Source organism: Microtus oregoni, unplaced genomic scaffold, assembly GCF_018167655.1.
Source record: "Microtus oregoni isolate MIOR12 unplaced genomic scaffold, Mior012 000004F_ref0000308, whole genome shotgun sequence".
In the NCBI taxonomy this organism is placed as follows: Eukaryota; Metazoa; Chordata; class Mammalia; order Rodentia; family Cricetidae; genus Microtus; species Microtus oregoni.
In genome coordinates this window covers 18,741,470-18,813,558 of record NW_024543063.1, presented here as the reverse complement: position 1 = coordinate 18,813,558, position 72,089 = coordinate 18,741,470, and positions in this window count along the sequence as shown.

Below are 72,089 nucleotides of genomic sequence, written 5' to 3'. Positions count from 1 at the left end.
GTGCTGTCAGGAGGAGACGTGTCTCATTGCCATGAAAAGCCCTAAGTTATTAAAACATTAAATGTCATGTTTTGTAGTCTTTAAAAGATATGAAGAATGCCTATCTAATTGAAATATATCTTTATATATCTAGAAAATCTAACTAACATGACTACAAGCTTGACTATTATCAATGATTATCCATTAAAAACCTATATTTTCTAATTATACATTACATTTTAAATGAACTACACAATCACAATACCTTAATCAAGATCAGAAATACATATACATATAACAAAATTGACCTTAATATCCATACCAATGCAAATTATTTATATCTATATCATATCCCCCTTTAAATGTAAAAGAACATTTATAAACAATATTTGGGAATATGGGCAGGTGAAATAACTAGGCTAGCTTAATATGAAACAGTAAATTTTAATGAAGGGATAGCTTACAACACCAGGGATCCAGCGATGGGCAGAAAATACAAAAAAGGGACCAGCGGGGCTCACACCCACCAGATTTATATGTAAACATTAGCCCCAGGCGAACACGCCCCCCATTGGGCAGAGTTCCTCTACACAGGTTGTTTCCGGAGCTCTCCTACATAATGAACTTGCATTTCTGTGTGATATAAGCAGGAAGGAGACTCGATGCTTGCTAGAGGTCACACAGGACGGCAGGAGAGATTCATCCAGCATTTTCTCATATCCATCTCTGAGTCCTTGGGACCTTCACCCCAGAACAGGAAAGACATAAACTAGCATTGAAAAGAGATTTATTTTATGTGTATGACTATTCTCTTTCTATGTATGTATTCTATATGTACCACACGCATACCCAGTGTCAACAGAGATCAAAAGAGGTCATTGGATTCTCTGGAATTGGAGTTCTGATAGCTGTGAGCTGCTATGTGGTTGCTGGGAATCGAACCTAGGTCCTCTGTAGAAGCAGCAAAAGTTCAAACCTGCTGAGCCGTCTCTCTAGTCCATATGTTAACATTTTAGAAGCCCGATTTTCTTTCCTCTTGAACGGTCTTAAATTTTTAAAATTTTTAAATTGCATTTGCTTATTTATTCCTTTAGTGTGGAGTTGGGGAGTGTGTGCCATAGCACATGTGTGGGCATCAGAGCAAACTTTCCTTCCACGCTGTAGACGTCAGGAATTGAACTTGGGGCTTCAAGCTTGGCAGCTGGTGCCATCTCACAGGCTCAGCCCTAAATTGACAATTGAAATTCAAGGAGCATCCAGAACTCTTTTAAGCCATAATATGTGATAACAGAAAAGCAAGCAAACAAACAAAATAAAACCAGCAGAGCATGACACGGCAAGACAAGGAGATGTCACCGAGGCTTTTCTTACAAGACTTGGCTAAGAGACGATTGCAGCTTCTCCTCAGCTCCCAGCTGAGGTTTCCGTTCCAGTAAAATCCATTTTGCAGTATTCCCAGATGACCAAAAGGCTCCCCCTAAGCTGGGAAACACTTGTCACAATAGCAGTAATGGTCTTGGGAGACACGGGACTTATCTCCCCGCCAAGACAGTATTCCTGGGTTTGCACACATTCGTGCTTTTCAGTGAATAGTGTTCTCTAAATGTCACCTTGCTTCCATCCAGCCTAGCCTGTATTTGGGTGTTCAGGGGCTTTCAAAAAGCACAGGCAGATTGATGGCTTACTGAAAGCTCCCCCATTGTCTCACACTGTAAATTTCTTTCCTGAGTAATCTCTTGGGTCCTGGATGCAGAGCTTTAGTCTCTCTCTCTCTCTCTCTCTCTCTCTCTTTCTGCATGCTATGAAATAAAATCACAGATGATGCGTATCTAAAGTTTCTTCCTCTCTGCTCACACCCCTGATCTCCACAATGTGATCTCAGAGCTCCTATCTTATTTAATTTGCAAAGCACAATTTAAATGACCTTATTGGTGAGGAAAGGAAAGTAAAAGAGATTAGTGTGTTTCAACAATGATGGCAGGAATAAAGAGGGAGGGAGCGGCTGAGTTTTGTGGTGCCAGGAAGGACTTTGCTCAAACAATTCACATCACAAAGAAAATGTAAGTTTTTTGTCTTCTAAGAGACTACCTTAATTAGCTCCTTCTTTAAAGACACTTTCTCTCATTTTTTAATATAAAAAAATTCCTAAGACTATTGCGGATTTTTTAAAATTTCCCTAGAAATTAAATTTAACCAAACCAAATATATATTAATATATGTTCATCCATATACACACATACATACATGTGTATGACATACACTACATTCACTTATGAAACTGTCAAAAACCAAACTCAATGAATAAGTCAAGGGTATTTACCCCTTGAACAAAAGTAAAAAAGAAATGAGAAGAATGTTGTGTAAAGTCATTTTACTTTTATTTTTTCTTGTTGACAAATACGCCTCTGAGATAAGATTGTAGCTTATGTCTGATGGATGTGTGGAAACCAATCAACCAGCCAAACAAACAAACAAAGAACAAAAAGAAGTGATTGTGAGAGGAGCTAAGAGAAGTGGAAAGAAAGATAAAGTAATGGGAAACAACATAAAGAAATGAAAAGGAAGAGCTGTCTTGGGGAGGAAGAGGACCAGCAAAGTGCTGGGGTAGGCACTGAGGATGACAAATAAGAACAAAGTATGATGATATGTATGTATGAAAACGTCACCAAAAAGCATTAATTGAAGAATCAGGAAGACTCTGCACTAGTTAGCTATTCAACCTCATACTCAGTCCTCATGTCTCACATTCATGCCTTTTGCTTATGAGCTATACTCCTTCCCTATAATTGTGAATAAATGACTCTGAATTCAGAATACCTAGACTCCTTTACTATCATTATGTTCTCTTCATATGCTCCTGTCTTTCTTCCAGAATGCCAGTCAAGAGCCCTGGGTATCCTACTGGGCCAAGGTTGGAAGGAGAGAGAGAGCTCACCATCACAAAGAAAGGATTTGAAACCTTTGGCCAGCAAGGTTGGATTTGCTCCTTTCTGTTTGGATATTCTACCTCATTCCCAGGGCCTGGAGTGCTGAGAAGACTTGAAGCAGGGTGTATGACACTTGCAGATAATGAAATTCCATCCATTGGTAATTGGAATGAAATAGTAGTACTTCCTGCCACAGGGATGAGCCAATATCAACCTAAGTGAACGAAGCCATACACAAGAGGCGAATACTGCACAAGTCTGTTTATATGAAGTGTCCAGAAAGGACCACTCTATAGAGACAAAGCATAGTTCTCTGGGCGGGAGAAGTGAGAATGACTTCAAATGGGCTTTGGAGGACAATGGAAATGTTCAAACACTGAATTGTAATGATGGCTCTACAAGTCTGTAAATTTACTAAGATACATCGAGTTCACAGTGGAAATGAATGGATCATATGCTCTATTAACTAGATGCCAATAAAACTATTTTTAATATTTTTTAAAAGGCCAAATAAAAGAGCTGAGACTGACCCTATTTGGACTGTGTTTGGTGACAGACCTCAGCCTTGCTGCCTCTTGCTCAATGCTATTTCTTTCTCATGTTTTCTGATAGAAACTAAGTATCTCCCAAAACCCCAAGTGCTCAAAGTACAGAGATAAGTTGAATATATTTGCTATATCTTTTGTCTTGAAGAAAGTCTATCTCCTAAGAGGCTGAAGAATGCAGACTGTGGGGTGAGTTGGGTTTCCTGGAAACCTTTGTGAAGAAAACCAGTATAAACGAGTACCAGGCGGTTTCCATTCTTTCTCTATGCCCTCTTAATTTCTTTTGTTCCATGCATTACCAACTCCAAAATCTATCAAGGGTGAGTCATAATCCAAGGTCCAAGTCACAACCATAACAACTCAAGCTTCTGGTCCACGTGTGGACCTAGGACTTGGGCAGTGCTGACCAGTGTTTACGGCCATTGGTCATGATGGACTCTGGGAAGAGAGAGTTTCTCTCTGTTTCCTAGCCCCAGAAGACAGAGCCATGTAGACTGCGGGTGCCTGCGGCCACATATCCTCTGAGTAAAGAAAGCCTGTCTCTGTCATGATGTTTGCCAACAGAGTGCTACAAGGGAGCTGGTAACATTGTCCAAAACCCTGCACCGCTGTGGAGTAAGCAGTAACCATCCACCTTTTAAATATATTTTCTTTGGGCTTTCCTGACCTGGAAGTTTTACTAGTATGGTGGGCTTACAGCAGGGGAGATGTCCTTCATCTGAGCTCATAGGCATTATTTAGTAGTCTTGTGCTCCCAGAAGAGGGAATGTCAAGATCAGGACAGCAATGAAGTTGCTTCACTGGGCTGCAGGGAATCCTGATATGTCTCAGCTCCCTTATTCTGTCTGTCTCTCTCCAGCCCTTCATGAGAAACTGCATTACAGTTCTGAGCACCTGAGAATGACCTCGCTTCTATGTGAAGTGGTAAGAAAACAGCAGGGACTTTTGCTCAAACCATGGCTCTTTGTTTGGCATCATCCAGAGCAGAGGCTATGTTATATAAGTAACATTTAGATGCATGTGGTCATGCCAGTTGTGGGACTGCCTTCTCCAAGTTTCTTGTATCTGACTGAGTTTGAAGAGGCTCCTGACTGAAGATAAAAGACTTTCAAAAGACCGTCTTCCTTTTAAATAAACCCTGAAGTGAGTTGTCGTGCATTTCATCAGGATCATTTTATATCAAGGAAAATGCCCACAGTGGGTAGTCATAAAGAGTATGAGACATTTACCCTTTGCACAGATGCTTCCAGGAGATGCTTTGGATTCAGTGTGAAGACAGATCGCTCTTAACAGAGGTTTTCAAGATGATGTTCTCACCCCCCCACTTTTAGGCAAGAGCTGATGATATTCTGTCACAAGTTTGCAAAAATATTATTTGAGTGGGATTAGAGAGATGGCTCAGAGGTTAAGAACATTGGCTACGCTTCCAGAGGTCCTGTGTTCAATTCCAAGCATCTACATGGTGATTCACAACCATCTATAATGAGATCTGGTACCCTCTTCTAACAGGTATATACATACATACATACATATATACATACATACATGCAGGCATCTATGTGGGTAGAAAACTATACATAATAAACAAATAAATCTTTCAAAAAATTGCTTGATCAGTGGGATCTCATTCTATAGATAGTGACTCCAGAGGTTGCTCAGGGTTTGATCAGTACTTCCAAATGGGTCATGGATCATATTTTTCAGATTCACCAGCACCCTTACTAAACCACGGATTCCTAGACCTGGCCCCAGAGGCTCCTTCAAGTCATACAGCTAAAGCGAACTCTCCAGGTGGTTTCCTTTTTTTCTCTTTCTTGTGCATTGATTTTTGAGAACTAATAGTTTAGACCCCGGCATGGTCCTTATGACTCATTTCAGAATACTCAAGAGATGCTGTTGTCTTAATTGCAATTTCCTGTTTGTGCATAGAAAGGGGCCCTCTGGATTCATTATGCCTTTTTTGTTGAAAAAAAAATCACAGAAAACATTAAAAAAAAATGAGGAGTCCTCACCACACACCTGAAAGAGAGACAAGCACTGTTTATATTTTTCCAGAGATGAAAAAGGAACTTGACCGATCTGTAAGCTCACAGTCATCATTGGGAGCAAGCTGCTGTACCTCTTAAAATACATCTGAGATGTTGACATCTAGAGAACCTTATATTAGCAGGAATGCAGTGGTTCCATTACCTTGGATGGTATGGATGCTTGTGAAATAAAATCAGCTAACCCAAATATACTATTGTTGTCTTCCTGTCCTTGTCCTTTTTTCTTCTTTGACTCTTTCTTTTTTCCTAACAGGGAATGCAGACAGAGCAACATGTAGGAACCAGAAAAGCAAAAGGTGCTGCAATGTAACATAAGCCTTTATCCTCTTATGATTAAAGAGATTCCCAGTATCTGAGCTCTATAAATGTTTTCTCTCCATCAGAGAAGGCCTGCTTGCTTCACCAAGATAGAAGCTAAATAATTATTTCCATCACCTCCAATACATACACACAAGGCAAAGAAGCAAATGACTTTCCCATGATGCAAGGGCTGAGGTCTGATAATAAAAATGGCAACTGAACAGCAGTCAGACTGCTTCTTCCCCTGAGTTTGCCTGATAATTCCCTTTGCTCTCTGAATGACTAAAGGAGAGGCAGCTGCCGCAGCAAACAGAATTCAAAACCCCATTAATACTGGTGACTCATCAGCTGGATTCTTTCTCCATGTCTGGAAATGTCAGGAAATTAAAAAGCTCCATGGCATCTCTAAGAGTCACGTCCCCAATCAGAGCTGTAACCACTTCAAAATATTCTTGGCCTCATTTGGAAACTGGCCACCACCTGGGACTCGGCCTGGTTTCCTCCTGTCCGTGAAGGGAAGGACCAATCTCACTGAGTTAATCATTCAACTCACCTTTCCCCAGCCGCATGGGCTGTGGGATGGAAGGCCCTGGTGCTTCAGAAAGTGCCCATGTTTGCTGTTGCTCTGTAATGCATATGGAGTGGTCAGGACGCTAGCCATGCCCTGAGAACCAGGCATGGCCTTCCTTAGAGCAGGCAGTAGGCAAGGACTGAAGCTACGTGGGACCTTTTGTTTGAACAAGGAGTTGATAAAGGGGACTATTTAGAAATATTTAAATAATTATACTTATGATGTTAGTCTTTCTCTGAATATCTCATATTAGTGTTTACCTTCCCACTCATTTAAGATAGATCTTATAATCCTATTTTAGTCCAACTGTCTCTTGCTTGAAACATAAGGTATACGCAGCTTTATGCATATATGGTTAAATTATTTATCTTTATAAAATACAACTTCAAACCTTGATTACAAATCTGGAATGATAGAAAGATCTAGAAACTATAACACTGCTCAGGGGGTTGAGTTGTCAGGTTCTGGGCTAATACGGATCTTAGTGAAAATATGTTTAATAAACGCAATAAAACATATTTCCAACTATGAGCATGGATGACGTGAATGATGACAGGGAGTTACTGCTCTGAGGGGAACATCTGTGCTCGTGCCTGGGCTGGGAGAATCAGAGAGGGTCTTAGGAGGTGAGAAGCATTTGAGCTGCTGTTGAGTGAAGAGGTGACACAGAGACCTGTTTGCATGGGACTAGAAGTTCTCCCACATAGATTTAAGGAAAGAGACTTTGGTTTCAGCAAACAGATAAGTTGAGAAGTTTGGTAACAACTGGGGAAAGGAAATGGCAAATGGTAGAAGCCTTGCTAGCTGAAGGGAGCAGTTTGACAGCCATTTCAGTCAACGAAAAATTACTGGGATAAGAGGCTCCTTTCATTCCTTCACTCACTTGCTTCATACTTATTGAGCACTTACTATGTCATAATTATCAGTAATTAAAAGTCCTTGTTATTTTGTATTTGAAAGAGAGTAGAGGAGACAGATGAAAGACAAATAGAGCATACAATACAGCAGAACAAAAAAGAATGCTGTTTTAAGTAGGATTGAGTTCAATGGATGCCTCTCCGAGTCATCATCTCTTGGCAGCGGATCTGAACCAAATGAGGGAATTAGTGAGTAGGTAACATAGGCCTGAGAGAATGTCATTGTTATCATCTGCAGCAGATGCCAAGGTGCCAAGGGAGGAGCTGATGGTGAGGGGCAGGGAGGATGGTAGTACAAAACAAAAAGAATACCAGAAAGAGAAGAGAGTGGCAATGCAGAGCCAGATTCCTTCCCAGCCATCTGGTGGCTTTGATTTTTACATTTAATGAAACAGGAACCACTAGGGGAGTTTGAAGACGAAAGTCAAAGTGTTGAGCTATGTTCCTAGGCCATCACTCTAGCTTCCCCCCGCCCAGGGAATGGATTTCAAGATATAACAGCAAAACCCACAAAGGCATTTGTGAAGAATTCCAGCGATGCAAGGGGAGGTGGTGGCATACCAAGCCTATTTGGCAGTAATGAAGGTAAAGCGTGATGATCACATATGGATACACTTCACGGGTAGAGCAATTGGGGATTTGCCGACAGATTAGACGGGAAATGTAAGGAAGAAAAACTGAATCAAAAGTAACTCTAACAATACTGCCATGAACCTTAACTAGAAGATTTAGATGCCAGGAATACATTGAGAAAAAAGAAACCTGTAACTGAATGTGTGTGTGTGTGTGTGTGTGTGTGTGTGTATTTGTGTAGAAATTTCATGGATTTGGTGAGAAAAAGATTATTAGCTATCTAATGCAGACATGAGATGGAGAGTAGTATCGTTAATGCAGGAGTTTGGGGAAGAAGCAGAAGTAGTGTGTAACTGGTCTTGAGAATTGAATATAAGGCATTTCAGACAGGATTGTGGTGAACTCACTTGCAGAGTGAGAGAAGATAGTGAAGTATCCAGAATGGGACTAATAGTCTTCAAAGTGTAGACATGCAAATGAGGGGGTCTCCAGCCATAGCGACTAAGAAGTAGGATGTGGGAGAGTGAGATCTTCCTAAGAAAGGTATCATTATAGTCACAGTCCAGTCTTCAACAAGTAGATTCCCTGGAGCTGGAGTTACTGACTGATGTGAGCTGCCTAATGTGGGTGCTGGAAACCAAATTCAGGTCCTTTGCCAGAGTACTATATTCCCTTGATGGCTGAGCCATCTCTTCAGCTCCAATAGTATAAAGAATGAAAGTTTCTCGGTGTAAGTGAAGTCCCAACTGAATGTATATTATTGTCATAGGCACAGATATGATAAAGACCAAGGCCTAGGACATGTGGGAAACTGGCAAAGCCATTTACCATATGGGTGGGGTCAAAATGGAAGGCAACCCTTTTCTTGGGGGTTCGAGTGTGAATTAGTGACTAGAGTATACAAAAACTAGCTACTATGGCTTTGTCATTCCAAATGCTTACAGTCTGTCATCAGAGTTCATAACCTACTTGGTCCAAGGTTTCCTGGATCTGTGTGTCTCTGTGTGCGTTCATTCTTCATTCCCTTGCTAACTACCTTTATTCAGGGCTGACTACCTTTATTCAGGGCTAAAGGACCAGAGCCATAACAGTCACAATTCAATATGTTTACTAAAGCTTAGTACAAATTAGGTGCAGTAATCTATTAACAGTAGTAACTAATGACATTGGATAAGATGATAATATATTCTAATAAAAGTTGAGAAAAATTATTAATTTGTTGTTTCTGAAATTATCCATCCAATATTTTATACCAAAGATGATCACAAGCAACTCAAACCATAGAAAGTAAAACTGTAGACAAGACAAAGCAGGATACGTCCACCAGATAAGCAGATAGTGTGGGTCTCTATTCCCTTGGAGGATACATCCACCACAAGAGTAGTGTGGGTCTCTATTCCCTTGGAGGTCGAATGACCTTTTCATAGAGGTCACCTAAGACTATCAGAAAATACAGATATTGGTAGTGCAATTTATAATAGTAACAAAATCACAGTTATGAAGTAGCAACAAAATAATTTTATGATTGGGGTATCCCGACAACATGAGCAAGTGTATTAAAGCATTGCAGCATTAGGAAGGTTGAGAACCATTGCTCTAGAGGAACAGAATGAGTAAAATGAAACTATATCAAGTGGGGAGGTATTAGATTAATTTACATAATATGCTGGGTAGTACTACAATGGCTGCCTTTACAGTGGAGAGGTTAAGAGGCCCGTAACCATCCAGTCTATGACTGGCTGCCTCCTCAGTCCCAGTTTGTCACCAAAGGTCTAGAGGATTCCTGGAAAGCCACTGACTTTGAGTCCCCATTGAAAAACTGAAGAAGCTGGGTTCTGATGTCAGCAAAGGACGGTAGCAGTGGCAGTGATGACGGCAGCAGTACTCAGGGGAGCAACAGGGCAGATGAATGCACGAATAAGACATGAAAGTCAGCAGGCCAAAAGCAGTTATCTTTCCCAGGAACTCTTTCTGTCTGGGCTGGTGTTGAAAGGCACTGCCCACATTCTGGGTGGCATTTCCTATTTCAGTTAATGAAATCAAGAAGACTCACAGGTGTGCCTAGAGGCCTGCCTGTCTTAGTTAATTCCCAGGCTAGTCAAGCCGGCAACCAAGTGCTGTTGGAAAGGAGGAAACACAAAGGTTCTAGTTCTGCACTCAAAGGGAAGAGCTCATTTTGAGGTCTAGACTCTAAATTTTAACTGGAGTGCATTGTAGCATTTTCCTTGTTATTTTAAACATAGATATTTTACTACTAATTACTGGGCAAATGAAAACACTATAGCAGGAAGGTAAGAGTCATTTTAGCCCATTTGGGACAATGGTGGCTGCTGTGCCAGCACAGCTTGGATACCAAAACTGGCAGGGGGTGCCGGGATTGAGACATGGAGGCTTCTTTTCAGGTGGAAAAACAGCAACCTTTATTTTTCCGTGAGCTAAAGCCTTTTATACCTCTACTGCTTTTGTGAAAAACCACCAGCCAGAAAGAACACAAACATCCTTGTCAATTACAGACAACAAGGAAGTTCTGCTGTGGTCAGGGGGAGTGAGGGCAGCTAGATTACAACAAGTGGCATCATGTTGTTGATTCTATTGGGGTACTAGAGGTCAATTTCATTCTGTTTAAATCCTTTGAGAGTTTTTGTGATAACCACTGTCTAGCAGTCTGAGTTGGGTCATTTTCAGGTCTTTCTCTGCATTGCTGGCCACACTGTGTGTCTTTCAGCATTAGCTATCTCCAGGTTCACATTCACCTTAGTTTAGTATCAGGTATGAACTGGAGAGATGAGTCAGTACTTAGGAGTGCTTCCCGCTCTTGTAGAGGACCTCAGTTCCATCCCTAGTACACATATTTGATGGACTCAAAGCTTCCTAATTCTAGCTGCAGGGGATTAAGTGCCTTCTTCTGTCCTGAGCAAGCACCAGCACACACATGACAAACTCTCATGTATACACATGAACAAAACCCACGAATTTTTAAAAGTCGAAGTTAACATGAGTGAGATCATGGCCAAGGTTCTCTTTTATCTCTAGCACCCACATCTTATTTCCCACAAATTTATTCTAGTGTTGACTTCCTGTCATTTACAACTGCTATGTGAGTTCCCAGCTGTGAGGTCTGACAGGCCCTGTGTTACCTTAAAATACAGATGCTGAAGATGCCAGTGCTGCAGAGTAATGAGCTGAGCCCTCCATGTCAGGTTTGCAAGTCTAAATCCCCATGATTTCTCTAAGCTCCCTCCTGTCTATGACTCTTGACACAGGGAAAGTGCCAACCGCCCCTCCTCTAAACTCTCCCAGCACCCCATCTTTGCCTCTCTAGGAAACTGATGGCTTAATTATTTTCAACCTACACATCTTGAATATTTTTTGAAACGATTTATTTTATTGAGAAAAGAAAAAAAAACAAGTTTCCACCTCCTCCCAGCCTCCCATTTCCCTCCCCCTCCTCCCACCCTTCTCCCCCTCCTCCTACCCTTCTCCCCCTCCTCCCACCCTTCTCCCCATCCCCCCACTCCTCTCCCCCTCCCTCTCCAGTCCAAAGAGCAGTCAGGGTTCCCTGCCCTGTGAGAAGTCCTAGGTCCTCCCCCCTCTGTCCATATCTAGGAAGGTGAACATGCAAACTGGCTAGGCTCCCAGAAAGCAAGCACATTAAGCAGGATCAAAACCCCGTGCCATTGTCCTCGGCTTCTCATCAGCCCTCACTGTTCACCATGTTCAGAGAGTCCAGATTTATCCCATGCTTTTTCAGTCACAGTCCAGCTGGCCTTGGTGAGCTCCCAATAGATCAGCTCCACTGTCTCTGTGGGTGGGTGCACCCCTCATGGTCCCGACTTCTTTGCTCATTTCTCCCTCCTTCTGCTTCTCATTGGAACCTTGGGAGCTCAGTCCAGTGCTCCAGTGTGGGTCTCTGTCTCTATCTCCATCCATCACCAGATGAAGGTTCTATGGTGATATACAAGATATTCATCAGTATTGCTATAGGATAGGGTCATTTCAGGTTCCCTATCCTCAGCTGCCCAAGGAACTAGCTGGGGACATTGCCTTGGGCTCCTGGGAGCCACTCTAGGTTCAAGTCTCTTGCCAACCCTAAGGTGGCTCCCTTAACTAAGAATTGTGCTTCCGTGCTCCCCAACCTTCCTTTATCCCAATCATCCCTTTTCCCCAAGTTCCCCCCATCCTCCCCTTCTCCCTTTTCTCTCACCATCTCCCCTTACCCCCATCCCACCACACCCCCAAGATACCAATTTTCTCCCCGGCAATTTGGTCTACTTCCCATAGCCAAGAGGATAACTATATGTTTTTCCTTGGGTTCACCTTCTTACTTAGCTTCTTTAGGTTCACCAATTGTAGACTCCGTGACACTTATTTATGGCTAGAAACCAATTATGAGTGAGTACATCCCATGTTCAGCTTTTTGGGTCTGGGTTACCTCACTCAGGATAGTGTTTTCTATTTCCATCCATTTGCATGCAAAATTCAAGAAGTCATTGTTTTTTACCACAGCGTAGTACTCTAATATGTATATATTCCATACTTTCTTCATCCATTCTTCCATTGAAGGGCATCTAGGTTGTTTCCAGGTTCTGGCTATTACAAATAATACTGCTATGAACATAGTTGAACAAATGCTCTTGTCATATGATAGGGCATCTCTTGGGTATATTCCCAAGAGTGGTATTGCTGGGTCCAGGGGTAGGTTGATCCCGAATTTCCTGAGAAACCAAAACACTGATTTCCAAAGTGGTCACACAAGATTGCATTCCCACCAGCAATGGATAAGGGTACCCCTTCCTCCACAGCCTCTCCAGCAAAGGCTATCATTGGAGTTTTTTATTTTAGCCATTCTGACAGGTGTAAGATGATATCTCAAAGTTGTTTTGATTTGCATTTCCCTGATCACTAAGGAGGTTGAGCATGACCTTAAGTGTCTTTTGGCCATTTGAACTTCTTCTGTTGAGAATTCTCTGTTCAGTTCAGTGCCCCATTTTTGAATTAGGTTAATTAGCATTTTAAAGTCTAATTTCCTGAATTCTCTATATATTTTGGAGATCAGACCTTTGTCTGTTGCGGGGTTGGTGAAGATCTTCTCCCAGTCAGTAGGTTGCCTTTTTGTCTTAGTGAGAGTGTCCTTTGCTTTACAGAAGCTTCTCAGTTTTAGTAGGTCCCATTTATTCAATGTTGCCCTTAATGTCTGTGCTGCTGGGGTTACACATAGGAAGTGATCTCCTGTGCCCATATGTTGTAGGGTACTTCCCACTTTCTCTTCTATCAGGTTTAGTGTGTTCTGACTGATATTGAGGTCTTTAATCCATTTGGACTTGAGTTTCGTGCATGGTGATAGATATGGTTCTATTTTCATTCTTCTACAGATTGACATCCAGGTATGCCAGCACCATTTGTTGAAGATGCTTTCTTTCTTCCATTGTATACTTTTAGCTCCTTTACCAAAAATGAGGTGTTCATAGGTTTGTGGGTTAAAATTCGGGTCTTCTATATGATTCCATTGGTCGACTTCTCTGTTTTTATGCCAGTACCACACTGTTTTCATCACTGTAGCTCTGTAATAGAGTTTGAAGTCAGGGATGGTAATGCCTCCAGAAGATCCTTTATTGTATAAGATTGTTTTGGCTATCCTGGGTTTTTTGTTTTTCAATATAAAGTTGATTATTGTCCTCTCCAGATCTGTGAAGAATTTTGATGAGACCTTGATGGGGATTGCATTGAATCTATAAATTGCCTTTGGTAGAATTGCCATTTTTACTATCTTGATCCTCCCAATCCAAGAGCAAGGGAGGTCCTTCCATTTTCTGGTATCCTCCTCAATTTCTTTCTTCAATGCCTTAAAGTTCTTGTCAAATAGATCTTTCACTTCCTTGGTTAGAGTTACCCCAAGATATTTTATGCTGTTTGTGGCTATCGTGAATGGTGAAGCTTCTCTGATTTCCCTCTCTGCTTCCATATCCTTTGTGTATAAGAGGGCGACTGATTTTTTGGAGTTGATCTTGTATCCTGCCACATTACTAAATGTGTTTATCAGCTGTAAAAGATCTTTGGTGGAGTTTTGGGGGTCGCTTATGCACACTATCATATCATCTGCAAATAATGAAAGTTTCACTTCTTCCTTTCCAATCGGAATCCCCTTGATCCCCTTATGTTGTCTTATTGCTATTGCTAGAACTTCAAGCACTATATTGAAGAGGTATGGCGAGAGTGGACAGCCTTGTCGTGTTCCTGAGTTTAGTGGGATGGCTTTGAGTTTCTCTCCGTTTAATTTGATGTTAGCTGTCGGCTTGCTGTATATTGCTTTTATTATATTTAGGTATGACCCTTGTATCCCTAATCTTTCCAATACTTTTATCATAAAGGGATGTTGAATTTTGTCAAATGCTTTTTCAGCATCTAATGAAATGATCATATGTTTTTTTTTCTTTCAGTTTATTTATATGATGGATTACATTGATAGATTTTCATATGTTGAACCAGCCCTGCATCTCTGGGATGAAGACTACTTGATCATAATGGATAATTTTTCTAATGTGTTCTTGGATTCGGTTTGCCAGTATTTTGTTGAGGATTTTTGCGCCGATGTTCATGAGTGTGATTGGCCTATAATTCTCTTTCTTGGTTGAGTCTTTGTGCGGTTTTGGTATCAGAGTAACTGTAGCTTCATAAAAGGAATTTGGCAATGCCTCTTCTGTTTCTATATTGTGAAATACATTAAGGAGTATAGGTATTAGCTCTTCTTGGAAGTTCTGGTAGAATTCTCCAAGAACCAGCTTTTTGTTTCATTGATTCTTTGTATTGTTTTCTGTGTTTCTATTTTGTTGATTTCAGCCCTCAGTTTGATTATTTCCAGTCTTCTACTCCTCCTAGGTGAGTCTGCTTCTTTTTTTTTCTAGAGCTTTCAGGTGGGCTGTTAATTCTCCAATGTGTGCTTTCTCTGTTTTCTTTAAATGGGCACTTAGTGCTATGAACTTTCCTCTTAGGACTGCTTTCATAGTGTCCCATAAGTTTGAGTATGTTGTTTCTTTATTTTCATTGAATTCAAGGAAGATTTTAATTTCTTTCTTTATTTTTTCCTTAATCCAGGTATGGTTCAGTAGTTGACTGTTCAGTTTCCATGAATTTGTAGGCTTTCTGGGGGTAGGATTGTTGTTGAATTCTAACTTTAATCCATGGTGATCTGGTAAGACACAGGTGGTTACTAATATTTTTTTGTAACTGTGGATGTTTGCTTTGTTACCGACTATGTGATCGATTTTTGAGATTGATTTAAGTTTGAATCAACTTTGTTAGAAATTAGTATGGCCACACCTGCTTGCTTCTTATGTCCACTTGCTTGATAAGCCTTTTCCCAGCCCTTTACTCTGAGTAGGTGCCTGTCTTTGTGGTTGAGGTGTGTTTCTTGTAAACAGCAGAATGTTGGATCCTCTTTTCTTATCCAATCTCTTAGCCTGTGCCTTTTTATAGATGAGCTGAGTCCATTGACATTAAGTGATATTAATGACCACTGGTTGTCAACTCCGGTCACTTTTTTAGTCGTAGAGTTTGTGTGTTTCCCTTCTTTGAGTTGTGTTGGTGAAGGGTCTCTAGATGTCTGAGTTATTGTGATCATTGTTGGACTCCTTGGTTAGTTGGACTCCTTACTTTCTGTAAGGCTGGATTTGTGGCTGCGTATTATTTAAATTTGTTTTTATCCTGAAAAATTTTATTTTCTCCATTTAGAGTGAACGAAAGCTTGGCTGGGTATAGTAGTCTGGGCTTGCATCCATGGTTTCTCAATTTCTGCAATACATCTATCCAGGACCTTCTGGCTTTCATGGTTTCCATGGAGAAGTCAGGTGTAAGTCTGATAGGTTTACCTTAATAAGTGACTTGGCCTTTTTCCTTTGCAGCTTTTAAAATTCTTTCCTTATTCTGTATGCTTTGTGTTTTGATTATTATATGGCGAGGGAATTTTTTTTTTTTGATCCAGCCTACTCGTTGTTCTGTATGCTTCTTGAACCTTCATAGGTATATCTTTCTTTAGGTTGGGAAAGTTTTCTTCTATAATTTTATTAAATATATTTTCTGGACCATTGAGCTGTACTTCTTCTCCTTCTTCTACTCCTATTATTCTTAGGTTTGGTCTTTTTATTGTGTCCCATATTTCCTGAATGTTTTGTGATGACAGTTTGTTGGACTTGCTGTTTTCTTTGATCAGTGTGTTTATTTTCTCTATGGTATCTTCAGAATCTGAGATTCTTTCTTCTAACTCTTGTATTCTGTTGGTTATGCTTGTTTCTGTAGACTCTGTTTGTTTACTTAAATTTTCCATGTCTAGCTGGCCCTCTGTTTATGTTTTCTTCTTTGCCTCCATTTCAGTTTTCAAGTCTTGAACTGTTTCCATTATCTGTTTGATTGTTTTTCCTTGGTTTTCTAGGGTATCATTCACTGATTTATTCAATTCTTCAAACTTTCTGTTATATTTCTCATCCATTTCTATTAGGGCATTTTTTTACATGCTGTTTAAGGGCGTCAATCACTTTCATGAAGTCAATCTTTTCTACTTCTTTTTGATTAAGGTGTTCATGTCCTCCCGTTGTGAGGTTGCTCGTTTCTGGTGGCTTCATATTGCTTTTCAGCTTGTTGGGTGAATTCTTGCATTGGCGTCTGCCCATCTCTTCTTCCAAATGCTCCCTTATGGATCTTCTTTTACCGGATCAGGTCTCCTTGCCTACTGATGTACTTTCCCAGTGATGGCTCTCCCCAGTGATGGCTTTCCTGGTGCCAAGATCAGATCTCCGTGCCCAATGATGGCTCTCCCCAATGCTGGCTCTCCTGGCGCCAAGAGATCAGGTCTCCGTGCTGGTTGTGCATCTCGCAAACAAAGCACCTACCCTGCTTGGTGCAGGCAGGCCATAGAAACAAAGGAACTCCCGCCCACTTGGGTGCCCCGAGGATTCGGACTCAGTGCCCAGACAGGCTGGGCTGGGTGGTGTTATGTGTCGAAAGATGGCAGTGTGGCCGAAGTGGGGAGGGTTCTGGATGCAAGCTGGGTGGGATAGGAAGAATGAGGCATTATGCAGGGAGGAGAGGCCCTGCATAGAGCCCAAGAAGGATAGGGGGTTGAGGAACCTCTGAGCTCCCCATCCCAGGCTGGCACCACAGGGCCAGAAACTTACCCCAATGTTGGCTCTCCTGGCGCTGAGAGATCAAGTCTCCATGCTGGTTGTGTAGCTTGCAAACAAAGCACCTACCCTGCTTGGTGCAGGCAGGCCATAGAAACAAAGGAACTCCCGCCCGCTTGGGTGCCCCGAGGATTCGGACCCAGTGCCCAGACAGGCTGGGCTGGGTGATGTTATGTGTCAAAAGAGTGCAGTGGGGCCGAAGAGCCACATCTTGAATATTTGCACCCAAAAATACAACAGACTTCATGTGTCTTGACTGCAAACCCAGAATGTGAGTCTACTATGTCTGCTGTGACTTAGCACTATAACTCACAGATAGGACACCTTCCAAGTGTGGTGTCTGGGGATTAATTTTTTTTTTTAACACAGAAAACTTTCAGGGACATTTACCCAAATTATAACGGTGGGATTCCTAAATGACCCTGTAAGTAGTGCTGGTCTTACACTGATTCTGGTCTTCTAGTTCTAATCTAAAGACAAAGAGGGTTTAATGGGGGAAACCATGCTTGAATATAGAGCCACACTTTGCCCTGAATGACATCTTTATGCTCTGAATCACATCAGCTTCATCTTTTGGAAGAAGATCAGTGCAACATCTACCTGATGCTTAAGGACAAACACACAGCTGACACAAGACACGGCCCATTCAACGAAGTATTTAATTTCTCCAAACAAAGGCAAACGAAGGCAGATATGCTGTCTTATACACGCTGTTTCCCTGAAGATCCCTTTAGAGTTCTCCTGTCTACACATTGCCAAGCTATTTTCTACCTTTCTAGAGAATGTTTAAGCCTGAGGTTAACTATGCTTCCGCATGTTGGATTTAAAGTGGTGCTCAGACGACATTTCAGGGTGGTGAGTTGGCTTGGAGGTTAAGACTGAGTCTTTTTTCTTCCACAGGATGAGAGTTCAGTTCCCAGCACCCCCAATTAGGCTCACAGCCTAATTGTAATTCTAGGTCCAAGAGATCTGATGCCCTCTTCTACCCTCCACAAACACTTGCACACATGTGACACACACATACATACACACAGCTAATAATAACAACAAATAAAACAAATCTAAAAGACAATCAAATGAATTTAAGAACAATGGCCTGTAGGGCACATCAAGAATGTGGTATGTTTGTATTTCTGTCCCAGACTTCCTCTTGTGCCTACAAAATCAGAGCTTAAGTTACACATAGACTCAAATCTGAATGATCTCATTCAATCACTTTCCAGGCTTTAGTTAGAAAGTGGAGTAATGACTTTCTGCCATTCCTAGCTCTTGAACAACGTGAATAGCAAAAGACATAATATTCTATTCTTAATAAGTATGGGGGTTAACTAATCATTCAAGCTCTTCGGAGCTTGTTTATGGGGCTACAGTCAGCTGTTACAGGCCATGGATGTTTTCATATAGGCAACTCAGGTCTGTTCTTGGTCTCATATTGTCCCCGACAGGCTAGTTCTCTCAGAAAAAAGGTGGAGACGCAAGAGGGAGAACCCCAAACTCAGGCCTTTAGAGTCCTTATCTTAGAACTAGGCTCACATTACTCTCTCTTACAAATTCTCTGGCTGGATTCTCCAGCTGATGTCATATTCTCACCTCCAGTCCTAACCCTCCTCTCACTGCTCCCATGAAGTTACTTTTGCTTCTAGGAACAGTGTAGGGAAGAAGTGAAGTCATTATTACAAGCAACCTATAACAGAGAATCTCTTAAGAGCAGGCCCACTTTCCAATGTTTGACCTCTGGCTTGCAATCTTTAGAGCATAGTACCATTTCCCTTCTATTAGATTCCAGTTCACTTTCTTAGAATCATTAGAAACCAAACATGTAAGTTTCTTACTCTGTAAAGTTACTGTTGCTGAATTTTCCCCTAATAACTGGGAAGAGACCACATCTTAATGAACTATGAAGTTTGGGATGACCCGGGGGAAATCCTGAGTTCCATTCAGAGCCACACGAGACACACTCATTGCTGCAGTGTAAACACAAAGTGCACACCTCATTTTTTCTGCTCTTGGGAATGTCATTATTATTTCCATTGGATTGTTTTCAAAGTAATTGAAAATGGCCAATTTCATGTTCCTCTGTGGTAAACATATTGAGTTGAAAATTTCAAGTGTAGCAATTTCTCCTGCTTGATAACATGTTTTTTTTTTATTGCAAGTTGTTTACAGTAAATCAACTTGGGCCATTAAACCACTTGATCACAAAGTTTATGTGTTTGTCATATGTGATTGCGTTCCCAACTTTCTCACCACACTGAGTTTGTGGTCATTTTCCATGATATAAATAAACAGCAATTCCTTTTAAATAATTGTAGAAACAAGAGAAAACAAAATCTGAACCAATGGAAACTACTATAATTTATCATTAAATTAGTCTTTATGCTTCCTAGTTAGGGAGAAACAACTGAATGTCTAAGTCTGAAAAGTTCTCAAGAATTGACCTTGTCAAAGGGTTAATAACACATAGGTACCACAGTAGTTTGCTGTTAATAATGTTAATGTTGATGAAACTTTTCCTCTACAAGTGAAGATGGTTGGACTCAGTTTACTCATTCCCTTTCAAAGTGGGAAAAAAAAAGGCATGTGTATACAACTAGCTGCTGCCACCATGCAAGGATTCAAAGGTAAACCTGCTAATATGTATGACAGAGAGGTGCCAAGATTAGAGAGTGCTGCTTCAAGTAGTGGAGACTCATTCTGTATATCTAGTAACTGCATATTGGTGTTGTGTATCAACCTGAGAAAATCATGAGTTTCTAAATAGGTACAATAGTGCATCAGTTATGTAAAGGGAAGTATACTAGTTATCTTTCTTCTTGCTATGGTAAAATATATGACCAGAAACTCTGAAAAAAATGAAGACTCTTGCTCAGCTCACTGTCTTCTTTTTAATTCAGTCTGAGACCTGGTGTGGGAGTCCTTCTGTATATGTGTTGCTTTTATTGGTTAAATGAATAAAGGAACTTTTTTGGCCTGTGATAGGGCAGAATAGATCTAGGCGGGAAAACTAAACTGAAATGCTGAGAGAAAGAAGGCGGAGTCAGGGAGAAGCCATGTAGCTTTGCTGGAGGCAGACACCTGATGGAACATTGCCAGTAAGCCACAGCTACGTCACAATACACAGATTAATAGAAATGGGTTAATTTAAGATATAAGAATAAGCCAGAAATATATTTAAGCAATTGGCCAAATAGTATTGCAAATAATACAGTTTTTGTGTGAATATTTCATGGTCTGGACAGCCGGGAACAAATAAGCAGCCTCTGCCAAAAGAGACTCCACCATGAAAGGATGTCACCACTTTTAGGATGGATGGCCAGGCTTGAGTGTAGCTAATCCACACCCAGAGATTTATCTACATGGTCTGTTAGTCACTACTAACCACCACAGGAATAATGTAACTGGTGACTAATAACAATGTTCAATTACTTATGACATCACAACCTTCTTGAAAAGAACACACTCTTCTAAGAGGTTTTTTTTTTTTTGCACTTATTAATCAAGCATCACAGGTATCCATGTTCATTTCATTTTGTCTATAGGGAATTAGCACACAGGAAGTAGAATATGCTGCAAAACATATGTTTCCGGAAGCTTCCTGATACTCTGAGTGATACTGGTTTTTCTTAAGAAGATTCTAGTCTTTTGTCTGAGATTCTTAAATAAACCTAACCAACCTTGACCAAGGGGAACCATTCACATGTCTTTTAAACTGAGCCACAAACTAACAGTGCCTAGGGCAAAGACCTATGCGGCTTGACTGGACCCTGGGTATTGTGCATTGAAGTGTATTCTTGTGAATGTCCCTAGACAATAACTGAACTGGATGGAAGAGTCAAATGGTTAGTCTTCCCAGGGTAACCAAGTCTAGGATCTAGCTGATACCTTTTATGAGTACCTTTTACGTCACAACATGGTCTCATTACTGAGCTATCATTAGCCCAGAAGAGAATAAAAGATAAAGCAATATGCACCCCCCCCCCATAGTGATTCACAGGCTGAAATGAAAACTCCATCCAAAGCAGCAGAAAGCAGATGGTGTTCTTGTATGGAGAACCAGCTCAGAGTCATACACAGCTGTATTCCCTCTCCAGTGCCACAAGTGGCATCTGATTATGTGTGATTCATTTCTAAAATAACACACCCTTAACATCACGGTGTAGCACCAAGCTTTTCAAGATGATAAAGCTATTCTTTGTCCTGAAAATAATGCTGCCGTCTACCTACTCAGGAAATTAAGTCAGCAAAAGAATAGAACACAGTGTTCTTAATCAGCACCAAGATTTTCTTTGATAACTGGGGAAAGCAAGAAGAATAATAAAAGTTCATAACAATAATTGATATCAGAATTAAGTAACTTGGAGGTTACATCAATACCGGTTGGCTTATAAGTAAATGTAATGGCTGAAAAAAACAACCTCTAACCTGTCACAGGACTGAGCTTAAGTTTTCCATTACCTTATGACACCAGAAAGACATCTTTTACTTTCAAAAACTCATATAGTATTTTTCTTTGCTGTTGTGCAATGTCAGTAAGATTTTGTAAGTAAATACCTCACAACATTACTAGGCACTTGGTATGCACTATATTCATGATTAAATTACTTAATTGAATTATATATTTAAATTGCATAATTAGAAAATTACAGTCCAGATATGGGTGTCCTATGGATTCCCCTGATCATCACCTTTGTGGCTCTGATGGTTTCCATGTTGTCTTCTTGGGTTCCAAATTAATAGAAAACATAAACAATAAATTCAAACGTGATTTCTCTTTCCCTCTCTCTGTTTCTCTTTCTCATTGCATTATGGCAAATGAAATATAGTCTATGAGAATTTTTTGATCAAAACACATTATCTCCAAAATATACTATCACTTAGGGATCTGAACCTCCTCTTCAGATGGTTAATCAGTTGGGACTAGAATTTTTAAGGTGTGGAAAGGACAAACACTGAATGTTTTCACTAGTATGCATAATCTAGATTTTAAAAAATGATATATAACAAAAGGATTGTTATTTGGAAAGTTGAGAAGACCAGTGGGAAGTAACAAATCAGAGGACTGGAGATGGATATAATCAAAATACGTTATGAACATGCATGAAAGTATCATAGGGATTAAACCTGAGTTTGATACTGGGACTCATATGACAGAATGAAGAAACTGACTTCTTCGAGTTCTTCTTTACCTCCACATATGTACTATGGCACTCTTAAAACCTCTATGCATGCTTGTGTGCGCTCTCTCTCTCTCTCTCTCTCTCTCTCTCTCTCTCTCTCACACACACACACACACACACACTTTCAGACCTACAAAATAAAAACATGTAATAACTTTTTTAATTAAAGGAAATGGAATAAAGGGACTGATTATTTTATTTAACATATGCTAATTGAAAAAAAGAGTTTCTAAGAGATGAATTTTACTAACTTTTTATACTAAGGACTCTTTAAAATTTAAAATGATGCTATTTGTATATAGATGAAAGGCTGGTATTACACAATACTATGCTTTTGTGCCCTCATTCTTCCACCTTTAGGGTGTGGTCTTTCTTTCTGATGGAGGCAGAGTTTTAGATGATTACTAGGCTGTTCTCTGAGGAAGCAGAAGCTTCCAATGTCATGTCCAAGCTTGCCCGACTCACTACTCCGGAAGTGATAACTGTCAAGTGATGTGCAGGTGAGCACAGAGTGTGCTCACCAGAATCTTGTTTATATCCCAGGCCTCACCACTCGTGGTTACTGGGACTCCAGCTTTGCACTTCCCGTCTTTGAGCAGCATGAAGTAGAGCTCCTCCTGACACAGTTTTCTTACCACAAATTAGTTATGCAGCTTGAGCTGAGCTTTGGTGGTAAAATTAAGACTCTCATCTAGGAGGTCTGGGGATTAGAATACATATTCTCTGAGGTAGGAGGAGGATACCCTCATGGTATTTTTATGACTTGTGCTGAGTGACAGTTCACAGGCATCCCCACATTGTAAGACCTTGTTGTTTAACAGTATTGCACTGGGGGTGAGTGTGTCTCTGGGCTGCCAGAGAAGGTCAGGTGAATGAGCCAGTTAGCTGTGCATCCGTTTCTACAACCCTTCTCTTCTGGGCAGCACAGAAGGGTCATTCTGAAAACACACACTCAGTTTACCCAGTCTGTTGCCACTACAATTTATTATCAGTTTGCATGTGTTGTCTGTTGGGATTTCTGAGACATCACAGATGAAATAACAGGCTATGCATTAAGTATATTTGACTTGTCTGAGTTGAAGAAAATGATAACTGTGTACCATGTGGGTTTGCTCAACTTGTCACGAGAGAGCAAAGAATCAAAGTTTTACATCATGGAGAAACCTTGGACATAACCACCATCCAACATCCTTCCACTGGAAGGTGTAGTCCCAAAGAATCTAGAACTTTGTCTGAAGAGTTAGGGCCCATTAGTGTGAGAGCTAAGATTGGGATTCACATCCCACTTTTCCCCACGTATAAAAAGGAACGAAATCCTACTGAGGGGTAATGATGATCTTAAGTTCTGCCTAGAGAATTTTCACCTATCTCACATCCGACTGGATTAAGGACTTCCACATAAAACCTGATATCCTAACTCAAATAGAAGAGAAAGTAGCAAATATGTGTGAACTAATTAGCACAGGAAAAGACTTTCTGAAGAGGACTCCTATAGCACAGGCATTAAGACTGACAGCTAATAATGGAATCTCATGAAACTAAAAAGTTTCTGTACAGGAGCATATTACCTAAGTAAAGAGAAAGCCTAAATAACAGGGGAAAGAGCTTAACTAACAAAGTATCTGACAAAGGGTTGGTGTCTAGAATATGTAGGGAAACCAAAAAAAAAATCAACAAAATAAATGTTTCAATTAAAAAATCATGCTCAACATGGGCAGGTGGGAGAGCTGGACCTGTGGCTATAAGAGCAGGAGAGCTATCTCTAATCTCTCTCAGATGCAACATCTGAAAGAGCGGGCCCTGCACCTCACAAGGGCAGCACAATTGAGTGAAGGTGTGGGAGAGCCAGTCCTGGAACTGTGACCATGGGAGAGCTGTCCCCATTACCCATCTGTCTTGGGGTCACCAGGGTGACAAGAGCAGGGGAGAAGTGCCCTCCCCCATCAATGCTGGAGGCAGGTGGGAGAGATGACCCTGGGGTCATGAGAGCGGGAGAACTATACCTGACCCCCATCAGCTGCAACACTGGGAGAGCAGGCCCTGCACCTTGCCAGGCTAGCACAATAGAGGCAACATGGTTAGCACAAGTGTAGGTGAACCAGCTTCAAAATTGTGACCACAGGAGAGTTGTCCCCATTTTCCATCTGGTGGACCAATCCTACAGCTGTCCAGGTGCAGACCCAGGGTTATGTCTTGGCCTGCCCCAGTATTCACCCCATCTATAATCTGCTAGAGCTTGTGAAGGGACCCAAGGCTGCAGAATCTCCACAACATGGGGTGCCCGTGGGATGTCCAGGAAGAGTCCGGGTGGGGGCTCTGCATTGAACATGTAGCGGAGACCAGGGGCCGCAAACCAGACCAATGGCTCTGCAACAAGCACTTTCAAGTATAGACGTGTGGACAAGGGTATATGGCGGATGTGACTTGTTGGGTTGCACTGAAACTTCCATAATGAGATTTTTTAATTCCCTCCCTTTAAATTTTTTTTTTCATTTTATTTTCTTCATTTTTTTTCTCATGAATTTTGTTTTATTTGGGGAGAGAGTATACAGGGGTGGAGGGCAGATGCCAAGGGACTGGGAATGAATTGAATTATGATACATGATGTGAAAAAAACATACAATAAACAAATTTTATTTAAAAAAATAAATAAAAGAAAAAAATCTGACTCAAACTAGAGTTTTCAAAAGAAGAAATAAAAATGGATGAGAAGAAAAAGGTATCATGAAACTTTCAGGTAAATGGATGGAACAAAAAAAAATTCATCCTGAATGAGCTATCCCAGACCCAGAAAGACAAATATGATCAGTGCTATGCTCAGACATCATCAGAGAATTTTCCTTCTACAGCAGGAGGGAACAAATACAGAGCTCCACAGTCAGACAAGATGCAAAGAGTGAGAGGCCTTGGAACACTCAGCGTCAAATGGGACGTCTCTATCAAATCCCTCCTCTCAGGGCTCAAAGAGGAGGTAGAAAGAATGTCAGAGCCAGAGGGGATGAAGCACACCAAGAAAGCAGGGTCCCCTAAACCAACATGAACAAAGCTCCTATGAACTCACAGAGACTGAAGAAGCATGCATAAGGCCTTTGCTAGTCTCTGTACCAGATCTTCTGTATATCTATTATGGCTTCCAGTTTAGTGTTCTTTCTTTCTGATTGTACAACTGAGTGGTTCTCTGATTCTTGTGCCTTCTCGTCTCTTTTCCTTCAAACCAATAATTTCTTGTCTTGTCGAACTCTGATGTGATAGTTTTTGTTTTATCTTATTATATTTTATTTTGTTTCTTTTGTAGTTATCTCTTAGAAGCCTGTTCTTTTTTATTTATTAAAAAATTTATTAAAAATTTCCACCTCCTCCCATTTCCTTCCCCTTTCCCCGAGCCCCTTCCCCCTCCCTCTCCAGTCCAAAGAGCAGTCAGGGTTCCCTGCTCTGTGGGAAGTTCAAGGTCCTCCCCCCTCCATCCAGGTCTAGGAAGGTGAGCATCCAAACAGACTAGGCTCCCACAAAGCCAATACATGCAGTAGGATCAAAACCCAGTGCCATTGTCCTTGGCTTCTCAGTCAGCCCTCATTGACCGCCACGTTCAGAGAGTCTGGTTTGATCACATGCTCCATCAGTCCCAGTCCAGCTGGCCTTGGTGAGCTCCCATTAGATCAGCTCCACCGTCTCAGTGGGTGGGTGCACCCATCACGGTCCTGACTTCCTTGCTCATGTTCTCCCTCCTTCTGCTTCTCATTTGGACCTTGGGAGCTCAGTCCAGTGTTCCAATGTGTGTCTCTGTCTCTATCTCCACCCATCGCCAGATGAAGGTTCTATGGTGATATGCAAGAAGATATCCATCAGGGTGGATATGGGAGCAGGGAAGTAAATATCTTAATTAAGGGAGCCATTTTAGGGTTGACAAGAGACTTGACTCTAGAGGGGTTCCCAGGTGTCCAAGGAGATTGTCCCCAGCTAGTTCCTTGGACAGCTGAGGAGAGGGAGCCTGAAATGGCCCTATCCTATAGCCAAACTGATGAATATCTTGCATTATCACCATAGAACCTTCATCTGTTCTTTTTTTAAAAGATTTATTTATTTATTATGTGTTCAGTGTTCTTTCTGAACGTACACCTGCAGGCCAGAAGAGGGCACCATATCTCATTACAGATGGTCGTGAGCCACCATGTGGTTGCTGGGAACTGAACTCAGGATTTCTGGAAAAGCAGTTGCTCTTAACTATTGAGCCATCTCTCCGGCCCCTACCTGTCCTTTTCTAATGAGAGAGAAAGGCAGTGGATCAGAATGGGGGCAAAGGAGGGAAGGAACTGGGAGAAGCAGAAGGAGGGGAAACTATAATCAGGATGTATTTTGTGAGAAAGGAATCTATTTTCAATATAGTGGGGGGGCATTTTAAAAATATTCGGCATCATTGGTCCCTGGGGAAATGCAATTCAAAACTTCTTTGAGATTTCATTTCACTCCAGTCAAAATGGCTAAGGTAAAAGAATAATGACAAGGGAAACATCTGATCACTGGTGGTGGGAATTCAGACAAGTGCAGTCACTATGGATATCAGAGTAGAGGTTACTAAAAAAACTAAAAATAGATTCGCTGTATGATCCAGCTATACTATTCTTGTGTATATGCCCAGAGGACTTCAAATCCTTCTCTATCATTATCCAATCATCATTGCTGCTGTACTCATAATAGCCAGGAAATAAAAAGAATCCTAGATAACCACCAAGAGATTAATGGATACTAAAAATGTGGTACATTACACAGTGGAGGAATATTATTCAGCTGTCAAAAATGAAATTATGTATTTGGGGGTAAATGTATGGAAACAATCATCCTGAATGAAGCAATAAACCAGACGCAGGAAGAAAAATGTCACATGTTTTCTTTCATCTGTAGATGTTAACTTTGAAACTCGAGTTATTCTAACATAACCACTTAGTCCCAAGAGAACTCTATGAACATGGCCTCTCATGGCTATCTGAGTGTCAAGAGCCTTCTCTTTGAAAGACTGCTAGTCAAACAATCTCAGGTTGTTTCAGAGTATCCCATGAGAATGTTCTTGAAAAGCACAATTAAGTTTTAAAGTAATATTTCAATGTGGCTTGATGTTATCTCTCAAAGTTCCTGTTTCATGGTAGTTTCAAAGGCTTTCAATAGGCCATCCTTTGTCTGAGTTTGACCTTATGAAACAATCAATTAACACATATACTTGAAACTCTACTATCCTTGAATGGAGGAGAGAGTCGCTCCAACATTGGTAGTGCAGTTACGACAAAAGCAATATCAGTGTTTTATTTTTGTAAATAATGCATTCCCTGATCAATTCTGCTGATGTGTCTTGATTAGAATGTAGACTCCCGTCCAGATTCTGATATACACCATGAGATTAAAAATATACTTTTATCTGGATGAAAAAATAGATTTCAGATGATATCACTATGAGCTTTTAGTGGGAAAATAGTAAATAATAGGACACGGTGGATGGGTGGGGAGATGGTTCATCCATCAAGAGCACTCTCTGTTCTTGTAAAGACATGGTTTTAGTTCACAATGCTCACATGGGGATTATGATCTCCTGTATCTCCGGTTCTGGGAACTCTGACCCACTCTTCTCACCTCCATGGACTCACATGCACACATACATATATTCATACAAAGGAAATAAATAAATTTTAAAAAACAGATTTGTTTGAGAAAGTAGGATGTGGCTTTTGAAGATCTTCTGCCAATCTAAACTTTAGATAAACATTATCTTTCTGGGTCTGGGATACCTCACCCAGAATAATGGGAATTTGTTTGACAGTTGCATAAAATATGCCCTCATCTGCAGTCAACAGTCATTTAGATACTTTCCTGAATATGGAATTTATTGACTCTGTTAGATGTCATTAATACATTCTCAAAGACAATAGCAGTGGTTTTGCTCTTGTCACTGATGTATTTTGATTATTAGTTACAGCCACAATAACACTATAAATGCTTTCCCAGGAGAGAGAGGGGAAAGGACAAACGAAAACACTACAGGATAAGAAGCTCCTTGAGTCCTTTATTCACCTTAAACATGGTTTCCATCCCTTCCAAACACTTTCCCCGAAATACAAATGCACTCCAGTGTGGAACCGTGACAGCTCATGGCAGCAGACTAAGTAATAATCATTTCAAAAACCAGTATGATTGAGAACTATCAGCTGTGAATTAAATTTGCTCTGCAGTGCTGTGTATGTCTTTAGAAAGTTGTCGCCAATTGACTTGCTTGTTAGTAGTCATTTTCCTCTGGTTAGCAGACGCCGCCATGACAGATGAGTGCCTGCGGGGAACAGGTCTTAAACCTGTTAGTCAGATCTGCCCCCTCAAGAAATCACAACCTGAATAAAAGACAAGAGGTGAGTCACATTCCTGCGTGGTCCTCAACAATCTTACTTCAACCTTCAGGGTTGGAAAGTCGTTTGTTTTTTTTTTAGTTTTTCGAGAACGGGTTTCTCTGTAGCTTTGGTGTCTGTCCTGGAACTAGCTCTTGTAGACCAGGCTGGCCTCGAACTCACAGAGATCCGCCTGCCTCTGCCTCCCGAGTGCTGGGATTAAAGGCGTGCGCCACCACCGCCCGGCTTTGAAAAGTCTTTATTACTCTAAAGTTAAAGGCAAAATCTTTGGTTCTAAATTGTGATACTTCGAAGCCCTGCAAACAAGACCTAAAAAAATGCCTTATATATACTGATTTTTTATGTTCTAATTAGTTAAAATAACTGCTTAAATTTTATAGTCTATTTGTTTTAAATGTAAGCCTGCAATTTATCTTCAGCCCTGGGATAGAAATTAAGACTTAACGATTTGCCTTTAAAATAAACTAAAACACCCAGGCTACAAGCACCAGGGCATTGTTATGTATAAAAATATTTAGGCCAAGAGAGGACAATGGCAATCCAAAGAAGAAACCAGGACATTGGAAAACAGCTCTCAGATAATGACAGTACATTATAGTACATTGAAATCATCTGGGTTTTTAAAAAATGGTCTCAAACAGAAACTAGGCCACTTGATCTGTAGTGAAAGACCAGAGCCTTCCACAGACGAATGTTCTGGAGAGTAAAACTCTGGCTAGTTCCTTGATAAGCAATGAAAATGGATGGCAGAGTGGTATAAGTCATCTCAACTTTAGAGAAGGTACATAGAGAAAAATTTGGTCTTTGAGCTAGCCAGGATTGACATTACAGTAGACCTTAGGGCCGTCAAATGCACTATGAGTGTGGACAGAACTCAGGCTGCCCCTTCACTAACAAGGCAGTACACTGAAGGCGTAAGTCACAAACAATGCCACACCAATTCGGGGTTATGATTATTAGGGTGGTATTTATTTAAAGGGGAAAAAACTTACAGATCACTGTCCCAGGCAACAGCCCTCTACGCAACCAGGAAAGGAGTCTAGTTGCAGGCGGAGCAGGAAGTGAAGAGAGAGAGGAGAGGGAAGTGGCCGCTTTTTTAAAGGGAGAGAAACCACGCCCCAATGGGCTGGTACCTCAGCGGTGATAGGCTGGAGGAGTGGGAGGACCTCCCGCAACAGTACACAGTTCTCATAATGTTTTGGCTTCTTTTTGAGAGATATCTCCCCTATATTCTGAGTTTTGGTGGGAGGTAAGTTCCTGTGTATGCACTCACAGATGGAGGTTTAGGGTTTGACACCCTTCCTTATACGTTGATGGACTGGGCATGCAGCCTAACCTGGATGTACTGGGGTTTTTGCTTTAGAACTTTGAAACTTGAAAGCATGAAGACCAGGCAGGAGGAATGGTTAGACAGAATTCTTTATGGAGAAATAAACACACAGGTTTTTGCTTGTTTGTTTGTTTTTTTCTGAGATAAGTACAGGTTTCTAGATCTTAGTCTTTTGATGCTATTGGTTCTTTTAACCTTTGAATTCCTTTAAAAATAAATAATTTCCCTTTTGCTTAAGGACACATTTCTGTTACTTGCCTGTGTAATCACACAAATGTTCCACTGTGGACATCAAACTCAGACCACCTGCAGAGATAAGTCTCTGCAAGAAATTGCAAGCTTGGCTACAGAATAGGGGCCATTGATGATACTTCAAGAATGAAAACGCCTTGGAAGGCATGCACACTGTTAGTATTCATATTCCTCTGATGCCTGACAGCTAGTTTTCCCAAGATAGAATAGTGCTTAGAAAATGTAAAGATTGCCTGTAGTCTAGTCCCTGTAGGGTTGGGAATAAAAGCCTACTTTTGTCCCCCCCCAACATGCAAAAAGCACATAACTATACAAAAAATATATTTCAGTCTTATGTTTATTGCTAAAAAAGGAGTGCTTTAAGTTTTTGTTATCATCATTTTAACTGTATTTATGGAATACACTGTGATAATTTGATACAGGTATGTGTGTGTGCTTATCAAATCTGGGTAGTTACATTTCAAATTCCTTGAATCATTAGCTTTTTTACTGATATGTACTACTACACATATTTCAGTGCATACATATGATGAGTATGGAACCAATTGGAATGGTGGTTTCTATCTTATCATTATTTTATGATTGGAGACTTTGAGCCCCTTTCTTCTAGTTGTTCTAGACACAGAACATATTATTAAAACAATATTTATTAGTCACACTGTTCTACAGGACACTATAACTTATTCCTATCTATCTTTGAGTGTCACACTATCTAACTCCATATTGATCCTTGCCAATATTTCTCTTTTAAAAATATATTTCCTATTTGATAATTTCTTACATACACACAAATGTATTTTCGTCATATCCACCACTCTTCCCTTTTCTCTTCTAACTTCTTTCCAATACCCCTCACATCCTCTCCCAACCTCTTGTCCTCTTTTCTTTGTTATTTATCATCCATTGAGCTCAATTTGAGGTCTGCATATGTTCTTGGACATAGGGGTGTCCATTGGAATATAGGCAATTCTCTCTCTCTCTCTCTCTCTCTCTCTCTCTCTCTCTCTCTCTCTGTGTGTGTGTGTGTGTGTGTGTGTACACCACACTCCTGAAGATAAATGACCCTCCCTTTCCCACTGGTGTGCAGCCTTAAGATCCTCTCTTTCATTCATGATGGAAGGTTCATTAGTTTGAAGCTATAATGTGGGCAACTATAACTGTGAGTTTGTGGGTACAGCATCTGTGCAACATCTGGGAGACGCTGTTTCACAGTAGTACTTCCCAACCTCTGACTTAAACTCCTTTCTGCCTCCTCTCCTGTAATGTTCCCTGAGACTTTTGGGGTGTATGTTACATGTGTCTTTCTTAGGGGTGAGCACTCAACAACCAATTATTCCCTGCAATTTAGCCAGTTGTGAGTTGTGAGTCTCCGTATTAACCATGGCTCTCAAAAAAGCCTCTCTGATGAGGTTCAAGTGCTATACTAATCTAAGCACATAAAATGTAAATATTTAGGAGGATATTTGATACTATATTCATTTAATAAAATAAAGTAATGGGTTCACTGGGGTCTTTGACCTCACTGGCCACAGGTTCTTGGCCAGGTTTACTGTAGCAGACTTGAATTTCATCTTGTGGAGTGAACCTTAAACCTAACCAAGAAAGTGGTTGGTTATACAGAAAACATCTTTGCCATTATCATTTTACTCAAATACCTACATAAAAATGGGACAGAATCAATTAGAAGGTTACATAAGATATTGTGAAAGACTAGAAGTCCTGCATTCGAGGCTGTTTCCTGAAGCTGTATTCCCCTTTGGGACACATTCTGAGCACTGGTGTTGACTAAATCTCCTTCAGTTCTCTGCTCTACGAGGAAGCCTGCTAGGCTGCTGGGCAACTGTGTCTCATAAATCTTTTTGTTTGGATGATGAACTGTATGTAGCATCCTTTAAATTGTCCACATTCTAATGATGCTATTATGTTAAACGTACATATCATTCTCCACTTTGCAAATACCTTTTGTATAGATCTTCATTGGCCAGTAGTCAACTGAATGTGAATTCATTGAGAAATCTAGACAGTCCTGGGGCCTCCTTATTAGTACAGATTCTAGTTCTTGCGTATAAAAGAAATGTTAATAGCTGTCAGCCCATGGGAACTTATATTAGTTAGCTGTTCATCTTTTACACTCCACAAGAAAACATGTGACTCTAAGATGGTAGCCCCACCATTCATTCAGCTTGATCCTTGCTTTCGATTGTTCAGCGCTTTCAGTTTCTCTGTGTGCATCCTTTGGTACACATGACCTGGATCTTTTCACAGAGTCTTTCCTTAGGATCTACAGGCCTGCTCCACAGACCGTGTTAACAGTGGCACCTCTCTGTGGCTCATTTATCACCCGCTGTTTCCTGTAGATTCTGATGGACACCTAAAGTATGTCGGCCATCTCCTAACAATGGGGCATCTTAGATCCCACCCCCACTGTACTCTATGAAGTCTCCTAAAGATATATGAGAAAATGGTGAACAATTTATTTCCCAATTGAACAGTGATTATCTTTTATTTAATTCAGTCCATTAAAATTCATCTCCTTATACTCAATATTGATGTTAATAACTAAGAAAAGAGAGAAGTTAATATAAAAAGCAAGTGTATTCTGTATCAGAGATGAAAATGCTTTTCTGTTGTTGCCTTAGTTGAGAGAAAGCTGATCCAAGTGGAGCAGACCTTGCGCATCCCTGTCTGAAGGAGGAGGGTGTTTTGCTTCTTGCTTGACACACTTGATCACTTTTTAAACATATTATTCCTTTACAATATGTATAAACATAAAATATTAGCATTTGAAATAAATAAGTAGAAAATTAGTCATTGTAGCCAGGCTTTAATTTCAAAAGACCAAATATATTGCTCAGTCTCAGAACCTTTGTCCACTAGGTAAATGTTTCCTAAGCATGTGGATTAAGAGATACAGACATGTTCCTTAGAACGCAGAACTCCCGACATCATTTTAAACAAATTAGAATTGGTTACAAATAAGTGCCCAGGGTCTAGAAAAGAAGTAGACTTCATGTTCCTCACTCATAAGTAGTTTAAACTAAAACAAGTGTGCAGTGAGTCCTGGAAGAGGTAAAGGCAGGGGCCACATACAGTGCCCTGCAAATGGTGGCTAACTTGGCTTGTATTTGGTAGGAATGAAGTACGAGGACTCAAATAATATCTGTTCAGTTGTAAGCTTCAAACAGTGCAAAGTGTACAGATTTACTCCACACTCAATTTTCCTCCTGAAACATGTGATCATCATGCTTTCTTTGTCTTTATACAGTGACCATTATATTAACAGGAATGTATTAGTCAGGGTTCCCTAAAGTCACAGAAGTTACAGAATGAATATCCCCCACCTCTGTGTGTTTGTGTTTGTGTTAGCTGCTCAGTCCCTCAAGGCTGGGTGTCTCAGCTGGCCTTCTGTTGATGCTAGAATCCCAAAGAAATAAGCTTCACTGCCAGTGAAGAAATGGCTGTGGCAACAAGACAAGGGCAAAGAACTGTCAGACCCTTCCTTTCTCCCCTGTTCTTCTAGAGACTTCCAGCAGAATGTGTAGCCCAGATTAAAGGTGTATGTTTTGCAACCTCAAGATTCGAATTGAAGGCATCTTGTCTTCCTACCTCAAGATCCATATCACAAGTGTGCACTCCGTTTCTGGATTGTAGTTACCCCCAGATAGAGTCAAGCTGACAACCAAGAATGGCCATCACAAGGAGTCAATGAACTCTCTGGCTAACAAATTGTATTTGTTGAATAAAATTTTCTGCTGAAAATTTCAACACAACAATGTTTTCTGCCCCATACCTTTAAATGTTAGAATGGCTTCGCTTTGTAGAATGACTCTTTGCAATGTATTTTGACCATAGAAATCACTTCAAGATTCTAGTCTTCAGGGTTTTAATAACTTCCCTCCTAAAGTAAATGGTAACATGGGCGTCATTACCTTAAGCTTCTCTATAACCTCCAAGTAGTTGAAAGGGAATGGCTGCCTTCAGATCTGATTTTTTTTCCATTCTACGATTTCCTTTCTTGACTTTGCTGTTATATAGTACTCAGGACATTGCTTTCTTACATTTCTTTCATGGAAAATAAGAAAATGATGTAAACTCTGGAAATGAACAATGGATTTACTGTGAGAGGAGAAGCTGAACTCTGCCTCTGGCACTTACTGTGGAGGTTTGACAACTATACTTTGATGCTCTGTATTTCCATTTCATCTTGAGGATGGAGAGTGCACTTCCTGCCTGACAGATAAGACTGTCGTGCGAATAAACATTAGTGCAATGTTGAAGGTGAAAGGCGTGGAAAGAAGACAGCACAAACACACATTTTGTGGCTTTATTATAGTGAACTGGTTATCTTCCAAGGGTTTGTTTTTCAATTATCTCTTTGGAACTCAAAAGACATCGCTTCATCAAAATTGTACTATGCAGCAGAGAGTGGCAAATTATTCAAGTGATGGAGTACTTGGAAGGCATCATGCTCATGATACCATGAAATACTGATATTTTAGATTATTATGGGAAATAGTGGTGCTTAACTAATGGGAATATGTGTTGAGGAATGAATTTAATATCAAATCATAAATAAGAGCACATGCATTCATGAAAATAGTTTTCTTTTATATTATGCCCTCTGTTCATCAGTTATTTTATTATCTGCTAGCTTGACTTGCAGGTGAAAAGCAATGGTAGGCAATATTAAAATATTAATGAAAAAATATATCAAGAATATAGTTCAAACAAAGCCATCCACCAGACCCAGAAAATTAATGCAGTCTCCATCAGGGTGTTTTCACAATTATGACTCACTCAGGAATCTCAAACTACTGGTCTCGAAATGCTATGGCCTGACACCATGAAGTGGCATCTTAACCCTTGGTGACCTGCCCCCTTTACCAGGTTAGAACTTTGATCAAGCGGAACTTCCTTTATGGGTATGATCTTGTTTTTCAAAGTCTCTATTTGTATGACAAAGATTACACAACTGGAAATCATGTACCCAGCACTACCCTGCCCCCACCCCACCCAGAATTGTGCCTTGGCCGATCTGGATTGTCCTACTGTGCATGGCCACAAATTACATCCCTGTCAACGGCACACAAAGCAGCTCAACCACCAAGGCCAGCTGGACTGTGACTGAAAAAGCTTGGGATAGGGCCGGACTCTCTGAACATGGCGAACAATGAGGGCTGATGAGAAGCCAAGGACAATGGCATGGGGTTTTGATCCTACTTAGTGTGCTGGCTTTGTGGGAGCCTAGCCAGTTTGGATGTTCACCTTCCTAGATATGGACGGAGGGGGGAGGACCTAGGACTTTCCACAGGGCAGGGAACCCTGACTGCTCTTTGGACTGGAGAGGGAGGGAGAGAGGAGTGGGGGGAGGGGGAGAAGGGTGGGAGGAGGAGGAGGGAAATGGGAGGCTGGGAGGAGTCAGAAACTTGTTTTTTTTTTTTTTTCCTTTTCTCAATAAAAAAAAAGGAAAAAAAAATTTTTTCTCAGATGGAGACCAGTCCTCTTCAGGTCCTACCCTCCTAGTTGCTGTCCAACTTGCTGTGTACTTACACTCTGCTCAACAAACTTTTCTTCTTATTCTGGTCAAAGGGGTGAATTTATTCACTGCCTACCAAACTTTTGCTTGCTACTGTGATAGGCTAGCCATACGCACAGAGGTTGGCTTAAAAAAGTTAGGTAGTAACAGTGCATGTCTTTGATAAGTGCAGTGGTTTTTTATTACAAGTGATGTTTTCTGAAATTCCCATGAAGATAACTTCAAATAATCTTTATGGGTGCTTTTAGGATTAAAGAAAAGGTGCTTATAAAGCCTTTCTTTACATAGTAACGAAAAGTACTGTTGCCCTTGTGAACAGTAAAGGCTCAGCTGATCTAAAAATTACACATCGCTCCCATTTCCTTTCTGCCTGTGACTTTAGCTAAACTTGTATTGTGTCATAGATATTATATATACATATAATATATGATGTTTAATTTATTTTCTGAAATAGGATAATAATTTGTTGAAATAACTAACTGAAACAGACTCAGGCAAAAACATAAGCTCTTGACTTAGACCATTTGATCATCTACCTTGGCTCTTCTATGGACACATACTGGTCCATTATTAAGTTACAGAAGGGGAAAGTTAGATTGCTTTCCTTGGAAATGTTTCTGTTTCTATGGTTTGAATCTTACGATTTCATCAAGTTTTACCTTCTCCAGGACTATTAGCCTTCATGCTATAAAACATGATACACATGTGAAGGGCACCAAAGTCAGTGTTGGAAGACTGATTTCTGATCCAAATATAGACCCAGTGTACAGTGACCCCAATTCTGTAGATTTGGTTTACTTGTCTTCATATAGATAGTCAAGGCCTAGAAAAGTTTGTTATACTGAGCCAAGCCTATGCTCCACCTTCTGTAAGGGCCTGATTGCTAGGCTGAGAAGGTTTAGCTATTCTCCTGTTCACTGTCACTGAACTCTGGAGTATATGTTATGATGTCCCAATTCCTTTAAGCAATCTACAGCATATGCTATTCATGAATTTATCCAATTATAAAAGACACTGGGTGTTTGCATTCTTAGTGTGAGATGGCCAGTCCCACTGATCATGTTCAAACTGCAGAAACCCAGCTTGAATCAAGTAGTTCTGGAGGAACAGAGAGCAATAGAGATGATAATGTAAACACGGTACACATCTCCATGGAAACTGTGCTAGGCAAAGTTTGTTTTTATGGCTTTAGTGTGCTAGACAGATGAAGGATTGAGATGATGTGTTAACTGGTGTAAAATGATGGTGCAAGATATTTCACATCTATCAGTCTGTGTTAGAACAATTAGGAGGGCTGTTGACTACTGTGGTTTTTCAGCAGATGGAAATCATAATAGATTTTTTAAACTCTATGTGGGGCTGGAGAGATGGCTCAGTGGTTAAGAGCACTGGCTGCTCTGGCAACAGATCATATTTCATATCCCAGCACTCACACTGAGTGGCTCACAGCCATCTGTAACTCCAGCTCCAGAGGATCAGTCACTTTTTTCTGGCTTTCATAGGCACCCTGTGTGCTCACACGTGACACACACACACACACACACACACACACACACATGCCAACACCCAATGAAAGTGTAAATGGCCTAGCAAGAAGCCTAAAAGTAGATAACTAATATTGTTTGAAGTTCTTCTCAGATTCCCCTTATTAGAATAAATGTACATAGCCTGTGCTATGTGACTCTGAGCTACTGCTCACCAGTGTGGATGCAGCTTGCTTTCCCACCCAATGATGTTAGTTTTGACTTTGTGACTTCAACAGAACAGGAGTGGAAATGACGGTAGCAGCTCTCCCAGAGTGCAGCACTCTGTGATTTCTCACAGAGTGATTGCGCTGTTCCTGGTCAAAGAAGAATGAAGAGACTTGGAAAGCCAACGTGTACTCTTCCTAGGTCTTCCACCGTGCAGGGGCTGAAGCCAAGGCAAGGCTGTTTAGCCGTCCCACAAACTCATGAGCCAAGTGAACAGATGCATAAAGCACACATTTGAGAATCATTTGCTAATGAGCCATGCTGTGGCCATAGTTAACCGAAACACTTGGAAGACTTTATTTCCTTGTATTGTAAGATGGGAAATAACCAACGATGACTTGGCTAGTTGGTCTCTGCCTTCTTCTTGTTCCCTCCCTCACTGAGCTTTGCTTTCATGCTTCTTCTCTTCTTTCTCCTCTTTCCTTTCTCCTACACACACCTTTGGAACGTCTTCCACGTACTCAGGATTGTGCCTGTGTTGAGAAGGGTGATCCAGACCAGCCCTCATGGGACCTGACAGTATAGTGAGCTTTGTGGAGATGTGTCTTTGACATGTGCATTCCTGGGGTGAGAGACATACCAACATGAGAAGCGCCTGAATGGATTAAAAAAAAAGTTTACTCAAGTTGAAATGAATTAACAAAAACTCTTAGAAAATTTGGTTATCAGCAACAAATCAACAACTGACTAGAGCCACATAAGAGAAGGATAATAGTACACTATGTGGCTTAGCTGGGATCAGAACCTTGACAGTTCTGATACTGTAATCACCGAGACCCAATGCGGCTCCAAAAGGTAATTATTTCGGCAGAAATGGACCAAGTGATGAGGAGCTAGGAAGACAGTTAAAACGTTTTCTTTTTTTGTAAGATAGATTTTAATAATTAACATAGAAGACGAAGAAAAATACCCATGCTATTATCTATCTTCAGGCTTTGGACTGGCAATTTGGTGAAATAGGTAAAGAATATGACCTTGAATGTTAGCAAATTTAATGGAAAAAGAACATGGGAAGGCAGTTTCCCACCACACATTTTAGCAGTGCTTGGCTTTAGAAATTGTGTCTATATGTTATTATTTATTTCAAAGTTGTGCCGGAGATAAAACCCAGAGCCTTGCAAATGCTGGCAAGTCTCTGCCACTGAGGTACACCCCCAGCTTACTTCTTTTCTGTGGTTCTCACCTTCCTAATGCTGTGACCCTTTAATACAGTGTTGCCGTGATCCCCAAATATAAAATTATTCCATTGCTACTTCATAACTGCAGGTTTGTTACTGTTATGAGTCATATACAAATATCTGACACGTGGGATATCTGATATGTGACCCCTGTGAAGGGTCGTTCAACCCCTAAAGGTGTCTTTACTCACACATTGAGAACTGCTGCTTTTGTCTAGAAAGGGTGCATTTAAATAAGGAACTGCAAAAAGACTGGTTGCCAGGGTGCTATAGGCACTGTACACTTACTGAATACTCTGAGGGTACACGGGTTTGTCACCTGACCATCTGGATCTCACTGCTCATGTCTCACAGCATAGGAAATAGCTTTTAGTTTGGAAAGGCAAGCAAGATATGAATGAGCTGGTGTCCAATGTGAATATTACCAGAGAACTTAAGAACCTCGGCCAGTCGAGCCCTAAATGGCATCCGGCACGCCTGCCTGTCTCCTTCCCCCGCTGCTTTCTCATCCACACAGGGAACTTAGTGCAACTGTTCCCGGTTGCTGCCACCCACTCTTCATCCATTTGTCACTGCCTCTTGATGCTGTGACACGTGTAAACCCTTCCTCGCTTCCTGTCGCTCTGTCGTCCCTGAAATAATTCAAGTCAGCCCTTGTTGATGTTTTGGGCTTTAAAACTCTCCCTTCCTCAGGAAGCATATGGGCCATATCAAAAATAACCAGTGTTGGGGAATGACTGGGCTCCGAGCATCTTGCAGGGTCAGCTGTAGCCAACGTGACTTTGGCGTTCACAAACCATAGCTTCTCGCTGTGGACTGTGAATTGTGCAGGCTGTGCAAAGCCTGGCAACTGTAAAGGGTTTGTAAATGTGCAGGGCCCCAAAAATTCAAATTCAAAAACCTAACGAATCTAAGTTTTGCTGTCGGTGATGACCCATGTTGCATTGCACGGCTCCACTGCAGCCTTGCTTCTGAATTCATATATGTGCTTTGCACCACGCATGTCTATACCTGCCAACCGTACCTGGAACCTCAGCTTAGAGCTGAAAATGACATGTTGTGTCCTGCAGCGTTTTCACTGTGCAGTTTTCTGCTTGTATAGAAATATAGTGATTAAGATAGAAAAACAAAGACTTTTCAGCACTTTTATGCCACAGTTCCTCAGGATGTATATTAGTCAGGGTTCTCTAGAGCAGCGGTTCATAACCTATAGGTCAAGACTGCTTTGGAGTTCTTTCACAGGGGTCACATATCAGATATTTACATTAAGATTCATCACAATAGTGAAATTGCAGTTAGGAAGCAACAACAGAAATAGTTTTTGTCACCACAGCATGAGGGAATGTATTAAAGGGCTTCGGCTTTAGGAAGGTTGAAAACCACTGGTCCAGAGTAACAGGCAAAGAGCAAAAGCTTCCTTCTTCAATACCCTCATATGGGTTTCCAGCAGAAGCTATAGCCCAGATTAAAGGCATATGTCTTCCTAAGTCAAAGATCTGGATTAGAAGTGGATCTACCTACTTCCAATTAAGCAAAAATCCCTCATAAGTGTGTCTTCCATCTTTGAATTTTAGTTAATTCCAAATGTAGTCAAGTTGATTGCCACCAAGAATACTTATCACAGGATGTAAAAGTCAAATTAATGTATATTTGGGCTATACTGGGTTCAGATGTTTGGTTTTAAATATTGTTGTCTGAATTACTGAGTTGAGTATCATTAAAAAAATAATTCTATAGATTTTGGCTTGAGATTAGAACAGAGTTTCCAACACTTTCTGAAATGGCCCTAAACATACTTCTTCCATTTTGCAAAGCCATGTTCTCAACACAGACGATTGCATAATCAAAATATTGACTGACTCTGGGAATCCTTGGAGATGCTCTGCATCCTGCCCTGTCAAATACTCAGCCAAGACATAATATTAAGTAAAAACAAGTGCTTTCGTCTCATTAGTATGCAGAGCTTGCTTTTATCTTCAGCAAGCAGTAAAATTTTTTTGTATCAAAAATTGTCTTAAATGTCTTTTTTTTTTCTTATTTTTGTGTTGTGAGACAGAGTCTCTTTGTGTAGCCATGACTATCCTGAAATTTGTTCTAGGGACTCAGCTGATCTCGAAATTGTAGTGGCTTTGCCACCATACATGCATGTATTGAGAGTACATGCACATCTAATTGTGTCTCGCTAAAACTAAAGTTCTGTAGAACCAGTAAATACTTGACTTACTTGACTTCCTATACCTGTAGACCTGTGTGGTCCTATAAAAAATGTCTCAGGTGAAAAGCAACTTCATGTGGAAAAACTTTAAGAAGCCGTCGGTCATCAGTGACAGAGCTAGGCTTGCTCTCCCCTTCACTTCTGAGAGCTCTGTGCTTGCTCTGAAAATCCTTGATCAGGTCATGTCACATCAGTCTTGGCTTTAGAGATGGAGTGAGTTATTAGCATTCAGCACATACTGCTTTGTGTGTGGCTCTAAGAACAAATCACCAGGTATCCTAGACATCTGCTGTCTCTAATGATCCATGGCACAATCTCTCGCTTCCTTCAGATCTCTGCGAAATGTCACCTTGCTCATGCATCTCTTCCTGTGCACTTTGTTCACCCTTCCAGCCCACTCTAAGCTTTTATTGCCTCACAGCCTGTTTGGTGCACCCTCTCCCTCTCATGGTCATTTAAATTCTCTCTTGGGTTAAGGATGCTCAGGGGCCCAGAGCTTGCCTAGAGCATGCAAGACCTTGGGTTCAATCCCCAGCACAACAAAAATCAATACATAAAATAAAATACTTTCTCATTTGGGTTTATTGCTTGTCTTTTTATTCTAGAAAGAATATTCATGAGAACAGGACATTTTGAATCATAAGTGCTTGAGGTAGTACCTGGCTCTCAGAAAACATTTAATCAATATTTAGTGAATGAATAAAATAATAATGTTGGCCAATAATACATACACTCCAGTGAATAGTGCAACTTCTTAAGCTTTTCCCAACAAATACCGACTTAATATAAGAAATATTTTGTTTTTCATGCAGAGTATATGATTTCTGTTGTACTCTGCAATATCATTCTGTTGAAATTAACCTTAAAAATTCTAAGAACTTGTTATTTATAATTGGCACATAGTGACTGACTTATCTATGCTTATAATGAATTTTAAAATAATACTTTTTATCTCACGTTCTCTGTAACAAGCAGGTATCTAATATGTATTTGTTCGGTGACAATTGTGGATGATAAGCGATATATTTTGGCAAAAATATAGCCTCATTTTTCTCCCAATATTCAAATAAATCCACTGAGTGGAGGATTTTAGAAGCTGAGTATGATGGGTGTGTGAGGCGCAGAGAGAGGGAGCAGAGGCAGGGCAGATGACACCAAAGGGAGTCCTCTGGAGCTTGTGGTTTATCTGCAATCCTCACAGTGGAATGATCTCACGAGGTTTGTGTTTTACAAAGAAATGTCTCTTATGAAAGTGAGGAAGACTGATTAAAAAGCTTGTGCAATAGTTGCTTGGCCAATCATAAGGGCCACAGTCTAAGATAAAGATGCTGGTTTCAAAATTGGACATTGGTAGTGGGATAAAGAGATGACGGCACCAACCTAAGTATTCATCAGGTTAACTCCATGAACACTCCTTATGGGGTTGTGGCTCAGCTATTGAAAAAAATCTATTTGATAGTTCCTTTAAATTTGAAGCATAAATCATGCTATGAACCAAAAATTCCACACCTAGGAATCTATCCAAGGGCACTGAAAACACATTCACATAAAAACTTGCATGAAAATGTTCATATTAGCATCATTAATAATACAGTGAAGCAGAAACAATATGAATGTCTATTAAGATGGTTAAGTATGACATATCTACACAATAAAATATAATTCAACTTTGGGTTCTCCTTCTTATTTAGCTTCTCTAGGATCACGAATTATAGGCTCAATGTCCTTTATTTATGGCTAGAAACCAAATATGAGTGAGTACATCCCATGTTCCTCTTTTTGGGTCTGGCTTACCTCACTCAGGATAGTGTTTTCTATTTCCATCCATTTGCATGCAAAATTCATGAAGTACTCATTTTTTACTGCTGAGTAGTACTCTAATATGTACATATTCCATACTTTCTTCATCCATTCTTCCATTGAAGGGCATCTCGGTTGTTTCCAGGTTCTGGCTATTACAAACAATGCTGCTATGAACATAGTTGAGCATATACTTTTGTTGTATGATAGGGCATCTCTTGGGTATATTCCCAAGAGTGGTATTGCTGGGTCCAGGGGTAAGATGATCCCGAATTTCCTGAGAAACCGTGGTTGCACAAGTTTGCATTCCCACCAAGAATGGATGAGTGTACCCCTTTCTCCACAACCTCTCCAACAAAGGATATCATTGGTGTTTTTGATTTTAGCCATTCTGACGGGTGTAAGATGGTATCTTAAAGTTGTCTTGATTTGCATTTCCCTGATCGCTAAAGAAGTTGAGCATGACCTTAAGTGTCTTTGGCCATTTGAACTTCTTCTGTTGAGAATTCTCTGTTCAGCTCAGTGCCCCATTTTTTAATTGGGTTGATTAGCCTTTTACGGTCTAGTTTCTTGAGTTCTTTATATATTTTGGAGATCAGACCTTTGTCAGTTACAGGGTTGGCGAAGATCTTCTCCCAGTCAGTAGGTTGCCTTTTTGTCTTAGTGACAGTGTCCTTTGCTTTACAGAAGCTTCTCAGTCTCAGGAGGTCCCATTTATTCAATGAGGTCCTTAATGTTTGTGCTGCTGGGGTTGGCATGCTCCTGAATCAGGTGATGAAAGGAGACAGAGAAAGAGACCCACACTGGAGCACCGGACAGAAATCTCAAGGTCCAAATCAGGAGCAGAAGGAGAGAGAGCACGAGCAAGGAACTCAGGACCGCGAGGGGTGCACCTACACACTGAGACAATAGGGATGTTCTATCAGGAACTCACCAAGGCCAGCTGGCCAGGGTCTGAAAAAGCCTGGGATAAAACCGGACTCGCTGAACATAGCGGACAATGAGGACTACTGAGAACTCAAGAACAATGGCAATGGGTTTTTGATCCTACTGCACGTACTAACTTTGTGGGAGCCTAGGCAGTTTGGATGCTCACCTTACTAGACCTGGATGGAGGTGGGTGGTCCTTGGACTTCCCACAGGTCAGGGAACCCTGATTGCTCTTCGAGCAGATGAGGGAGGGGGACTTGATTGGGGGAGGGGGAGGGAAATGGGAGGCGGTGGCCGGGAAGAGACAGAAATCTTTAAATAAATAAATAAATAAAATATAATTCAACTATAAAGAACGAACAAAGAGCTGGTGGAGGCCCAGGTGGCAGTAAACCTTTGAACATTATATTAAAAGAAGCTAGTTACAAAAGACCACACACATGAGATCTCTAGAATATGTTAAACCTGAGACTAAGCTATATTAGTGGTTTCTGGGCATCAGGAGAAGTAAATATGTTCATTGACTACTAAGAGATACAAAGTTTCTTTTAGGATTATGGAAGAGTTCTGGAAATAGTCTGGAAATGGCGTGGCAGAGTTATACAATTGTATGGCTGCATTAAACACTGCTTGAGTGATATATTTGGTAGATCAATTGAGAATGATTCCAATGGACTCATTTGAATGCTTTGCCACCAGCGAGTGGCACTATTTGAAAGGATTGGGGGTGTGTGGCCTTATTGGAGGAAGTGTGTCACTGGGGGTGGACTTTGAGGTTTTAAAAGCCCATACCAAACCTATAGTCTCTCTTATGTCTGTGGTTCATAATGTAATTCTCAGCTACTGCTCAAGTGCATGTCTGCATGCTGACATATTGAGAATGAATCAAACTTCTTAAATTGTAAGCAAGCCTCCAATTAAATGTTATCTTTTATATGAGCTGCCTTGGCCATGGTGTCTCTTCAATGCAATAGCATGGTATCAGGAGTTGGGTATTGCTGGGACAGACCCATCTATGCTACTTGTTGGTGAAATATGGGCTTTAGGACTTTGGATTAAGAAAACAGTTGACTTCTTTAAGTGGAGCTTTATGGGCCATGTAGGAGGAGCATGAAAGAAGTTGAATTGTGGGGACCTAGCTCCAAATGTTTCAGAGAAGACAAATATCAATAAGTGGCCTAGAGACAATCCTGTGATATTTTGGTAAATAATGTGACTGCTTTTTGTTCTTGTCAAAAAACAAATCTGCCTGAGCCTTAATTAAAGAGTTTCTGATTAATGGCCTTGGCAGAGAAGATTTCTTTATTATTATTATTATTATTATATTTTAATTACCCAAAACAATTTTTATATTTAAAAATATTTTATATCAACTTGACACACAAACTAGAGTTATCTGAATGGATGGAGCCTTAATTTATAAAATGTCTCCCTAATAAGGCGTTTCTTATTAGTGATTGATGGAGAGGGCCCAGCCCATTGTGTGTGAAGCCATCCTGGGTTGGTGGTCCTGGGTTCCGTAAGAAAGCAGGCTGAGCAAGTCATTGGAAACAAGCAAGCAAGAGGCAGTCCTCTATGGCCTCTGCATCAGTTCTTGCATCCAGGTATAAGATGATATCTCAAGGCAGTCTTGATTTGCATTTCCTTGATGGTTAAGGATGCTGAACATTTCTTTGAGTGCTTCAGAGGCATTTGTATTTCTTCTAATTAGAATTCTTACTTAGATCTATACCCCATTATTTATTTTCTTGATTTCTTTTTATATTTTGGATATTAGCTCTCTATTGGATATGTACTTAGTAAAAATCTTTTCCCATTGTGTGTAGGCTGTCACTTTGTTTGCCCTTTGCTGTACAGAAGCTTCATGAGGTCTCATTTATTAATTGTTGATTTTAGAGCCTAAAATCAATTAATCAACATAGTGTTAATGTTGGTCTGTTCAGAAAGTTTTCTTGTGCCAGTGAGTTCTCTGTTATGATTGTTTTGTGTCTTTGAGAGACAAGCCATGTACACCCCCTTCCTGCCTGCAGTCTCAGACCCTCTCTCCCTGTTCTCTCTCTCTCTCTCTCTCTCTCTCTCTCTCTCTCTCTCTCCCTCTCTCTCCCCTCTCTTCTCCCCTTTTTCCTTCCCCTCCATAATCCACCTAATAAATATCTAACTTTACCTTACATGGTGTACCTATCTGTCTCTCTCGCCCGCTCGCCACAGTCACATGGAGCCTGCCGCGTGGTCTCATGCTTGGGACCCCCGGCAGCTCACAGCAAACCCATCTGCATAGTGTGCCTATCTGTCTGCCCCTTGCCCACCTGCCACCCACATGTCTAGCCACGGGGATGCCCAGGGGACCAGGCACCTTGTTTTGTGGGGACCCGCAGCAAATCCACAACATTCTCTACTGTCAGTTTCAGTGTAAATGGTTTTATGTTGAGCTCTTTGATCAATTTGGAGGTGAATTTTGTGCAGGGTAATAAGCATAGATTTATTTGGATTTGTCTATAGGCAACCATCCATAACAAAAAAAATCCTGAAAATAAAAAAAAGAACTACTAGAGGTATTTTCATCCTTGATTTTGATTTGAAGTTGTATTACAAAGCTATAGTAATACAAACAGCATGACATGGGCACAAAACAGATATGTTAATCAAAAAACCGAGACACAAATCCTCACAGATACAATATCTGATTTTTTATAAAGAGACCAGAATTGCACACTGGAAAAAAATAGCATTTTCAGCAAATGGTTACAAGCCTATGGGAGTCAGGGAGTGGAATGTGGTTTGAATGACAATCGGCCCCATCTACTCATCTGAGTGCTTGGTCACCAGGAAATGGCACTATTTGAAAAGATTAATGATGTGGCCTTTTTGCAGAAAGAATAACACTGGGGGTAGATTTTGAAATTTCAAAAGTTCACTGTCTTGAGTCTCTCTATGTCTCTGTCTCCCTCCCCCCACCACCTTGGCCTATGGATCAGGATGGATCAGGATGTAATTGACAGCTACTGCTCCAATACTCCTGTATGTCACCATAATAATAATGGACTAACTCCCTTGAACTGTAAGATTCCAATTAAATGTTTTCCCATGTAAAAGCTGCCTTGATTGTTGCATTTCTTCACAACAGCAGACCTGTGACTAGGTCTATTATTATTTATTATTTATTTATTTGTTTGTTTTATTGAGCTGTACATTTTTGTCTGCTCACCTTCCTACCTCTCCCCTCCCCTTCAACCCTCTCCCAAGATCCCCATGCTCCCAATTTACTCAGGAGATTTTGTCTTTTTCTATTTCCCATGTAAGTATCTCTTAGTGTCCTCATTGTTGTCTAGGTCTCTGGGATTGTGCATGTAATAATTGTCTTTCTGTGTCTGGGTTTCCTCACTCAAAATGATGTTTTCTAGCTCCATCCATCTGCCTGCAAAATTCAAGATGTTGTTATTTTTTCTGCTGTGTAGTACTCCATTGTGTAAATGTACCACATTTTCCTTATCCATTCTTTGGTCGAGGGGCGTTTATGTTGTTTCCAGGTTCTGGTATGACAAACAATACTGCTATGAATATAGTTGAGCACATGTCCTTGCGGTACGATTGAGCATCCTTTGCGTATATACCGCAAAGTGGTATTGCTGGTCTTGAGGAAGGTTGTTTCCTAATTTTCTGAGAAATCGCCACACTGACATCCAAAGGGACTGTACCAGCTTGCATTCCCACCAGCGTTGCAGAAGTGTTCCTTTTACCTTACAATCTCTCCAGCATAAATTGTCATCAGTGGAGAACACACTTTAAATGGCGACGTTTTCACTGTACAGGAAGTAGATCAGAGTGAAGCTGCTATTTACCAAGGAAGATGCTGAAATCTTAGTGATATATTATTGAATGTGGGGGATGTAGGCGAGAACAAAGAGGAAGGCATCTGAGCCTGTCTACTTGTACAACTGACGAGATGATGAACCTTTCCAAAGTTCTGCAATCTAGACTGAAAACAAAAGTGGTAGGCAAGGAGTATAAGAAAATCAGCCTGACACACAACAACACCTACAGGAATGTAACAAAGAAACTTAGGAATGTAACAAAGAGGATACTTTGTCTTTGCTTGTTTGTTTGTTTTATTAAAAGAACTCCAGGAGGAGCCAATTACTAGACTATACTGTACTTTGCCAACATAATTAGAAAAGTCAAGTGTGATTAAGATTTCAACTATAAACAGATAAAGAATATAAATGATACCACTTTCAGCAGAATTCTTTTGGTTCATGAAATCCATGTTTATTTTAACACATCACACTGGATAACTTGTAGAGTACTGTTATCATTTCCATTACCCAAAGTTGTCAGCCCTCTGGCAAAATGCCTAGCCACCCCAAGCGTTGGAACTTATGGGTTTTAAGGCCATACAGGCACCATCAAGCATTCAGGCAATTTACATAGCCACCTAGGGTCCTTAAGCCCTATGTGATCTATATGCAGCATGGTCACTTGATCTGCGCCTGCCGAAGCTATGTAAGCCCCTGTGCACATGTGCTAGAAAGCCCTTAAAAGCTGGGCATGCCTGGTCCGCATCTCTCCACCCCCCGCCCCCCCCCACACAAACTTTTCCGGGCCTGAGCACCTTTCTTTCTCCCCATCTTAATAAACTCTTATACTGGGTTCTGTTGTGTGTCTTGTGATCCGTTCTTATGCCTGGTAATTTCAGTCACATGTGAAAGAAAACAAAGGAAAATGTGATCTGGTGTGCTTAGAAGCCTGAAAGACACATTCCAGGAGTGGACACACAGCTCTCAGGCAGAGAATGCCAATCCCCATGACAATTATCATCAGTCACAAAGTCTCAGCCGGCACCTGACTCAGTTCTCTGATGTTTAAATCAAGTCAGGGATGGAACAAAGTAGTTGAGCTCAGGCTTTTCTCCCGCTCTCCCCTCTTTGACTAAGTCTTCCTCCCCACTATTTTTCAAAATTCTCCTATTATCCTTAGCCTCTACCTTCACTTCTCTCAATGGTACAAGGGGAGTTTGAATTACAAACTGGAAATACTACTCCTAGTTTTATATAGTAAAAAAGTCTCATGGAGTGAGTTCATCTCAAAAACCTAATTCAAAAGGTGATGTGTGTACCCAAGTGGGTACAAACTATTTCCTCCTGTGGGATGATCTTTCTGTACACTGTGAATATATATTCCTCTCATTGGTTAATAATAAAAGCTGTTAGACCAATAGCCAGGCAGGATAGCTTAGTTCAAACAGAACACAGATGAGGAGGGGTAGAGTTGAGAGAGATACCAGCCTGCAGCTGAACAAGCAAAACTGTTGAAAATGAGGTAACAGGCCTTGAGCCACATGGCAAACCATAGAATATGGGTTTAAAGTAAGAGTTAGCTAGTAGTAAGCCTGAGCTATTGTTCAAGCATTATAACTAATATAAGTCTCTGAGTTTTAAAGGAGCGACGGGAGAATAGAGAAATTTCCATTTATGTACTTGATGCTTATTCTAAAGGCAATAATGCCCAGTATCAATGTTAATATTGCTCATAATGAATGCTAGTATGTGCACCATTGGGAAAATGGGATAAAAGAAAATGAATGCTCAGTTACTCAAACCTGCAAGCCATGTGAATTGTAAGAATGTGACTAGAGTCTTCTCATGCTTAAATCATGTCTTTCATGGCATCATATTCTTTCTCCACTGGTGATTACAAACATACCAGGTGCCTCTATTGCCTCTTTTCAGAGCCTTCTTCCAAGGCAGGGCTCTCCTACTACATTGGAGACCCATTCTGCCCTGACTTTACTGGAACATAGTATTGGTCCCATATCAACAATGCTGTCTTGAAGCGCTTTAGCTTCTAAATCAGTTTGGACAAAATTCTAGCCTCTGATAGATCCCATCTGTCTATCAATGTATCCCCTTGTCTTTTCAGGCTGGATCTTAACACTTCAAGCATGCTTCTTGTTTGGAAAGCTGATGGTAGGGTCAAGTCAGCACTTCACTTCAGGACTATTTTATTCAGAAGCAACTTTGTGTCTTTGGAGACCTGGAAGATGAGCGAACTAAGCCGAAGGGGTACCTGATTAGCGCTGAATAATTCAGAACTAATCAGAGCATATTTTAAGCTGGTTGTCTAAGCTAACACATTCAGAACATGAACCATATGATCACACAGAAGAGGAAAAAATGAGAAGAGGAATTCTGCAGTTAAAACAGATTTAGAATTAACATTTTAATTGTAGCAACACTTCACAGCCCTCTCATTTTCTTTGTCTCCCACAGAATTTGTTTCCTCCCTGAATCCTGATATTTTAATTTCTCTCCACGGTAGTGCTTATTTTAAGCCGCACTATTGTACTGTCGCTTCCCAGCTCTGCACATCAACAGGGAGGGATGTGACAGGGAGAGGAGAGCCAGAGTGAGCAGCTGCTCTCTGGAACAGGAGGCTGTGCAGAAGGGATACAGCCCTGGAAATCTGAGCGAGACGAGGAAAGTAACAAATGGTCGTCTCCACAGAGGGTGAGCACGGAAGATGAGCGATCCACAGGCCTTGCTTACCTGTTTTAAAAGATAACGATAGAGGACTAGTGCACGTTCTCCATAATGTCCTAGAAATGACATTAATCACCATTTTAGAATGTTTTCATCTCCTTCAATTGCACCAATAACTATTTTTTTTTTGTTAATTTCTACACTTACACGCATGCAAGGTTTCTGGCAAATAATGCGTGCACTTTATTTTTTCCACCTTCGTCACTTTCCAGTTCTTTCTCCTCCTTTTATTTCCACTGTTTCTATCATCTACCTACTTGACAATGATATGGGGCAAGGGAATAAAGGGCTTATAGGCCTAGAATGGCAGGACCAAGGTTGATGGGTAGCCCCTGCCTTCTCCAGCACCTTGTAGTAGGAGCGGCGGTCAGCATCTAGTCTTTGCAAGGGCCAAGATGTTTGTCTAGAACCAGCAGCTCAAATGATTCTGACATTCTGTTAGTGCATCCATCCTGTTAGCATAGTTAGCGTAGCCTTTGCATCCTGTTCAGAAGCAGTAGGAACTCTGGGCAAAAGACAGAGTTCTGCACATGTTTTTAGTTGAGGCTCTTCTGTCATTTTCCAGGAATCCAAACCATACTTTCTTTAAACCTAGTAAGAAGGTGAACTGAGATTGAAATCAAAAGGCCCAATATGTCTATTATCCTGCAGTCTCTCATTCTGTTAAATTACCCAAAAATTCATTTAAAAACCTTTCACCCATGTTTAAATGAGGTCATAAAGACTGGGTGGATACAGCTTATGCAATTGTGAGCAGGCCCCAAGGCAAACATCGAGCAATGTGTTGAGAGGAGGAAAATTGGTTAATTATTAGCTGAGCACATTGGGGCACAGAACTTCTCTAAGGTTCTAAGTTTAAATTGAAAGATTACATAATCTGACCTCCAGCAGTCTTCCATCCTCTCATATTTTAATATTTTGAGTTAGCTGGGTAGATTCCATTCTTGCATCTTTCAATTTTATAACATCTCTGATAAACTTCTGCTATTTCTCTACTTACTCCTCCATATAGTTTTGACCTGAAGACTAAAAGTGAAGATAGTATAGTCTACATTTGTGATGCAAGATAGACAACCCGGAGACAACTAAGATTAATATCAATTTTAAGTCCTTTTTAAATGTCACCGATCTATTTTACCATTGTTTGCAAACCACCACTGGTGGTTTTTTGTGCTTTGGATACAATTTAATTTGAAAGCACCTGACATTTTCTAAATCCTTGAAGGTTATATTTCCTATGCGCATCTTGAAGAATTGTGTTTGCTGAGGATGGGAAAGTTGCTCAGGAGTTAAAACTTCTTGCTGTACAACCATGAGGACCAAAGTTTGGCATCTGGCACCCACACAAGTAGGGTATTTCACGGGAGCCTCTATCTCCAGCTTTGAGAACGGTGCAGATGTGAGGGTTGCTGAGCTTGGCTTGCTTGCAGCATCGCCAAGAAAATGTGAGTTCCAGGTTCAGAGAGTGACCCTGACTCAAAGGAACAGCCAGAAAATGATGGACACCCTCTTCTGAGCTCCATGTGTATGTATCTTATAAGTCACTTCATCTCTTCCCTGAGAAGAGCTTTGGGTGTTTTCCCACTGACTGGGTGTTTATCTCATGAAAATATTCCTTCTACTGGGCACATATATCTGTGGGTGGTCAGGAAGGAGAAAAGGGCAGATGTTAAGAATCATGAGAAAAACTACAGACAGGAGCTACTGGTTTCCCCAGCTCCTGATCAGAGAATCATTCATCTGGTAGGTCAGCTTCTTAAACACTAGTTGTCACCTGCCATGTCTCTCATGACCCCTGACACATTAGTAATCAACCACCTTTGCCTTGCGAGCTCAGATTGACTTTCAGTCTTGACTCCAGCTTTGGTAGACAACAGAAGTTGTTGCTACGGTGTTGGCATTTTGCATATACATCTTTGTAAGATGCAATACAATCCCATGACTCGAGATAAGAGTCCCAGTGGTCATTGCAGAGGCACCTTTGTCCTGGCTAGCGGCAGTGTGTTCCAGGATTAACAGCTATAGAACTGCAGAAGCAGCTCTCCAGCCCATCCTCTCCAGGGAGCAGAAGTAGTGCACGAAAAGCTTCCCCAATATAACAGTAAAATCAAAGCAAGAATGATAACATGCCAATTATTTGGCACATACATTCTAAAAGAATGTTATCCAATCATAATGTGAGTTATACAGCCACACTTGTTTTTAATGTGACCAGTGGTTAATTCTGCTGACACAAATCATCCTTCACAGAAGGCAAGAAGGTGCCTGAAAAATAGGTATTTAAGGCTATGAAAGTCCTAGCCAATTTGCAAGATTAACATTGTATTGCTTTTGAGACAGCTCTCTTTAGTTTTCTTCTCTACAATATAGGATAGATAATGTCTGTGGTAACATATAACTGGTCACAAATGTGGTCACAAATTTTCTCCGACCCTAGCCTCACACTTTGCAATATGACTTTGTAACCCCTTTCATCAAGGGGAACTGTCTGTTTTTCTCGTTCTTGAATCATGTGTGGTTTATTTTCACCTGTGAAATATTGTGGAAGTGATCTTCCCAACAAAAATGCTCTGCTTTTCCTGTTTCCACTGCTTTGGACTCAACATGTACACTGTGTGAACAAATTCTACTAGGCAAACACAGATGTCAAATATTTGTGACTTAAAAACAGCTGGGACTATCCCAAACTGTCCTTGTCCAAAGGAAGCACCCATCTGTGGTTAACTTACTCTGTCAGCCATAGAAATGAGCTAAAATAACAATCCTGTTGCTTTGTGCCTGTGAGATCGGGGGATGTTTTTAAGTAGCAGGAGACACCTGGCATTATTTACTGTTCAAATGTCATACTAAGATGTCCCTGGAAATTTGGTTTTACTCCCAACTTTCTACTTTAAAAACTTGTGTTTCATAGACCCTGGCCATGCAGACTAGCTGGGAAATGTCTTAACTAAGACTAGTGGAAGAGAAAAGAGGAGTTATCCACACGTGTGATGGATATCCTACCCACACATTTTATTTAATAATGCCGCTCAGCAACTCACCTTAGAGATGGGAAATGAAGCCGAGATTGTTCCTAGAGTTTTCGTCTCTCCAACACTTCTGGTCTCAACAGTGGCAAATAGAGAATAGAACATATCTTGATTGCAATTTCCCCTAATACAGTTTATAACATGAAAAAAATTAAAAAATACATATTTATCATCCTTTAACCTCTCTCTTAATTTTTTAGACAAGATCTCACTAGTTAGCCCAGGATGACTTCAAACTAGATGTCTTCCTGTCGTGCCTCCCATCACCATCGTCCTTACCACCAGGCTTACATCTCTCTTTCCTTCTAAAGTCAAAGCACACGCTTAAATTTGTGTATTAGTTCTTAAATGTCTTACTTTCAAAAAAAAGATTAATGCATGCTCAAGCAAAAGAAAACACCTTACTATTTTTCCAGTTTCATTGAAATTTGCATATATTTGAACATGGAGATATCAAGCTGGTACCTACATAGCACTTTCATATATATATATATATATATATATATATATATATATATATATCTTTGTTGCAGGAAGATATCAAAAGAGAAAGCAAGAACCAAATAAGACACAAATCCTTTATCTAAAATTGTGTCCTGCCTGCAAGATATGCTAGGTCAATGGTGGCCCAAAGCTTGTGGGAGAAACCAACCAATATCTGATTTTACTTAAGGCCCACTCCCATAAGCAACACTGCTTGGGTGATTAAGAACTTGAGACTTGATAGCCCAGGGACTTGGATAAAACCTAATAATACTGACTTTAAAAAAGTGAGTTCTAATGACATTCTGCTGTATTCTTATCAGTGCCTGGTTCAGCAATCATCAGAGAAGCTTCTTCCTGCAGCAGATGGGAAAAAATACAGAGACTCACAGTCAGACATTATGCAGAGTTAGAGACCTTGGAACACTAGGCCCTAAATGGGATATTTCAACCAAACCTTCCATTTTAGGGATCAGGGAACTCTACAGACAAAAAGAATGTAAGAGCCAAGAAAACAAGGCCTCTAAATCAACATGAGCAAGCTCATATGAACTCACTGGGACCAAGGCAGCATGCGCAGGGTTAGAATGGAACTTACCAGGTCTTCTGCACTTTTGTTATGGCTTCCAACTTAGTGACTTTATGGGCTTCCTGAGTGTGCCAAAGAGTGGGTTCTCTGATTCTTGTGCCTTCTCTGTGCTCTTTCCCTGCTGTTGGTTTTTCTTTTCCAACTTGGATGTGATAATTTTTATTTTATCTTAGTCCATTTTATTTTGTTATTTTTTAAAATAAATGAATGAAAACCTAGACATGACAAGCCTGGTTCTCCCTTTCTCATTTAATCCTGTAAATCTTTCTTCTATTGCTTTTCTTTGCTTTCCTGGGAGACAGCCTTGGCAGTTTGAAATAAACCTTTCCCTGTTCATCATCCCCTCCACCAAGGAAAGCGAGCCACTAGGGTAACTGAACTGTCATTTCTACCTGCAGGGAAAGGGAAAATCAGTTTTTTTCCAATGCTCAGGAGTAGCTGACCATCACATAATGGACTTTACTGCATTTTTGTATGTGCTTTTATTTAGTTATAGTTTGGTGCTTTTTTGTTTTCTTTTTGGGTATTGTTTTGCTTTTTTTTTTTTGTTTGGAGGGTTTGCTGTTGTTTTATGTTTTTGTTTGCTTGTTTGTTTTTTTTGAGAAAGAACTTAAAGTTGGATGATAGGAAAAGGGAGAAATCTGAAAGGATACATCATAAAACATAAAATTTAAGTATCCAGTGTGTTTTTTATATACAGGCCTTGTGAAATGATTATTACAATTAAGTCAACTAACAAAGTCATATAGTTACTGTGTGTGTGTGTGAGAGAGAGAGACAGACAGACAGACAGAGACAGACAGAGAGAGAGAGAGAAAGAGAAATTGTGTGAATTAAAAATACTTAAACTTAAGATGTACTATTTTAAGGGCTAGGGGTACAGTTCTGTGGTAGAGTATTTGTCTGGCCATGCTCAGTATCATAGAAACAAACAAAAACTCTTCAGCAAATTTCAACTAGAATTATACAACTCCTATCTATTATTTGGGCGTGTTGACTCACAATTGCAGCCCCAGGACTTGGACGGCTGCGGTAACAGGATTGCTGTATAGCTAGCCTGGGCTTCCAGAGTGAGATTCTGATGGAAAAACTAAAAATAATTAAATAAATAAAAATTTAAAAACATAATCACAGTCACAGTGTTGTATATCAGAACCCAAGAACGTGTTCATCCTGCAGTTTAAAAATGAACCAGCATGGTTTTTCAGGCAAACCCCTTGTTTTAAGCCCAGTCACTGGTTTCATCTGATCTACAGCCACATATGTGGGTGATCATGTTATTTCTTCATTTTTCAGAGGAAGCAGAAACAGAGAAGCCACGGATTTACCTGGATGCTTCAGAGTCTCTAGTGCCAGCCTCAACATTCTACTGGTACTGGGGAGACGAACCCAGGACCCCACTGAGCGCTGCAGCTGTTAACAGCATGTGTTTCATTCATTGTACTCTAGCTATATGTCATTGAAAGCACAATCTTTGGCAAGGATGCCCTAATGTTCAGTTCATAATCCTGCTTTAGAAGACAAAGGCTTTTAGAAAACCTTTCCCCTGATTCTTATATAACCTTAAATAAATAGTTTGTGTGGCGTAGATAATGCTGGAACGTTCTCTGTTCAAATCAGCTCTGGGTGATACCTTTAATTGCTCACCGAGTAACCGTCCTTTGCTGTGTAAATCTTAAGGGATGAGCTAGCAGAGTGCTTTTCATGAACACAAACGTACTGATGGATTTCAACATGCCTTTCTCCATGTGGACTGTTTTTTAACCCTGCAGCCGAGCAGCAGGCAGATAATAAATGCACTCTCAAAATGATAAAACTCAATCATATATTCTAGACAATCATCCCACGATGTCCGGTGGATAATTTAAATGCAGAGATTCTGCAGAAGGAAATCTCCGCCTGTGTGAAAGCAAAAATGAACCTTTTATCAAAGAGCTGTGTGGTAAGCAGATCCAACGCTGCTGTAGCCTCCTGACGTGCCTCACGAGGAAATGAGGTTCAGCTGTGTGGATGCGTTTACAGCCCAGGCAACATCTGCACTGGAAGTTTTCCGTGTTGCTGATGTTCTAGAATCTCACCCCCAATACCAGGACCCAGACAGCTGCGCAGACTCTCCATGATGATGCATCTCTGAGAGACCCGGAAGACAAAGATTTAGGCTCACCATCCTGGGTCTCTAGGCTCTCTTGTCAGGGTGCTACGTTAGTGATGCCATCAACTTCAAAGATTTGCTGCAGATGGGAACTTTGGCGAATACCATTCCATTGGGTAAATCTGTGAGGATGTGAAATGCAGGGTTAATAGACATCAAAGGGCCTTCTCATATCAGTCTTTGGGACTTGGTGGCACTATATGGTCAGGGAACCTTCTGAGTGTTAAATAAGTCCAATCTGTAGGACATGCACTAAGTGTGAGGTCCATGTTCTGAAACCAGGAAAGCAGGAGGGTAATGGGAGTTCAGGAAGGTTTAAGAAAATGATTGATGCTTTGGGCAGATAAGACATAGTGTATTCATTCCAAGTAAAATGCCACCATACAAAACACTAGGTAGGCAGCTGCGGTAATAGTATCTAAGTATGCACATACCAGACATCACACACACACACACACACACACACACACACACACACACACACGAGGCAGAGAGGCAGACACAGGTGCATATATATACACACACAGAGGGCATACAGAGACAGACACATGAGCCTGCAGATAGACACACACAGGTAAACATGGAGACTTTTGACCTCAAGGCCATGTTTGTACAGAACCCACACAAAGTGTCACTCCTGCCAAGAGCAGTTCTATAACAGATGACAGCACTTCCTGGTCTTGGGGTTCCCTGGATATCCTGTTTCCACTATTTCGGTACTGACTCAGAGCCCCTGATGTCCACTGGTAGCTATTTTGACTCAGCTGGACATCCATATCAGTGACAAGCTATCTAAACATAAATTGGTCCAGAGAGACCCCTGTTTCCAAGACTAAATTGTACCAGTTCAGTTCTGCTTTACGACATTTAAATTTATTCTTCTGACCCATTTTAATGGTGGTCCCATTTGATTTAACCCGTTGGCTGCTAAGGCTATGAGTACTCCTAGACAAGTCTCAGTGGGTTATGTGTTTCTGGGAAGCTGCAGATACTCTGGGAAAAGCTAGTAGTGGTTAAGAGTGATGCCTCTAGAGCCAGAGGTCCTTATTTGAATTACATTTTTGACAGTTTATAGCAATATGGGCTTGGAGATGGAAGGTAAACCTAGCTCACTTTTTTTCAAGTGCTTGGGAACAATAATTACACTTAGTTCATTTATGCGACTTATGCCTGGAAAGTGGAACAGTATTGAGCCGGTAGAATACATTTTTTTCATTAACTGTTCATTATGAACTGATAATGCCTCCCCCCCCCCCAGGCTCTTGAAGGCTCTTGATGTTAACTGAGATTGTGTATGTTGAATATTTAGCAATAATGCCAAACAAAAACTGGCCTTGAACAAGAGATGCTGATAAAGATGTCATTTGCTATGAGTTTACCCAAGGCCAAGCACTCTGACATTATCCTCTACTCATCCTCCCAGTACCTCCTGAACTACTTACTAGAAATATCCTCTTTTTACTGTGGAAATAGCTGAATCACAGAGAAGTAATAAGATGCAGGTCAGGGGAAACTGGCCATATTTGTCATACTGATGCAGACTTCTGTAGATGATGCACCTGTAGTGTAATAGTTCTCATGCAAGATAAAAAATGGACCTCTAACTGGTAGAGTCCCTGATTTGAAGAGATATTCAAAATTTAGAGCTTTGGTTTCTGTGTTCAAAATATTTTGCACAGAGTCTCCAAGGTCACCATATGTGTCTGCCTCGAGTAGACAGAAGGAGAGAGAACGTGAACAATCATAGTTTTATGGGCAAGGCTAAGTTGCACTTAGTTTATTCTCATCTTTCATTGGCCAAAATGTAGGGTGGTGACACTTACCTGCAAGGGGTGCCAGGAAATGTAATTTGGTTGTGTGTCAATGAGACAGAGGACTTGAGATAGGTGAGCTAGGTCAGAACCAACAGAACCAATGAGAGAAATCGCTGACTTCAGAAATGTTCCCAGGTGAATTTCAGATATGGGCTGTGGTTCACCTTCAATTCTTACTACTTCAGAAGTGCACTCCAACCTTCTAGAATGAGAGACACAGCACAGCCACCCTGGAGATCTTGTTGATCAGCCAGTCCTTTTCAGTGTCCCCTACTTGAATGACACTACTCATGTAGCTCATGTTTTTAGAGGCAATGCATGCCCCTCCACTTTTACTAGAACTCTTCCCTGCCACCCATCCCAAATCAGTTGACAAAATGTACCCTTTGCTCTCCATGCCTCTTAGTTTTGTGCCTGGGCTATCAGACAGATGACACATTTATTTTCACTAGAAATAGTGAAGTACTTGGCTAGAAGATCACGTGACCCAGGGCCCCAGAAGCCCAGTGACAGGTACTATAAATCGGGGCACAGGATTTGTGGAGATTTTCAGGGAGAAGAATTTGAGACTGGTTTATGTGGATAGATCTAAAGGATCAGAGAGGGAGTGTCAAATTCATCACTCCTCTATGTGACACTAGCCATGGCTACTGTCCATAGCCTGAAGGATAACCAACTGACTGACTCTTAAACAAAAATCGTGAAAGGCTTCCCAGTGACACTTGAGTTCAAACTATAGCCAACAAAACACAAAGCACTGTGATACTCTCATCTTCTTATTCCATAGATATAAAACAGACACTGGGAAATCAACGTCTGACAGAAACAACTGAGCCACTTCCTGATTTCCTTTTGTCTTCTCGTTTTTATAGAATTGGGTGAATTCAGACGAGAACTCAAAATACGAAGGCTTGAGTACTTCACGTTTTGTTGTTATGTCTAATGGGCATATTCTTATTACTAAATTATCCTAGAAATGTGAATATATGTAAACATTTCTAACAAAGAGACAGAATAAGGGAATTGCTGGAAACTCCTCACCATTACTAAGTATCCCTTGTGGTAGATATGAGAGAAATATGTTCAGTTTTTTTTCAAGGCTACTCATTTATGCCTTAGATGCTGAAAATACAGCAGCTGACAGCTCATAACCTTCCCCCTCTTTGTTGGGATTGCCTTTAGCTGCAAGGAACCTCTTTTTTTAAAAATTTTTTTGGGGGGTTTTGAGACAGGGTATAGCTTTGGAGCCTGTACTGGAACTAGCTTTTGTAGACTAGGTTGGCCTCGAACTCACAGATATCTACCTGCCTCTGCCTCCCAAGTTCTGGGATTAAAGGCATGTGCCACCCCTGCCCAGCTGCAGGGAATCTCCTAAGCAAGGTTATACCATATCATCGCTCATTCAGGGTGCTATAACAAAATGTTGTAAACTTGGTAGTTAATAGACATATAAATTTGTTTCTCATAGTTCTTAGATTTCTGACATCAGGGTACCAGTATAGTTGAGTTGAGTAAAGATATTATTGTATGTTGTCCTAGTTTTCCTTACGACTATAATATGCCACAGACTGGCTTATATGATAGAGAATTATGGAGGTTCTAAGGAATAGTGTTAGCATCAGTTTTGTCCTGGAGAGGACCACACAACAGATAAAGTCATAATACCAGGAATGTATACAGAAAGAAGAGATCACATCTCCTAAATGGAAGAGAGAGGGAGATTGAATGTTGTGCTTGCTCTGGTAATTAACTTCCTTGAGCATTTAGGAGTCCCATGAAAGCTAAATCAACCCCTTAGAGGACAGGAACTTCAAAGGATTAAACTTCAACTCTTAATGGTCCTATCACTTCCCATATCACCACACTGAGAAGCAGACTTCCAACACTTGATCCTTAGGGCCACACACTCGAACCATATCCAGTCATAGTCCCACTGTGCAGAAACTCAGTGGGCTTCTGTGTCTCCAACATATGGAAAGGCTGAAGTCATTTTCCAGGATCTAATGATGGACACCCTCACTCTCTTCATGCACACTACTCTCATGACTTCTCACCTCTTAATTCCATTACCATGGGAGCTTATTTTTGAGTATAAGAATTTTGAAGCAAAAATTACAAAAAAGCATAAACATTCTCTTCACCGTTGATCCTTTTTTCATGGGCTGCCTAATAGTTGGTCTATTCATACAAAGTTTTAGCTTCAAAACTTTCAAGGGTTTTTCTAGTCCTAAAGAGAATGTGGACAAGTCTGATTAATCTATTGTTCCCAAACAGTAAGTCAGAACCACCCTCTGCTGAATCCTGCTCATTTTCACTCAGGTAGTGATGTGGGATTCCCCTCTGTATGCTGTGAATATGTTTTATTACCATTGGTTAATAAAGAATCTGCTTTGGGTGCATCCCTCGTGGTCCCGACTTCTTTGCTCATGTTTTCCCTCCTTCTGCTCCTCATTGGGACCTTGGGAGCTCAATCCAGTGCTCCAGTGTGGGTCTCTGTCTCTATCTCCATCCATCACCAGATGAAGGTTCTATGATGATATGCAAGGTATTCGTCAGTATTGCTCTAGGATAGGGTCATTTCAGGTTCCCTATCCTCAACTGCCCAAGGAACTAACTGGGGACCTCAGCTTGGGCACCTGGGAGCCCCTCTAGGGTCATGCACCCACCCACTGAGACAGTGGAGCTGATCTATTGAGAGCTCACCAAGACCAGCTGGACTGTGACTGAAAAAGCATGGGATAAAACTGGACTCTCTGAACATGGCGAACAATGAGGGCTGATGAGACGCAAAGGACAATGGCATGGGGGTTTGATCCTACCTAATGTGATGGCTTTGTGGGAGCCTAGCCAGTTTGGATGTTCACCTTCCTAGATATGGACGGAGGTGGGAGGTCCTAGGTCTTACCACAGGGCAGAGAACCCTGACTGCTCTTTGGACTGGAGAGGGAGGGGGAAAGGAGTGGGGGGAGGGGGAGAAAGGTGGGAGGAGGGAGCGTAGGGTGGGAGGAGGGGGAGGGAAATGGGAGGCTGGGAGGAGGTGGAAACTTGTTTTTTTTTTTCTCCTTTTCTCAATAAAAAAAAAAGAAAGAAAGAATCTGCTTTGGGCCAATGGCAGCACAAAATAAGGTATGGCGGGAAATCCGACCAGAGATGTAAAGAAAAAATAGGTGGAGTCAGAGAAACATCATGTAGCTCCCAAATGAGACAGCCATCTCAGAACCTTACTGGTAAACCACAAGCATCATGGTAAAATATAAAATAATAGAAATGGGTTAATTTAGGATTGTAAGCGTTAGTTAGTAAGAAGCCTAAGCTAATAGGCCAAGCAGTGTTGTAACTAATACAATTTCTGTGTGATTATTTTGAGTCTGGGTGGCTGTAAAACAAACAAGCAGTCTGTCTACAAATTGGGATGACACAATGGGCTGGCTACAGTCACATAAAACCTGAGAGAGTTTGAAAAGAAATTCTAGATATAAAACAGAGTTTAGTGCAGCTTCTTGGTAGATGCATTTTTTTTTTCAGATGGGCTCTGCTGGTGGTGAGCAGTGGTTCATTTAAGAGAGGTCTTCTGACTCAGCACTGACAGCAAAGGTTGCATGGCTTCTTTAGGCTAGGGCTTCTTGCTTCATGCTAGTTGCACAAACAGCTCTGGCTCTTTCAAGAAGCCAAGCACTTAAATGGGATCTGTGAGCAGAGTGTTATAAATTGCTTAATGGTGACACAGACCCACTGAGACCCTGGAGTTGGGGCAATGTATATGGCTCTCAGAGACAGTAAACATGTCTCTGTCATATTGGACTGGGTGGAGCCTATAGGGAGGGCCATGGAGTTGGTCCTAGTCACACCTGATTAGCATTTAAAAAAAAAAGCTCTGCTGGTCAAAAAATAATTACAGATACAAACACAATAAAGACAAATCCAGATGGAAACAATCTCTAAATGGGTCACTTGTTGGATAAATGTACATATACTTAAGAGAGAGAGAAGAAAAAGAGTATAGACAGTTATAAAAAAAAGTAAAGTCTTTAAAGAGACATAGTATAGATAGTCATAGATTAAAGGAGTAAAGGAAAATAAGCCACGTAAAGATGGAAAATACACAGAGTCTGGGTTGTGTATATTATTGTGTTTTCTTTGAATTTTTTGACTGTAAATGAGCTAAGTACAGAGAGATATTTCATTGTACAGGCTGCTAAGCTAAACCAACATATATACTTTAAAAGTATCTTGACTTCAAACTTGGGACTAAGGATATGCTGCTTTGGAAAAGAGGTACTGCTTTGTTTCCACAGAGGATTAGAACCTGCAGATTTCTTCTAGGCTAATATGGTTTGATGAACCAAGACTGCATGAACCAAGACTCCATGAACTTCCAATACTTTGCCCAACAAAAAGCAGGAAGCTGTTTGGAGAAAACTATGTCCAAATTCCCTAGATGATTGTTTATAAATGTTTGCTTACATTTAAAGGGGGATATGCTATAGAGATGAATACTTTGCATTGGTATGGATCTTGGTTTATTGATACAAACTCCAGGTCAGTTTTGTTACATGTATATTTCTGCTCTTGGTTAAGGTATTGTGTTTGTGCAGCTAATTAAAGATGTTAATAGATAGTCATCTATAATAGTCAAGCTTGTAGTCATGTTAGTTAGATTTTCTAGATGTACAGAGATATATAGGTATTCTTCAAACATTTCAAAGACTAACGGAATATGGCATTTAAATTGCTTAAGAACTTAGAACTTTTCATGACAATGAAACACATCTGCTCTTGGTAGCACCTGTCTACTTCAAGGGGATTATGGGCATCAGAGAGGCTCCTTGTGGAGTTTGTTAGCCATTTGGGCAAGAAACTGTTCTTGCCTGGACTGCTTGATGGTATGCTGTATGAACTGGACATGCAAGATATACAGAAAAATGACTGCTGAACATTCCTAAAGGTGATACAGTCCTTTGGTGTTTCTGCTACACAAAGAGTCTGCCAGACATTCTACAGGACACAGAAGAAAGCAACTGAAAACTGCCAATATAGGAAGAACTGTCTTTAAAATTTCTGGCTTAATGGAAAAGTCTGCCAGAAACTATGGGTCTGTAGGCTGAAGATGGATTCCCCAATGTTACAGAGGAACTTTTGGTGGCTGTCCAGGCAGTTAAATGTCTCTGTCAATTCTAGAGTTTTAGAAGTTACTTTCAGTGCACTTCCTGTTAACGTAGGTAATATTATATCCTTCTGATGGAGTTGAGGAATAGATAGTTATAAGTATAGTTTTTCTTAGTTACATAAAAGATAAAGTAGATATAAATATTGTAACTGTAATTCTTGCTTCATATCTGTTTTGCTATATGTAATTTTACCATTTAAAGTTAAAATCTTCGTTTTCATTTATACAGAAAAGGAGAGGTGATGTGGGATTCCCTTCTGTATGTTGTGACTATGTTTTATTACCATTGGTTACTAAAGAAGCTGCTTTGGGTTGATGGTGGTGCAGAATAGGGCAAGGTGGGAAATCTGAACAGAGATGTAGAGAGAGAGACGGTTGAGTCAGAGAGAGATACCATGTAGCTGCCAAAGGAGACAGATGCCCCAGAACCTTACTGGTAAATGACAAGCCTTGTGGTAAAATATAAAATATAGAAATGGGTTAGTTTAATATGTAAGAGTTAGTTAATAAGAAGCCTAAGCTAATAGGCCAAGCAGTGTTGTAAATAATAGTTTCTATGTGATTATTTCAGGTTTGAGCAGCTGGGATATGAACAGCAGTCTCTGTCTGCAAGGTATAATTCAGGAAGGACCAGCCCAAGAATTTTCTGAAGGTTAAATAGACTTCTAGACCCTCAGTTGAACACAACAACCTTCAACATTTTTGGTGTCTGTGGTGGTTTGAATAGGAACGGGCCCTATAGATTTATGTGTTTGAATAATTGGCCCATAGCGAGCAGCACTATTAGAAGGTGTGGTATTGTTTGAGGAAGTGTGTCACTGTGGGGATAGGCTTTAATGTCTCATGTGTTCAAGCTATGCTTAGTGTGGTTTTAAGTCTCCTGCTATTTGTAGATCAAGATGTATAACTCGTAGCTCTGTCTCCAGCACCGTGTCTGTTTGCACATCACCATGTCCTGCCATGATGATAATGGACAAAACCTCTGAAACTGGAAGCCAGTTGCAATGAAATGTTTTCCTTCATAAGAGTTGCCAAGCATATGGTGTCTCTTCATGACAATAAAATCCTAAGATATATCTTTTCCCCTTTAAAACCCTGAGGTCACAGTAAGCACTTACGTGTTCTATCTTTAAACTAAATGCTGTATTTTGAGCAATTTATGCTATTGATTCATTCACAATATCTGTTATTTAATAATTTCAAGACATTCCCATGAAAGAATGTGGCATAATTTATCTATTCACTCTGATTGTTGAATATTTATGTTGATGCCAATTTCCCTGTATTATGGGTAATATCACAATGACTTCAAACAGCTTTAAGTCTAAATCTCTGATCATTTCAGTTGATTTCATGAGGCTAAACTCCTAGAAGAATAATCACAAAATCCAAAAGCATGAATTCCATTAGTAATACTAACGTATACTGCTGTTCACAGACAGTTGTCATTTTTGCTTTGATGGATGTACACCTTCCTCTGTCACTGAAAAAAGTACTTATCATTTTCTTTTTTAACTAGAATTGAGGAGTTGATACAGTTCTGCATCAATCTTAAGAAATTAAATCACCGTTAGGTTGAAGCCTAAATTGGTCTTTTTATTAGCTGATATTCACTCTTCTAAGATTCCTACCAATTTACTGCATCCACTTGTATTTTGGTTGAGACCCATGCTCCAAAATTGGTGTGGTTACCAGTGGCATGTTAAGCCGCTTGTATACGACAAGAATGCCATAAATATTCTTTTTGGAATAATTCATTGCCACTGTGTATTCATTAGTGACCCATTGTGATTCAGAGAACCATTGTCAATCACCGACAAATCCAGGTAACTAAGAGAGAGCCCCATTACAGAGGGAATGCAGCCCTTCCCCAGAACAGTTGCCAAGCAGTTTGATGGACACGTCCTTTGATAGCAATCTATTTTGTTTTCTATTTTCGACACTAAAGTCACTTGACTGTTGGTGTTTGAAGAGATAAAGGAATAATTTAGACAGAATATGATTTTTTCATTGATTTGCTTACTTATCTTAATAGGTACTTCTATAAGCATGCAATCCTAAAGTTATAGTCTTAGACTTAAGTATTAATAGTAGTTACTATATCGGTATAGTTACATAAATGTCATTTTTGCTTAAAAAGCAAAGTTATTTTGAATAGGTGTTACAGTTTATACACGAGTAAGGCTAATGAATTAATTAAGTTTAAGTGGCTGTGATCTCCAGGCCACATGAGACTGTATTTTAAGTAATTTTACCAAATTTATCCCATGTGTATTTCCATCCAAGGGGAAAATCCCCAAATCCACACTGCTTTAGAGAACATCAAAGTGCAGTTTTATGTCCTGACTCAAATTTTCAGTTTTTAAATATATATTAAACTCTTGGTGGAAAATGCATTTTGGCTAAAAATCAATGAAGCAATTCTAAAGCCACAAGCCATATTGTTTTGTACAAAACAATAAAGTTGGAGGCAAATGTTTCAGAAGATAAACAGGCTTATTTTCTCATCCAATGCTCAAAATCTATACAACTGTGGTTGCTTACATTCTTTTCTGTAAACCAATGCTGGATCAAGGGTATTTTATTTACAAAATTGCCAGGGGTTAGACAGCAGGAAATTTAATTTATAGAATGGAAACTATCTACTCCAGCTAGTTCATGAGGAAGTAAATCTACAGCAGATAATTTGTGATATGTTTCAAATAGGTAGAACTTTAACAGCAAAGACAAAGTGAGGAAACTTGGGAATGGGAATTATAATCATTTTTCTTAAAGTAAATCCCATCGGTCTGAAAACACTCATATGCCTCTACTGTAGGTCACTTGACTCTCTTGATTTCATGTAAATTACCATGCAAAAAAAAAAAAGCCCCAGCTCACTTTCAACAATCAAAACAGCTCAACAAACTAATGAGAATAAGTGTGGAAAAGACAAACAGCATCAGCATCATGGGAATGTAAATGGATCTGGCCACGAAAATAAAAACCTGAGTGCACCTCATTCTAGTCCCATTGGTAAACATTTTTCAGTGTTGGGCACCTGCACTTTTAAAAGACCAAACTTATCTTCTAACTCTCAAGGAGAAGGGCAGGGCACATCCAAGAGTATAGGATGCATGTTTATATTATTTCTTCACATCAGCAAGATTCAAACAGAGACTCAGAATGAGAGCGCAGCCTGATTGTAGAATGCGGTGTGGAAAAGGGAACATATTTAATGTGAGATGGTAGGTTAAGAGGCTGAGAGAGGGTGGGAAATAAGTGTAAACAGAACATACCATTTACATGTATGAAATTATCAACAAATTTAATCAAGAAAATGAAATCAAATTATTTCTTAAAGCTTAGGCAATTAAGAAGTAGCAGCTGACTCACATGACATATTCATGACATTGCTCAAACACAGGATAAATGGCATTATTTTACCCAATCATCATAAAGCTTGACCTACTCTATAATACACTATATCATAACCTATGAGCAAGACGATATTTAGTGGGAATGAGTAGATATTCACAGTTGAATCAATAGCATTTATGTTCCAAATTTGGTTCAAGTTGACTATCACATATTCAGAACGTAACACTCTGAACTTACAGAGTCACATATTAAAGGTGATTTAAGAAGTATTATCTTTGTCCTTTTTAAATTACATGTTTGTTTATATGTTTTAATATCCCTCAAGAAAGATAGAATCAATGATAACCCAGGATATTTTAGAAGAAAAAGAAAGTCTCTGTTCACTCTGCTTCCCTGAGTTCTGCATACACACATGCACAAGACTGGACATGCACAGCTGTTGTTAGCCATCTCACTAGACAAAGGCTGAATACTACAGAAAAGCATAATTGAGATTGGAGAGATTTCTTCAGAGCCTTCACTTACCAACTTCTCTCTCTCTCTCTCTCTCTCTCTCTCTCTCTCTCTCTCTCCCTCTCTCTCTCTCTGTGTGATGGGGTGGCATTAGTGTATGGGAATTTAACAGAATTGGAGCCATGGCAGACAGAACATGGCTTTCCCCTAAATTACAGGCTTTTATTCTTAGAACATCAAGATATATTGGACTGCATGGTAAATTAAGATTAAATATGATATTATAAATTCAATTAAAAAATTTAAAGTAACTAGGCATAGTAGCTTACTACTGTAAATGCAATGCTCAGGAATATGAAGTGAGGGGATTTATGTGAGTTTCAAGCCAGCTTGGGATACACAGTGAGCACCAGACTAACCAGGGCTACAGAGTGATAGAGTAAGTCCATGTCTCCAGGAACAACTAGCCAGGGCTGACGACTTGGGCAGTTCTCAGAGGTACTTTTTAGGTGTCTTAGAGAAGCTAAAAGCTGAGGTGGGATTATCTTGGACAGATCCTTGAGCAGGCTATCATATAATAGAATGGTATATATATGAGGTCTGTAAGTTTCTTGAGAATTTTATATTGGCAGAAATTTAATTTATACAGTCAAAATTTAAAATATACCAAGGAAATGGGAAGTAAAATCAATAACAGAGACAAAATGGAGACAATTTGAAACACTGAGCAGTAAGGAAACCAGAAACATGGAGTGGGTGCAGTTTATAAAAAGAATTCAAAGGTAAAGTGACTGTTCATTCATCATGTGGTCTGAAAGTTACAGCTGAAGTGTCTTGGAAAACAGAAGGAACCACTGAGTCATGGGCTTTGTCTTCCTCACTTAAGTATGAGGCATTGGGTAAGCATAATGGAAATAAAAATTTATAGATGTTTGTGTAACTATACAATAGTTTGGACGCCATTTTCTGATTGTATTAAAAGATCTTAACCTTCCTTAGATATATAGCAAGGCTTTTAGTTTGATTGGTAGGTACATTTTCTATTAGAACAGACCGTCCTAAGATGGGACTCATTTATATTAATTCCAGAATGTGAGAGACTGAAGTGCTGAGAAAGTTTATGGGGTGACTTTGTATTATAAAACCCCAAAGTGGAAAGAGTCTTGGCTGAAAAGAGCAGTAGAGACTTTTAGGCTCCCATAGTTCTCCTTGTTTATGCTTCTCCTTTCTGTTCTTCAGTTCCCAATATTACTGCAAGTATTTGTGTTCCTATTCCCATGTTATACAACTCCTGGCTAAATTCGTTCTTGAAGTTTTAACCAGATACAACATATTAATGTCATTAGTATCTGTTCTTCAGTGATGACATTGAAAGAGGAGGAAGCGATTTGCTTGTACAGTAAGTGAAAAAGTAGGCATTTAAATCTGACTCTAGACTGCTCCTCAAACAGCTTTTAGCCACCACATTGTCCTTTCTTTGTTACACTCTCGAAACTAACTACTCATGTTTAAAACTACACAACAAAGCTGTAGGGTGGCAAGCCATTCTATGAAGGCACAGGTTTTCCAGTACAATTAGATAAAGCCTCTTCCTCAGAATTGTACTGTCTAGAGAGGTCATAGTCGATGCTGATCAACTGGGAATCTGCAGAAAGGACTATAGAAATAATCAATATTAGTTACTACATATGGCCAAAGAGTGGGCTAAGTCATTACAATAAAGCATGCTTTTCATACTTTATCTGCCTTGCTCACAAATACCAAATTTTATAAGAGTAAAAGTCTTAATGCATAGAAAGCAATAAGCTTGATTCACAAGCTAGTGGCTGGACTTGAGTTGAGTCTCTGGATCCATGTTGAGACAAATATAACTTCCTTTATGTAAGTAACTTCATATCAGATCACACACACACACACACATACACACATATATTCATATATGAGAGTAGGGACCTAAAACACAAGAAATAAGAAGGGAGGAAAATAAGACAACCTAGTAGCCAAAGAAAGAAAAAAATGCAATATAACCTTGTGTGCACACTACACCACACACACACACACACACACACACACACACACACACACACACTTGCGTAGGAAACTACAGCTTAACAACCTATTCATTCATTTACATTCCCTTTAAATAAATGAAAAGAAAAAAAGAGGCAAAAGAAAAGAGGAATTACACAGCCTGGGAAATATTAATTGTCTTGTGCCTGAAATACCCTTTGGCAGCTCAATATAAGTTCCTGATGGTTTCTGACTGGACTGTTACCTCACAATATTCCAGTGTTGAATAAGTTTGCCTCGCTTCATTTGTCTGAAGCACTTAAACATTTCCAGGGCAGCTTTGTGCCTGCATTCATCATCAACAGGTTGATAATGCTGCTTCCTGACTCTTCTGTCTCAACTGCAGCTGCCACCTCAGATCTCTGTGGGCCCGAGTCATAAAGTCCGGGTACTTAGCAACCAGATCAGATAAGCACAGGCTGTTCCATCCTTAACGGTGTGATTTATGGCAGAATGCACCCTCTGTATCATTTGTTAACATTTGAGACTGTAAGCTGATCTGAGAACAGTCTAGATTGGGAAAAGATGGGGACATCATTTCTGATCACACTCTACCTGATGAATATTCTTGTCTGAAATTCACCATAGCCTTTTACTGTTTTTATTGTTTTCTGTTCTAGGACTGGAAATGACCTTAGCTGCATAGTAACAAATTTCAGGCATTGACTCAGTATTTCCCCTACTCATTTTGTTAACCAGGCCAAGGGAAATAAAAAATGAGTTGTTACAAAGGAAAACATGATAGGAACATGTTTGAGAAACCTTAGAAGAGCAATGGTATATTATGTGTCAGCTAAGATGACTTGACAGCCACAGCAATCTTTGGATATACTCGACAACATGCGAAGGGTTATAGGGTGTCTCTTAGACTCTCTGCCACTCAGAGAATTAGAATTCCCTTAGCTTAAATTCTACCAAGGCACCTAGGAAAAGAGAAACCCCAAAGAAGTCAATTAATAAATCCAGCCTGCTAAACAGGTGGCTGGCTGAGCATTTTTATACAACATAATATAAATAACACAGAGATGCTGGTCTTTAATTTCTTTTCCAGTGTGTACTGCAAAATGGCCTATTTCATATTTTTTGCATAATGATATGAAAGGTATTCATTAAAATGGAAATAGCTGATGGGGAAATACCTGTAAACACAGAAAAGAGCTGATTTCCAGGAAAATAGATCCAAGTCTGGTAAGAGCACTAGAAGAAGGTGTCTCTTAGGAAAGTGGTTATGGAGTGAGCACAAGGAATATAGACCAAAATGTGGACTTGAGCTCAGTGGACAACTCAGGTTATGTGATAGACTGCTTCAAACTAGAGACAAAGACAGAAGGGGCTACGGAAGAAGAGGTGTGTAGAAAGTCAATTTGGGAAGGGATATATGTTAAGCAGGCAACCTCAATTTTGAATATATAAAAGCAGAGTAGTTAAGTTGGCAACACTAAATGTTTATGAATTTGACATAGTAGTTCTAGTTTGAAGATTGGATGCTAATTACAGAATCCTGAATACAAAAAATTCACATCATTGATGGGGAATCTCTATCAGCCAATGATGTTTAAGAGATGGGACTAGGTTAGGGTGTGACCTTTTGGGTACCCAGAGGAAAACTCCAGGTGGCCCAGGGCTCCCTCTCTCTGTGGTTCCCAAGCTTCACACTTGAGGTTGGACTTACCGTTTTTGTCTTGTAAGTTTGCTCCTTATAATAAAGCATATATTATTGGTTTATCTTGGTGTAGCTTGGGATTCTTTAAGCCACGTCATTCAACACTTCACTGTATTTAAATGTTTTATTTCTTTAAGGTGAGGACTTATAATGTAGCTAGACTGTTATCAAAGTCTTGGCTCATGTGATTTCTGGCTCAGATCTCAGACTCATCAATGTCTGTGACCACACTAATTCATCAGCGTTGACAACCAACCACGTATTCTATTTTAACATACCGTAAGTTGAGCAACCAGAAAAACACCCAACCATAACTGAGAAAATAATTTTTATTGACTCCACTAAATTCTACAAACACTTTGAAAATCACACTTCAAAGGGTGTATAATGAAAGTATTTCTCAAATAGGATTTCCATTATAGATGGAAAATGGAAAATTGAATATAGAGTGATTGTTATTACAAAATTCATTAACATCTGGGTGGGGAACAAATCAAACTGTTAGAGTTAATAGTGATTAGCTAAAAAATGTTTAAAATATGTGCATGAGTGTTTTTCCTGCTGTGAGTCTGGGCACCGTGGTGATGAGGAGGCCAGGAGAAGGCATCAGATGTTTCAAACCTTGAGCTGTAGATGACGGTCAACATCCATATAGGTGCTGGAAATTGATCCTAGGTCCTCGGGAAGAACATTGAGTACTCTTAACAACTGGACTGTTTCCCCAGCCACTCGCAATTAACTTTTTGGTAGTCTACATTTTCCAGACATCTTTTAATAAGCCAGCGTTAATTCTGCAATGGAAATTATTTAATTATCAGCATAATGATGATCCCAAGTTCTGCTAAATCTCAAGGGAAGATAGATATCTCTTTCTTTCCTCTGAAAGACTTGACTTTAACTAAAGATTAAGCCCTAGAGTGAAGAGGAATCTCTTGGTTCACGGATGTAAGATCAACTCTTCTCCCCTATAGAATCTCTAAGCAAGTACTAAAACTTACTACCATAACACAAGCAAAAACAAACAAACAAAAAGGCAGTGGATCATTTTATCAGACCTCCTGGTTGTGCTCTGCTAGGAGAAACATGGGAATGCAGCTGAATTTCAGAGGGGATCATTGTATGTTCGGAACAATTTCTTAAACGTCTGGCCGAAAGTTAGTCAGAAAGGCCCTGCTCTAAAGGTAACAT